This window comes from Dendrobates tinctorius, unplaced genomic scaffold, assembly GCF_039654945.1.
Source record: "Dendrobates tinctorius isolate UK_male_01 unplaced genomic scaffold, ASM3965494v1 ptg000139l, whole genome shotgun sequence".
In the NCBI taxonomy this organism is placed as follows: Eukaryota; Metazoa; Chordata; class Amphibia; order Anura; family Dendrobatidae; genus Dendrobates; species Dendrobates tinctorius.
The window spans coordinates 11,010,907-11,082,995 of record NW_027361807.1 but is presented as its reverse complement, the minus strand read 5'-3'; the positions used below and the strand labels follow the sequence as shown (position 1 = coordinate 11,082,995).

The window sequence follows — 72,089 nt, the reverse complement described above, 5'->3', positions numbered from 1 at the left end:
GGAATTCCCTGCCGGTCGGTGGGGTGTATACTGCGGAGGAGGAGCTAACCTTTTTTTGTGCATAGTGTCAGCCTCCTAGTGGCAGCACAGCATACACCCATGGTCTCTGTGTCCCCCAATGAAGGCTCCGAGAAACAGATTTTACGGTAAGCAACCCAAAAATCCTGTTTTTTGCAATTCTGACCATTGTCCCTTTATGAGGTAATAACTCAGGAACGCTTCAACGCATCCAAGCGATTCGTGACATATTGGGCTTCATGTTAGTGGTAAATTTAGGTCGATAATTTTTGCATTTATATGTGAAAAAAGCGGAAATTTGGCGAAAATTTCACAATTATCACATTTTGAATTTTTACTCTGTTAAACCAGAGAGTTAGGTGACACAAAATAGTTAATAAATAACTTTTCCCACATGTCTACTTTACATCAGCACAATTTTGGAAACAACATTTTTTGTTAGGAAATTGTAAGGGTTAAAAGTTGACCAGCGATTTCTCATTTTTACAACAAAATTTACAAAACCATTTTTTTTAGGGACCACTTCTCATTTGAAGTCACTTTGCGGGGTCTATATGGCAGAAAATACCCAAAAGTGACACCATTCTAAAAACTGCACCCCTCAAGCTACTCAAAACTACATTCAAGATTATTAACCCTTCAGGTGCTTCACAGGAACTAAAGCAACATGGACGGAAAAAATGGACATTTTAATTTTTCCAACATAAATTTTCTTTTAGCATCAATGGATCCTAAATTTTGTTGGCCAATTTCTCCTGAGTACACCAATACCTCATATGTGGTCATAAACCACTGTTTGGGTGCACGGCAGGGCTCAGAAGGGAAGGAGCGCCATTTCACTTTTTGAATGGAAAATATGCTTGAATATTTAGCGGTTGCCATGTCACGTTTGGAGAGCCACTGTGCGCCTGAACATTGGAGCTCCCCCACAAGTGACCCCATTTTGGAAACTAGACCCTCCAAGGAACTTATCTAGATGCATAGTGAGCACTTTGAACCCCCAGGTGCTTCACAAATTGATCCGTAAAAAAAAAGTACTTTTTTTCACACAAATTTTTATTTAGCCTCAGTTTTTTCATTTTAACATGGGCAACAGGATGAAATGGATCCTATAATTTGTTGGGCAATTTCTCCTGAGCACACCGATACCTCATATGTGGTCATAAACCACTGTTTGGGCGCACGGCAGGGCCCGGAAGGGAAGGAGCGCCATTTGACTTTTTGATTGGAAAATTAGCTCCAATCGTTAGCGGACACCATGTCGCGTATGGAGAGCCCCTGTGTGCCTAAACATTGGAACTCCCCCACAAGTGACCCCATTTTGGAAGCTAGACCCCCGAAGTAACTTATCTAGATGTGTGGTGAGCACTTTGAACCCCCAAGTGCTTCACAGAAGTTTATAACGCAGAGCAGTGAAAATAAAAAAAAATCATTTTTTTTTGCTCAAAAATGATTTTTTAGCCCGCTATTTTTTATTTTCACAATGGTAACAGGATAAATTGGACCCCAAAAGTTGTTGTCCAGTTTGTCCTGAGTATGCTGGTACCCCATATGTGGGGGGGAACCACTATTTTACTCAGAAGGGTAGGAGCGTCATTTGACTTTTTGAATGGAAAATTAGCTCCAACCGTTAGCGGACACCATGTCGTGTTTGGAGAGCCCCTGTGTGCCTAAACATTGGAACTCCCCCACAAGTGACCCCATTTTGGAAGCTAGACCCCCGAAGTAACTTATCTAGATGTGTGGTGAGCACTTTGAACCCCCAAGTGCTTCACAGAAGTTTATAACGCAGAGCAGTGAAAATAAAAAAAAAAAAATCATTTTTTTTTTTGCTCAAAAATGATTTTTTAGCCCGCTATTTTTTATTTTCACAATGGTAACAGGATAAATTGGACCCCAAAAGTTGTTGTCCAGTTTGTCCTGAGTATGCTGGTACCCCATATGTGGGGGGGAACCACTATTTGGGCGCACGGCAGGGCTCAGAAGGGAAGGAGCGTCATTTGACTTTTTGAATGGAAAATTAGCTCCAACCGTTAGCGGACACCATGTCTTGTTTGGAGAGCCCCTGTGTGCCTAAACTTTGGAGCTCCCCCACAAATGACCCCATTTTGTAAACTAGACCCCCTAAGGAACTTATCTAGATGCATAGTGAGCACTTTGAACCCCCAGGTGCTTCACAGAAGTTTAACACCGAGACGTGAAAATAAAAATATTTTTTTTTTCCTCAAAAAATGATTTTTAGCCCACTATTTTTTATTTTCACAAGGGTAACAAGATAAATTTGGACCCCTAAAGTTGTTGTCCAGTTTGTCCTGAGTACGCTGGTACTCCATATGTGGGGGGGGACCACTGTTTGGGCACACGTTGGGGCTCGGAAGGGAAGTAGTGATGTTTTGAAATGCCGACTTGATGGAATGGTCTGAGGGGGTCATGTTACGTTTGCAGAGCCCCTGATGTACCTTAACAGTAGAAACCCCCCACAAGTGACCCCATTTTGGAAACTAGACCACCCAAGGAACTAATCTAGATGTGTGGTGAGCACTTTGAAATCCCAAGTGCTTCACAGAAGTTTATAAAGCAAAGCCGTGAAAATAAAAAAAAAAAATTTTTCCTCAAAAAATGATTTTTAGCCCCCAATTTTTTATTTTCCCAAGGGTAACAGGATAAATTTGGACCCCCAAATTTGTTGTGCAATTTTTCCTGAGTGAGCTGATACCCCATATGTGGGGGTAAACCACTGTTTGGGCGCACATTGGGGCTTGAATTGGAGGGAGCACTGTTTAACTTTTTGAATGCAAAATTGGCTGTAATAAATGGCGCCATGTTGCGTTTGGAGACCCCGTGATGTGCCTAAACAGTGAAAACCCCTCAATTCTTTCTCCAACCCTAACCCCAACACACCCCTAACCCTAATCCCAACCGTAATCATAACCCAAACCCCTAACCACAACCCTAACCGTAATTCCAACCCTAACCGTAATTCTAAGCCTAACCCTATTTCTAACCCTAGCCCTATTTCTAACCCTAATTCCAACCCTAGCCCTAACCCTAATGGAAAAATAAAAAGATTTTCTTTATTTTATTATACAGTATGTCCCTACCTATGGGGGTGATAAGGGGGGCGGTGACTTACTTTTTTTTTTTTATTTTGATCACTGCAAAAGTGATCAAAATAAATGAATGAATCTGCAGGTCGCAGATTCCCGACGGGCGCACTGCGCATGCGCCCGCCATTTTCCAAGATGGCGGCACCCATCATCCAGGACGGAGGCAAACCGGGTCGGCCAGAGGGACTTCGGAGCCACCGTGCAGGGTGAGAGGGGGTGATCGGAGGGCGGAGGGGACCGGAGGGAAGGCGGGGGGAGCAGATTTTGACAGCGGCTGCCGATCGGCGCCGTCAGTCAGTTGGGGGGGGTCGGTTCAGTGTCTCCAGCCATGCCCGATGCTATTTCAGCATTGGCCATGGCTGGATTTGTAATATTTCATCAAATTTCATTGATGAAATATTACAATCGCTCTGAATGACAGTTTCACTTTTAACAGCCAATCAGAGCGATCGTAGGCACGTGGGGGCTAAGCCATGCCCCCTGTGGTTAACTCTAAGGTGTCCTCTGTGCGGGTCGGGTGACCTTTCAGTGACCCCGGTCACCCGACCCGCAGGGGGGCAATCATGGGTCGTTTTGGCACGACTTTTCATGACGCCTACGTGGCGTCAAAGGTCGTGAAGGGGTTAAAGTAAAGGTAAGGCCATAATGGCACTGTTAAGCTGATTTCATACATACATTCAGTAATTAAATCCGCAACATGATTATTTACAAATCATAATTAAAATTTTGGTCTCCGTGCATTTAGTTAGGACTGTGGGTGAGTTCTTCAGCTCCGCCATGGCCCCTCTGATGCCTGTGGTGTCTTTAGCCTCTTCGTTATTTAAATTTTGTGCCTACGCCATCGTAGCCACAGGCAGCTCTCGCTCAGATTGATCTTGCGGTGGGCTTCAGTAGAATGATGCTGGTAGCATGTGCAGCATTTTTAAGTAAAATGGTGGCGCATATGTAGATTGGGATCTCTGCTCTTCATTGAGCACGCATCTTAATCTGCGCATGCACCGGCCATTCGACAGATGTGAATATAGCATGCTTCAGATGTCAACTACCTGACAGATATAATGAAGAATAATTCAAGAGTTTTGATAAACAGGTGCATCTCACAAAATTAGAATATCAACATATTTAACGATCTGGTAGAAGGTTCCCCAATCCAACATCCCCCCTTTTTTTTTTTTTACCCCCCCTCCACCCCCCCTTTTCGCAGCCGCCGAGCGTTGATTGGTGACGCAGTTCACCGATCAACACTCGTGCTCCCTTTTTTTTCTCAGCCCCCTTAGCACCAACTCCGCGCACACATCCCCCCAGCTGCCAAACTTCATCCTCTTCCCCCTCGGGTCCTGTGGAACCGCCACGCAGACGCTCCAGGATAGAAGATGAGGCAGCGCCCACCATGCCCGCAGCTGACCCAGCGCTCCCCGTATGGACCTCGCCCCCCAAAAACTACAAGCCACTGATTCCCGATTTTGTGGCAGAATCAGGAATCAAGTTTGACACCACCGGCCTCACAGAAGTTGACTTTTTCTAAGTCTTTTATTAACCTCATGGTGGAGCAAACTAATTTGTATGCTCGTCAATTTTTGGAGCAAAACCCGCGTTCATCACTTTCAAACTGGTCTCCTGTAGATGCAGTTGAAATGACGCAGTTTTGGGGCCTGGTCCTCCATATGGAGATCCTGAAGAAGCCTGAACTTCGGCAATATTGGAGTGTTGATATTTTATATAACACTCCAGTGTTCCGAATGGTAATGGCCCGGACGTGTTTTGAGGCCATCCACAAATTTCTGCATTATACTGATAATGCACAGTGTCCCGCACAAGATGACCCCAACTTTGACCGTCTTTTCAAAGTTCGGCCGGTCATCGAACACTTCAACAAAAAGTTTGCTGAGGTGTAGGTGCCCCAAAGAGACATCTGCGTGGAAGGGAAGGCTGCAATTCCGTCAATACCTGCCCAGTAAAAGGGCAAGGTACGGAATAAAACTCTATAAGCTGTGTGAGAGTACCTCAGGGTAAACCCACAGGTTTAGAGTGTACGAAGGGAAGGTCACCCGGATTGAACCCTGAGTGTCCTCCTTTCCTGGGAGTGGGAAAATTGTGTGGGATTTGGTACACCCACTGCTGGATAAAGGTTATCACATCTACACTGATAACTTTTATACCAGCGTCCCACTCTACAAATCCCCCTCTGAGCGAGGTACTGCAGCCTGCGGTACTGTCCGCAAAAATCAGAGAGGCCTCCCGAAGACGCTACTTGGGCAGATGCTCCGAAAAGGTGAGAGCAGAGCCCAATGTAGCGACCACCTGCTGGTGCTCAAGTACAAGGGCAAGAGGGATGTCCATCTCTTGACCACCATACACCGTGATGGCAGTGCCCTCTGCACTGTACGGGGTACCTCTACACGCGTCCACAAACCGACCTGTGTAGTGGGGTACAACAAAAACATGGGGGGGCGTTGATCTCTCCGATCAACTCCTTCAACCGTACAATGCTTTGAGGAAGGCCAAGGTGTGGTATAAAAAGCGGGTCATGCACATCGTCCAAATGGCAATGCTCAACGCATTCCTGCTGTCACAATGTGCATGCCACACCGATACGTCATACCTTCAGTTCCAGGAGGTAGTGGTTAAGGCCCTGATATTTGGCACTTCGGAAGGAGCAGGCCTCAGTACTTCCGGAACTGAAGGTGCTCGTATCGTACCAGGTCAGCATTTTCCCGCCAACTGAAAGAAAAGTTAAGCCGCAAAAAAGGTGCCAAGTGTGTTTCAAAAGGGGAATACACAAGGACACCACTTATCAATGCGACACCTGCCCTGAAAAACCTAGCCTGTGTATGAAGTCATGAAGGAATGCTTCAAATTGTGCCACACCTCCATGCACTACTAATTACCTTAGATTAGTTGGGGGCATATCTAGATTTGTTCTTTGGGGGTCTAGTATCCAAAATGATGTCACATGTGAGTTTTTTTTCTGTCTGGTACATCAGGGGCTCTGCAAACAGAACATGACACCAGCAGACCATCAAAGTGCATTCCAAAACGTCACTACTTCCCTTTCGAGCCCCTTTGTGTGCCTAAACAGTTTTTTCCCACATGTGGGGTACCAGCGTACTCAGGACAAATTGGACAACGACTTTTGGGGTCCAATTTCACCTGTTACTCTTGGGAAAATTAAAAATTGGGGACTAAAAGATCATTTATGTGGGAACAAAATAGGATTTCTCCTACGCCTTATTGGGGGACACAGAGACCGCGGGTGTTCTGCTGCTGGCCACTAGGAGGAAACCACAAAAAAAGTTAGCTCCTCCCCTGCAGTATACACCCTCTTGCTGGCTGAGATTCTCCAGTTCTTCTATAGGAGGCACTTGGGTCTGGTTTCAGACCCCACCGTTTTTATTTTATTTTTGAATTTTCTGTAAATTTTTATTTCTTAATTAACAGAGTGAAGGGGGTGACTGTTCCTTTCTACGGCCCGCTCTCCCCCGAACCAACAACAGGCAAGCAGGTGAAGTAACCCTTCACGTATACTTTCCAGCGACGAATGGGGCTGATTCCTCTGACGATGGTTACCTTATGGTCGGTACGCCACAGATACGAGGGCAAGCGCAACAGGAAGTAGCACAGCAGTGCATGGAGCAGACCTGAACAGCGCTTTTTCGGATGCCCTGAATCAGCCACAGATCTCTCCATCCCCCTACCCAGAGGGTGGATCGATTGAGCAATACCCCCCTGTAAAACCTCCAGCTCTGCTACATCGCCTGGAGGATGAGACTGAAAGACCCTGGAACAGCGAAGACCTGACTTGAGCACAGGAGTGGAGGTATGGGGTCGGGTACTTGTCCCGGGGAGAAGCGCTGACTTAGCGTCAGCAGCAGTACACTGGCACCTGGTCGCAGCCCCCCCGCCCGGCGCTTACTGCGCGGAGGTCAGGAATTTAGTCCCCGGCCTACTAGGCCGCAATTTGAGTAGTGCCACCCACGCTATCGTCACCACCCCCCTCCTCTTGGCGCCTCTCATTCCAAACGAGGCGCGCAATTCTAATCTCGGGGGCCATGTCTGTTACCTCTGCTGCAGTTAACCCTTTCAGGTGCAGCCGAATTCCGGGTGACGCCACAGGGCCACAGTTTTCCTCCCGGGGGACATAACCCAAAACCGTGGGTAAGCTGCATCTGCCCTCAGATTAAAGCTTAACCACTTCCCGGCACATTCCCTGCAGCTGCAGTCAGACTCTGCCGTTAACCCTTTCTGGAGCGCTATGCCTCACAGGAGGCTAAACGAGCCGCTAAGAAGCACACTGCGCTTTTCTACCATGTGTACTACCTGCAAGTCGGCCTTACCACAGCGAGCATGACTCTCCAGTGCTCAAGCTAATCCGTTATGCATGGACCGCGACCTGGCCTGCGCCCGAACCGCGACCTGGCCTGCGCTCCAATGCCCTTCGCAGCCGCTGCTGATGGGCCTCCTGAGTCTGGTACCCCCCGAGTGGGCTGCGCCCCTGTCACGGTCAGTGGAGCCTCTGACCAAGGCTACATTCCCCCTCCGGGAGGACTGTCTCTGCCAAGGCGGGCTCATGGCGCGTCCCCTAGTCGCTTTCGCGCCTCAGCATCAGCGACTCCTGTCTCTCGCTCGCCCTCTCCTGAGGTTCACAGCGAGCATAACTCTGATTTTGTATCTGTCACGTCAGCCCCTCAGAATCCCCCAACTGATCAAGAGTCGCTTGATTCTCTTATAGAATCAGTCAACAGGATTCTGAGGTTGAATGAGGAAAATATTCCCGCTCCAGCACTCCTCATTTAAGGAATAAGCGTGTGCGCTGGTTATTTGCCAGCCGTCCAGTATCATAGGGATCAGCCATAAGTGGTTCACTGGGCAAAAGTTTACTCTGGCTAAATACCCTCTTGATCCAGATCTAATGAAGGATCGATTACAGATCCCTCAGGTGGACCCTCCTGTACCGTGTCTTGCTTCTACAAAGCTCCTATCTGTTTCTGGGGGTTCCTTGGTCAGAAACTCCTCCGATCATCAAATTGACTACCTTGCCTGTTCAATTCTTTAGAAGCTTCAGGAGCGGCATTTGTTCCATCCTTCGCCGCAGTTTAGGTCACTAAGGCATGGCCGCTTGGGCAGAAGTCCTGATTACTGCCTTCCAGGGCACCAAACTTCCTCCGGAGACTACCTCTGTCGCCAGCCAGATGATACAGCGAACTTTGTAGTAGACGCTTCTTTTCAGGCCGCCAATTGCGCGGCTCATACTGCCGCTAATGCGATCTCCATTAGAAGAGCCCCAGGGCTCCGCGGCTGGTGGGCAGATGCCACATCAAAAAGTTTGTTGACTTCTCCACCCTTTTCAAGCGGGTCATCTTTTTGGAGAGAGACTGGACCAGCTCATTTCTGATACTACGTGGGGAGAAGACAAGTAATTTCCTTCCTCAACAAAGGGCTGTTCGGCCGTTTTCGCTCCAACAGATGACGGGTTTCGATTTTCTCGCAACAATTCCAGTTGCTCCTCCTCTACCTTCTCTTTCAGATCAGGTCTGTCCCCATGCGGAGACAGAGGCTCCCAGATCTCATACAGATCTAACTGTTCTTGGAAACCCAGGCCTAGGGCTTCTGGATCTAGGGGAGCCAGATCTCATAGATCTACATAATGATGACAAATGGGTCAGGAAGCTGGTATTCTTCGGATATAATATACAATTTCTTCCCACTCCAACTTGAGTTTTCCTTTCCTCTTCCTCCAAAAGAAAGACAAGAGCCTTCCTTCTGGCTGTTCAGGCTCTTCTAAGGGACGGGAGTCATCATTCTGGTCCCCCTTCACAAAGGGTCCAGGAGATTTTATTCGGTCCTTCTTTTGTGGTTCTAAAAGAGGACGGGTCTATGCGACCCATCTCTGGATCTCAATTGTTAATCACCTTGTCACGGTATGGCGATTCCAAATGGAAACTCTCCGATCAGTTGTCGCTTCCATGGAAAAGGGACAGTTCCTAGCATCCATCGACGTCAAGAACGCTTGCCTTCACATTCCGATCTGCCCGTCCCTTCAGTAGTTCCTGCGTTTTGCAACTCACGAGGAACACTTCCAGTTGGTGTCCTTGCCCTTCAGACTTGCCACCGCTCCCAGGGTCTTTACCAAGGTCATGGCGGCTGTCATACCCATTCTTCACCCTCGGGTAGTGGTACTGTTACCGTATCTGGACAACCTGCTCATCAAGGGTCCGTCCCTTCCAGTCTGCAAGGAATCTGTGGATAACAGTAAATACTCTTTCCCGCCTAGGGCGGAAGATTGACTGCGAAAGTCTCTCCCAGGACCGGCTCACACTTCCCGCGGATTCACCACTCTCCCTCCAGGAGAGACCCAAGCCTTACAATAAGCGGATCAGCCTCTTTCTCGACCAGTTTCTCTTTCCATTCGTTTCAGCATGAGAGTTCTCGGAAGGATGGTGGCAGCGATGGAAGCAGTTCCATTTGCACAGTTCCACCTCCGTCCCTTACAACATGCATTGCTGTTAGCTTGGGACGACAACCCGTTCTCCCTGGACCGTCGGATTCCTCCGTTCCTGTGGGACAGGCAAGCCCTCAGGAAGTAGACACAGAGGTCCTCCCTGAATCAAGGGAGGTCTTTACCCACAGTAAGATGGTTGGTAGTAACCTCCGACACAAGTCTCCTCAGGTGGGGTGCGGTCCCTCGTCATCTCACGGCACAAGATCATTGGTCAACCCGAGAGTCACATCTCCCCATTAACTTTGGGAGATAAGAACAATTAGATTAGCTCTAAGGAGTTTCCACCATCTCTTCGCAGGTCTCCCCATCAGGTCTCAATCTAACAACGCAACGGCTGTAGCGTATATCAACCGTCAGGGAGGTTTTCGGGGCAGGATGGCCATGCACGAAGTGAGTTTCATCTTCCATAGGGCCGAGACCAACCATTCGCCCATCTCAGGAAGCCGCATCCCGGGCTTGGAAAATTAGAAGATAGATTTTCTCGGTCACAAAGGCATTGCCTCGGGGAGGTGGCCTCTTCATCCGGAACTCTTTCAGCAGATTTGTCATCGTTGGAGGACTCCGGATGTGGATCTCATCAAAACTAAACAAGGTTCCTCGATTCATTTTCCGATTGCGCGATCGTTGCGCCATCGGAGCGGGGGCTCTAGTTCCGTCATAGCTCCGATTCCGGCTCCTGTACATTTCCCCACCTCTTCCCTTGTTTCCAAGGGTCAAGAGGATCAGAGCGGAGGTAGTGCCAGTGATCCTAGTCGTGCCAGACTGGCCGTGCCGAGCATGGTATGCAGAACTAATACAACTAGTCGCTGACGTCTCCTGGCGACTTTCATATCATATGGGTCTACTCTCGCAGGGCCCGATTTACCACCAGAACTCCGGGGTCCTGTCTTTGACGGCGTGGCCATTGAATCCTGGTTTTTAGCTCGGGCTAGTTTCCCTCACAACGTGATTTCCACCATAATTAGTACCAGGAAGCCTGTGTCCATGCGCATCTATCACCGCACCTAGACAACCTTCCTTTTTTTGTGGTGCAAGGTTCATGGTCGATCACTTCCGTTATTTTCTATTCTGGCCATATTGGAGTTCCTTCAATCCGGATTAATATCAGGCCTTGCGCTTAGCTTGCTCAACGGCAAAATTTCGGCCTTGTCAGTGCTTTTCCAACACAAATTGCCACCAAGCTTCAGCTCAAGACATTTATTCAGGGAGTTTCCCATGTGGCGTCTCCTTATAGAAGACCATTTGACTCATGGGGCCTTTCAAGAGGTTCCTTTTCGAACTGCTGCAGGACGTGTCACTGACCGTCCTCTCTTGGAAGGTGGTCTCTCTAATGGGAACTACGTCAATCAGATGAGTTTCGGAATTAGCAACCCTTTCCTGCCGTTCTGTTTCTGAATTTTCCTCTGGAAAAGGTAGTTCTCAGGACGTTCCCGTCCTTCCTGGACAAGGTCCTCTCCTCTTGCCATCTCAACGAGGAAATTGTTTTACCTTCCCTTTGTTCCTGCGCCAGTCCATCGCATTGAGAAGGCCCTCCACACCCTGGATGTGGTTAGGGCGCTGAGACGGTACATCTCGCAGATGGCTCCTTTCCACAAGTCAGATGCCCTGTTCATACTTCCAGACAGGCATAGGAAGGGTCGTGCCAGGTTGATTCGCTTGGCGATTCAGGTATCCTACCTTGTCAGGAACGCGCCTGTCCCAGCAGGGATTAAGGCGTGCTCTACCCGGTCAGTGAGCGCCTATTTGATCTTTCGGCACCAGGCCTCGGCAGAACAGGTCTGCAAGGTTGCGACTTCAACCAGTCTGCATACTTTTACAAAAAGTTACCAAATTCATTCTCAAGCCTCTCTGCAAGGCTGCGACTTGGTCCAGCTTACGTACCTTTACAAACATTGCCTAATTCATTCTCAGGCTTCTGCGGATGCAGCTCTCGGCAGACGCAGCCTGCAATCGGGAGTACCACGGTGTTCACTCAGTGGTACATGGGGTATTAGCATATGTATGCGCCCCACCCAGGGACTGCTTTAGGACGTCCCATGGTCTGTGTCCCCCAATGACGCATAGAAGTAGGGATTTTTGTGTACTCACCGTAAAATGCTTTACTCCGAGCCAATCATTGGGGGACACAGCACCCACCCTTTTTAGCCTATTGGCTCACTGTAGCATTCTTAGGCATTGATATCATGGTTATTGTTAACTGTTTATGCTCCTTCTGCTTTTTTCACCGAACTGGAGAATCTCAGCCAGCAAGAGGGTGTATACTGCAGGGGAGGAGCTAACTTTTTTTCTGGTTTACTTAGTGTCCTCCAGCATAACACCCATGGTCTCTGTGTCCCCCAATGATTGGCTCGGAGAAAAGGATTTTACGATGTGTACACAAAAATCCCTATTTTATATTTTCACGCCCGAGCATTATTATCTTTAGTGAAACACTTGGGGGTTCAAAGTTCTCACCACACATCTACATAAGTTCCTTAGGGGGTCTAGTTTCCAAAATGGGGTCACTTGTGGGGGATTTCTACTGTTTAGGCACATCAGCGGCTCTGCAAACGGAACGTGACGCCCGCAGACCATTCCATCAAAGTCTGCATTTCAAAACGTCATTACTTCCCTTTCGAGCCCTGATGTGTGCTCAAACAGTAGTTTTCTCCCAAATGTTGGGATGTTGGGGTATCAGCGTACTCAGGACAAATTGGACAACTTTTGGAGTGCAATTTCTCCTGTTACCCTTGGGAAAATTAAAAATTGGGGACTAAGAAATCATTTTTGTGGAAAAAAAAATATTTTTTTTCCACGCCCGGGCATTATAAACTTCTGTGAAGCACTTGGGGGTTCAAAGTGCTCACCACACATCTAGATAAGTTCCTTAGGGGGTCTAATTTCCAAAATGGGGTCACTTGTTGGGGGTTTCCACTGTTTAGGCACATCAGGCGCTCATCAAACGCGACATGGCGCCCGATCTCAATTCCAGCCAATTTTAGTTTGAAAAGGTTAAACGGCGCTCCTTCCCTTCTGAGCCCTGCCATGTGCCCAAACAGTGGTTCCCCTCACATATTGAGTATCGGCGTACTCAGGACAAATTGGACAACAACTTTTGGGGTCCAATTTCTCCTGTTACCCTTGGGAAAATAAAAAAATTGTTGCTAAAAGATCACTTTTGTGACTAAAGTTAAATGTTCGTTTTTTCCTTCCACGTTGCTTCTGCTCCTGTGAAGCACCTAAAGGGATAATAATCTTCTTGAATGTAGTTTTGAGTAGCTTGTGGGGTGCAGTTTTTAGAATGGTGTCACTTTTGGGTATTTTCTGCCATATAGACCCCACAAAGTGACTTCAAATGTGAGGTGGTCCCTAAAAAAAAAAAATGGTTTTGCAAATTTTGTTGTAAAAATGAGAAATCGCTGGTGAACTATTAACCCTTATAACTTCCTAACAAAAAAAAATTGTGCTTCCAAAATTGTGCTGATGTAAAGTAGACATGTGGGACATGTTATTTAATAAGATATTTGTGTGATGTATCTCTGTGATTTAAGGTCATAAAAATTTAAAGTTTGAAATTTTCAAAATTTGCCAAATTTCCATCATAAATAAACACAAGTCATATTGAAGAAATTTTACCACAAACATGAAGTACAATATGTCACGGACAAAAAATCTCAATCACCGGGATCCGTTAAAGCGTTCCAGAGTTATAACCTCAAAGTGACAGTGGTCAGAACTGTAAAAATTGGCCTGGTCATTAAGCTGCAAAATGGCTCTGTCACTAAGGGGTTAAACTAACTAGACTTAAGCCCTTCATGACCAATGACATATTTACAATGTTTTGACAGGGCCAGTGATGTATCTACCCAAAATGGTATCATTAAAAACATCAGCTCGTGGTGCAAAAAATAAGGCAAAAAGCAACAGGTAGAGAATAAATGTACCACTTGGGATCAGTAGAGTAATAGCAGGAGTGGTACTATAAAACTTAACTTTTAATATTAAATATAAAATAAATATCCAAAAAAGTCTTACCAGACTAAAGTGCAAAACAGTGCAGTGCCACACAAACAAGACATAGCATAAAATTGTAACCAACAAATAGAATCAAATCCCAGCAGTGTTTACTGGCAATAATTCAATTATAAATGACGTGATAAAAGAAACATTTGATAAATTATACTAACAAGTATTAATTTGTATATGACCCAAAGGTCAATCCCCATAGAATAAACATATAAACACAACCATCACTATATACAATGATTTCTAACACTCTCACCCAGTCAGAAGTATGAGACTGCCAAGTTCATGTAATGACGACTTGAGATCAATTTGAATAGGAGTTCGCTACTCCCAACACACTTTGTCTCATAATGATTCTTCAGGGGAGTAAGAACCGACCGAGTGGGGAACATCTCGCCATAGTCCGCTGATATGGTAGCATAAGCCCACAAAGCGGCATCACTCTGTCTGCACAATACAGCGCAAGTGTGTTTAAACAGCATACGCCGGCACTGCTATTGGAAGCTATAGAACAGGCTTCCAGTTGGTGAAATGTGACTTCCGGGTACGACGTCACATCTGGGCCAATATACCACATGATGCATGACGTGCAGAAGGTCCTGCGCTGCGGGGATATGGTCCGGGTAGCGTACATAGCAATGTATACACTGCTTAGTGAAAAAGGGGGCGTTGAACAAAAATACCCCACACACATCCCCTGGACAAAGCAGTGTATACTAATAAGGCAGATAAGGCAGAATATAAGACTGTCAAATGGGCACTCTCTCTTATCAGTGCCTATTACCTTGCGCTGTTGAAAAGAAACAATCACCATCAAAATGGTGCCGTCGGCTGCACCTGCACATTAGCATCTATTGCATTCTGATAGATGCTACTGCGCAAGAGCCTCCTAGTTGCTGCAGACAAAATGAAAATACACTACATCAACATGGCACCGTGGGCTGTGCCTGCGCATTAACATCTATCACTTACCGATAGATGCCACTGAGCAAGCGCCTCTACCGGGCTCCTTGTCGCTGCAGCCAAAAAAATTTACACTACAACAAAATGGCGCCAGAGGCAGTAGCAGCTATCGGTACACTATAGATGCCAACATGCAGGCGCAGTCCACGGCACCATTTTGATGTAATTTCATTTTGTCTGCAGCAACTAGGATCTGGCGGAGGCGCTTGCGCAGTAGCATCTATCGAAACGCGATAGATGCTAGTGCACAGCCGACGGCGCCATTTTGATGGTGATTTTTGTTTCTTTCCAACAGCGCAAGGTAATAGGCACTAACTGACAAGTGATAGTGTGCAGGTACCGCCATTTTGATGAAGTGACATGTTTTTTTCAAATACACAGTATATTCATTATGCAAACTAGGGGACAGGTCACTGAGGGATCAGTGCCCTGCATTATGAATATATAATCAGTACACCACAAACATGAACCGTGCCTTAGGACACAAGCATATCATTAACTAAAAACTAAAATTAAGGATTAAAAAAAGCACAAGACTGATTTCATCAACAAAGGTATAATTTTATTCAGTAAAACAGTGCCGACCTGACATTGTGTGTAGGTTACTATGCACAACCCTGCTGACAGGTTCCCTTTAAAGGAGCGGTGTAAGCCGCCTTAGGTGGGAGCCCTGATACCTCATGCATTACCTCCATTTTTTTTATATTATTACAACCACACTCAGATGGCACAAACATCAGTTTCATACAGTAGTTTTGGTAAAAAAAATGTAAAGAAAGTAGCACAGGTAGTTGACAAAGTAAGTGCATGCCTGCCTGTATGGGAGACCTACTTACATAGGCAACCCACCAGATGGAGACACAACTAGAAGTCTCCGCATTTCAAAAAATAATTGTCACACAGCACTAAAGAGGCATCAATTTCCACAGAGTAGAAACAGTAGAATAGGCCTCTGACACACCTTCCATCACAGGCAACCCACCAGATGGAGACCCAAGTTGGAGTCTCCACATTTCAAAAAATGTCAAGCATTATTAAAGTGGCATCAATTTCCAGAGTAGAAATATTATAATACTAGCTGAAGAGCCGGGCATATGCCAGTCGAAGTGGAAACTGGAGGCATTTAAAAATCAAACGGCAAATCAGATGGAATGAGGGGAATTCTTGCAATAAAAATGTCCTCTCCTTTGGCACATCCTGTTGCTGAGCTGTGTATCTAATCCTCTCCTGTGTGATACAGTCTGCTGAGTCGTGTATCTAATCCTATCCTGTGTGATACTGGGCTCCCCCTGCAGTCTGTGTCGGCACGGTAATAAATTGTTATTTCGAGCTTTACAGAAGGACGATAACACCATATAAATGATAAGAATAGTAGGCCTCAGTTACAACTGTCTACAAGGAAAACTGTTGCTCATAGCAACCAATCACAGCTCAGCTTTCATCTTTTAAACAGCTCTGGTGAAATGAAAGATGCTTAGTGATTGTTTGCTATGTGGAGTGGGCGTGACTTGATACACACACACACATACATACACTCAGTTTTATATATAGATAACCAATTGATCACTAGCTCATGTTACCTGCATGTCAGACATCTCCAGAATCAAGTTTCCCTACAATATCTTTATTTGTTAATAGTTAAAATGACCATAATCCATGGTTCACACCAAACCGTGCATAAACACAACAAAAATAAGTGTTCAAAATACCATTAAAATGGGATTGTCTACAAGTCCCTTTTATACACTATGGTCTCATGTCAAGTGTTGATAAACCAACCTTTTTGATAACACCGTGATATACTTAGTTGATAACAAAGGCCCAGGGTTATATCCCCCATTGATAGCCAAATTATATATAAAGGTGGTTAATAAGTCTGCAGACAGATAGATATTGCTGTTTTTACCAGTCTACTGTTGGCATAGATAAAATAGCACAGTGTATCAATGCCACAACCAATGTCCATAAAAGCCAACCAGTAACACATTACAGATACAATAGGGAACGCTGTATGCTGTTGCCAAACAAACTGTGATACTCATCTTTTAGTCGCCACCTGCTATAGATTATTATGTGCCTCAACGCGTTTCACCCATTAAGGCTCATCAGGAGTAAGATATAGCGAAGACGTGTCCTGATTCAGTGTGACAAAGCAAGCAAGATGCACGATCTGCCCCATTTTAAACACCACACCAATGACACATTCCGCCCATTCCTGTACTTAGCCTCTCTCTTTCCACTGCCCTGTAGTGGGTTGCCTATGGGGTAATAAGGGGTTAATGTCACTTTTGTATTGTAAGGTGACATTAAGCCTGGCTTAGTAATGGAGAGGTGTCAATAAGACACCCCTCCATTACTAATCCTAAAGCTTGTAAAGGGTTAAACACACAGGCAGAAAAAAGTATTTTAATGAAATAAAACAAACAGTTTTCCATCTTTATTGTTCTCCTTATCCATGTGACACCCCAGATCTCCTGTAAAATAAAAAAAAAAACAATATACCATACCCATATGGTGTTTTGTGTCCCACGCAGTAATCCATATCCGTGGGAGAATCAGTTTACTACCGGAAGCGGTGCTAATGCTCCTCCTGCTTAAGCCAGTACATGTCCAGGCCCGTCTGAAGTTTGCTAGAGCATTTGGATTATCCAGAAGAGTATTGGGAGAATACTGTCTGATATGGTCTGATGAAACCAAAGTAGAACTGTTTGTTAGAAACAAAACTCGTCATGTTTGGAGGAGACAATGCTGAGTTGCGACCAAAGAACACCATACCTACTGTGAAACATGGAGGTGGCAACATAATGCAAAGGGACCAGGACGACTGAAAGAATGTACATGAAAGAATGAATGGGGCCATGTATTTAGAGATTTTGAGTGCAAACCTCCTTCCATCAGCAAGGGCATTGAAGATAAAACATGGATAGGTCTTTCAGCATGATAATGAGCCCAAGCATCCCACCAGGGCAACGAAGGAGTGGCTTTGTAAGAAGCATATGAAGGTCCTGGAGTGGCCTAAGCCAGTCTCTAGATCTCAACCCCATAGAAAACCTTTGGAGGGATTTGAAAATCCATGTTGCCCAGTGACAGGCCCAAAACATTACTGCTCTAGAGGAGATCTGCATGCATGGAGGAATGGGCCAACATACCACTAAAAGTGTGCGCCAACCTTGTGAAGACTTACAGAAAACGTTTGACCTCTGTCATTGTCAACAAAATATTGACATGAACTTTTGTTACCGACCAAATACTTATTTTCCACCATAATTTGCAAAATAAATCTTGCCAAATCAGACAAGGTGATTTTCTGGATTTGTTTTCTCCTTTTGACTCTCATAGTTGTGGTCTACCTATGTCAAATACAGGCCTCTCTCATCTTTTTAAGTGGTAGAACTTGCACAATTGGTGGCTGACAATACTTTTTTTTCCCCAATGTAGCTTTCATTTAAACAGATGATAGCTAAGACTACCTAAGTAATGTTAAAGCAAAAACCATGGAAACTGATAAATGAAGATGTCACGGAAAGTTTACTATAATAAATGTTTATTTTATACAGATGGATTTCAGAGTAGAGTCTTTACACAGCCGAAGGCCATTCTTCCAGATGGCCATCATAAAAATCAATCAAGAGAAAAAGATATGTGATCTCAAAACTGAATTTTACATTTCCCCAAATTGTAATTATCATTATAAAACAGTCATAAATAAAGTGAAACTAGACTACAGAATAGGCGCAACTAGTAGTATGATACAGTGCTATTAGAGATGGGTATAGATGTCAGACTCCTTTGACAATCACTGTTGGAGCGTAGTTAGGTGGTGATGGTGCATATTTACATCCAGAGCCATTCTTACAGTGTGACATTGAATAGAAAGGAATGTGCTGGGTAGGTTAGCATTACTGCCTGCTCTTCAGAGACTCCACTAGCCTGCAAGACAAGGAAAACAAAGTCTCATACACACAGTATGAAGCCACCAAAATTAAGCCTTACCTTGGTTATAGACATCCACAGCTAAAATATAGCAATCAATATATTTATTATATATCCTCCCTTAATATTTGGGATAACCCCTTAACACGTAATAAAGTGAGGTCCCCCTGTTTGGTGCAGGCTCCGGCGATGAGCTCACACCTTCTCCAGCACATGACAGGTGAGTTGTGCCCCTAACAGCTGCAGGAGGATTTGCAATCCACCTGCGGCTGTTAACATTTTAAATGCCGCTGTCAATCTCTGACAGCAGCATTTAACAAGCATGCGCAGGAAGAGCGTTGCAAACCACTCCCACAGTGCCTTTGTCACATGACTGTGGGTTGCCGATGGGTTGGCATGACAACCCGGGGTCTGCAGGAGACCCCCTGTGGTTGTTATTGACATTGCCCAGCGGTCGGCGCTCATAGCAAGTGAGCTTTTCTGCTACACACAGCAGGGCTTCATCAGATGATCGCTGCTTCAAGTCTCCCATGTAGACTATTGAAGCAAGTTAAAAGTGAAGAAAAAAAAAAATATATAAAAGTTTAAATCACCCCTCATTTGCCCCATTCAAAGTAAAACAATAAAACACACACATTTTGGTATGGCTTCTTTCAGAATCGCCCAATCAATATTTTTAAAAAATCTGATCGGTAAACGGTGTCACACTGTTGGTTTTAACTGAGAGGAACTGTAATGGAAAATTCCATATATTATTATTAAAGAACCGCTGTCGTGAGTAGGCACTATTCAGTACTGGGTATATTCATTAATAATGTGGAGAAACAGACGTCTGGGAAGCAGCAGCTACTGAGGATGAAAGGACACCATTCATGTAGGAAATCACCAGACCCACGGGTTTGACACCTTGGGTTATACAGGGACCGGTAGATCCAATAATTGGTGTGGGTGTCCAGAAACTTGTACTGTAATATATTCAGGAAACTATCCTGTATTGTTTGTGACAGGCATGAATGTCCACAACTGGGTGCTGCGATTATCCAAATGGTCTGTCCTGCCCAGGGAAGCAAGTGTGTCACAGGGAGAGTGAACGCGCTGTTCAGGAGAAGCACTGAGGGTGCAGAGGAATAGCGCTTGGTCTGTGGCTGGACGCATGTGCTGCTGGTATGAGAGACGCTGTTAGGCTGTGTGCACACGATGCAGATTTGCAGCGGATCCGCAGCGGATTTTACCGCGCAGAAACGTTGCATATCCGCATTGTGATGTACAGTAGCCTTAAAATCAATGAAAAAAAAAACCGCTGTGCAGATGCTGCAGATTTTTCTGCGCGGTTTTCCTGCGGTACAAAATCCGCAGCATGTTACTTCTTTTGTGCGGTTTTCCATCTCCCATGTCACCAAATCCGCAGGGGGAAAACCGCAGTGGAAAACCGTACAAAAACGGCAGGAAAAATGCAGGTCATTTGACCTGCGGATTTCTTCAATTATGTGCGGAAAAATCTGCAGGGCCAAAAAGTACGTCTGCACTCAGCCTTATATGGAATTTTCCATTACAGTTCCCCTCAGTTAAAACCAACTGTGAAAAAATTCTGTTTCTGATGAAGGTCAATTGTATAACCGAAAACATTTAAAGAAGTAAAAGAAGAATATTTAACTGGATGCCTTTTACAATAAAGGAACTGTCAAATCAATTTTTCTTTTGAGTGCCAAGTTTTTGTACTACATTGTTAGTTGGCTGGATACCCGACTTATGCACCTCCCTCCTCATTGAGTGCCGTGTTTTTTCTATTTTTGCAGGATAATAAAAAAGTTATGGCTCAGGGAAGATTAATATGTTGTCTCGCTTACCATTCCATAGCTTCATCGAGGCCAGTGCCTTTTGTAGCTGATGTCTTGAAAATTTGCCATTTACGATCCTTGAGAGCGGGTAAACCTAATGAATTTGCTACCTCTGTGGGGGTCATTGCTTGTTCCATGTCTTGTTTATTTGCAAAAACAACTAAAATGGCCTTTTTCAGCTCCTCTTCCTAAAAGAAAAAAAATGAAATTGTAGTGTGATTTGCTTTTTAGGTATGTGCAATAAGCAGATATTTAGTCTTCCAGGATTCAGACTTTGCACATTTAAAGGGTTATCCAGGACTAGATTAATTTTTTACTATGAGTCTAAGAATTAACAGGCATGTAGTTGCTAACTACCTGTATGCTCTGCCCAGCATAGAGCTCTGTCAGCACAAAGGGGTCACCGCTTCTGCAGACAACACGTCGAAAGAGCAGCGGCTCCTATTCTGTTCTGACGACGGGGCATTTCTGCCTATGTAATGCAGATTGACAGCTGATTCCCTGCTGCATAACTGCGGGGAGCCGTCTGTCAATCAGCATAACGTCGGCAGTCACGCCCCGTCGACAGAGCAGCCTGGAAAAGGAAGAGCTGCTCTGTTGACGTAGAGTAGCTGAATCACTTGCCAATTATTTTTTTTTTACTATGAGCCAAAAACTTAGTCCTGGATAACCCATCTAACATTTTTAAGGAAAATGACCAAACTAACTGATATGTTTACTATATAGTGACTTGGGAAAGTATTCACCCCTCCCCTTAACATTTATTGGGTTTTGCTACTTCACAACCTGGAATTTCACAGCTTTTTATAGGGTTTTTATCAGTTCATGTAAAGAACATGCCTACAACTGTAACAATATGGGTCTTCTTTTTATTGTTACGCAAACAACAAATAAGACAAAATAACTGAGAACTTCAGTGTGCATAAGTATTCACCCCAAAAGTCAGTACTTTGTAGAGCCTCCTTTTGTGGCAATTACAGTTGCAAGTCACTTTGGATAAGTGTCTATGCGTATTCCACATCTTTCCGCTGGGATTTTTGCCCATTCCTCAAGACAAAACTGCTGCACCTCCTTTAAGTTAGATGGCTTCCTCTGGTGAACAGCAATCTTCAAGTCTGACCACAAATTCTCAATTGGTTTAAGGTCTGGGCTTTGACTAGGCCACTCCAATATATTTGCACGTTTCCCCTTAACCCACTTGCCTGTTGCTTTAGCAGTATGATTTGGGCCATTGTACTGTTGGAAGGTGATACTCCATTCCACTCTCAAATCACTGACACACCAATACTGGTTTAGTGGAAGAATATCCCTGTATTTTGCGACATCCATCATTTTCTAGTCTCAAATCATTTTCTCTGTCCCTTCTGCCAAAAAACATCCTCACAGCATACTGCCGCCACCACCATATTTCACTGTGGGAATGGTATTCTTGGGGGGTGAGGAGCGATGTTGGTTTGGTGCCAGACATTATCTTGGTGGCTACAAAGTAAAATTCTGGTCTCATCTGCCCACAGAGCCTTCCTCCATACATTTTCAGAGTCTCACATGTCTTTTGTCAAACTCGAAATGAGCCTTACAATTTTTGTAAGTAAAAGCTTTTTTTTGCCCATCCTTCCATAAAGGCCACATCTATGGAGTGTATGGCTTAATGTGGTCGTATGGACATATACTCCAGTCTCTGCTTGGGAACTCTGCTGCACCTTCAGTCTTACCTCTCTGCATTGCCTCTCTGAATAATTTCCTCCTTGCCCGAGATAAGGCGACCCTCTCTTGGCAGGATTGTTGTGGTACCATGTTCTTTCCATTTGATGATAATGGATTTGATGGTGCTCCAGGGGATCATCAGAGATTGGGATATTTTTTATTTTTTTTTTTTATAACCCAACCCTTGTACTTCTCAACAGCTTGTTTGGACATCTCCTTGGTCTTTATGGTGGTGTTTGGTTAGTGGTGGTGCCTCTTTGCTTAATGGTGTTGCAGCCTTTGCAGTTTTTCAGAAAAGGTGTGTATATACTGACAGACAATGTGACACTTAGATTGCACACTACTGGATTTCTTTTTACTAAGCATGTGACATTATTATTATTATTATTATTATTATGCATTTATATAGCGCCATTTATTCCATGGCGCTTTACATGTGAAAAGGGGAAATATAGACAAGAGTAATATACAAGTGTAAGACAAGGGACACACAAGTACATAAGGAGAGGGGACCCTGCCCGCGAGGGCTCACAGTCTATAGGTTATGAAGGTAATTGCTTGCACCAGAAATTTTTAGGGGCTTAATAGCAAAAGTGTGTGAATGCATATGCACATGCCAATTTTTAGTTATAGGCATAAATTAAATTTATGGGATCATATATTTTTCCCACTTCACCAATTTAGACTATTTAGTGCTGATGCATCACACTCATTGTATTACAAAATTATGTAAACACGGGTTGTAATGTAACAAAATAGGTAAACCCCCTATGAGGAGGTGAATACTTTTGCAAGCCACTGTAAATGGGAAATGCAGCAAAAATTTTTATATGATTACAATGCGTGAATACACCCACATCTCGAAGCAGTTGCCCTCTACCCTAAACCCATGCCAACATGGTTTTAAATGCTTGTCAATGTGCATTTTTTTTTTTTATAAGTATATATATCTACTAGCAAAAGAAAAGGAGATTTTTGTGTACTCACCGTAAAATCTCTTTCTCTTAGCCTTTAATTGGGGGACACAGAACCTTCGGTGTTATGCTGCTGTCCACTAGGAGGCGACACTATGCATAATCTGAAAAAAGATTAACTTTGGCTCCTCCTCTGCAGTATACACCCCTGGACGGCGTCAGCCTTCTCCAGTTTTGTGCCAAAGCATAAGGAGGAACGTAACCAAATAACATAACCATGCCTGTAAGAAGGCTACTATGTACGAGCTCAAGAACAATATGAGAACTCAACAGGAAACAACGGCCCGTAAGGGCAACAGGGTGGGAGCTGTGTCCCCCAATTAAAGGCTAAGAGAAAGAGATTTTACGGTGAGTACACAAAAATCTCCTTTACTCTGTCGCCTAATTGGGGGACACAGAACCTTGGGACGTCCCATAGCAGTCCCTGGGTGGTAAGCAGTGGACGAATATTGTGCCGACAGTCCCCTAGACTTGGGGTACTGCCGCCTGCAGAACCAGTCTACCCAGGCTCGCATCCGCTGAGGACTGGGTATGAACACTGTAGTGTTTCGTAAACGTGTGTAGGCTAGTCCAAGTGGCCGCCTTGCACACTTGTTGTGCCGAAGCCTGATGCCGAATGGCCCAGGAGGCCCCTACTGCCCGTGTAGAGTGTGCCGTGATACCGGCCGGAAGAGGGGAACTGTTAAGTCGATAGGCCTCATGTATGGTGGACTTGATCCACCTGGCAAGGGTAGCCTTGGAAGCCGGCAACCCCTTGCGACTACCTTCCGTAAGAATGAAGAGGGAATCGGATTTCCGGAAAGGTGCAGTCCTGGACACGTAAATCCGCAATGCCCTGACTAGGTCAAGCGTATGCAGAGCCTTCTCCACTCTATGTACCGGAACCGGGCAAAGGGAAGGCAGTGAAATCTCTTCATTAAGGTGAAAGTTGGACACAACCTTCGGAAGGAAGGATGGTACCGTGCGGAGAACCACCTTGTCCTGGTGAAAGGCTAGGAAAGGTCGTCTGCAGGAAAGTGCTGACAATTCCGACACTCTGCGTAACGAGGTGATAGCCACTAGAAAAACCACTTTCTGAGACAGAATGGAGAGTGGAACTTCTCTAAGAGGTTCGAAGGGTGGAGCTTGCAATGCTGTCAGGACCAGATTGAGGTCCCACGTATCCATCGGACGTTTGTAGGGAGAAACCAATCGGGAAACTCCCTGGATGAAAGTCCTTACTTGCGGTTTAATAGCAATGCGCTTTTGAAAAAGGACTGAAAGCGCCGACACCTGACTCTTAAGCGAACTTAAGGATAGCTTGGCATCTAGGCCCGATTGAAGAAAACCTAGTACCTTCGGGAGGTAATAAGGGAGTGGGACTTGTCCATGAGATTCGCACCAAGAAAAGAAGGCTCTCCAGGTACGATAATAGAGCTTGGCAGAGGCAGGCTTCCTTGCCCTGATCATAGTTGCAATGACTGCCGGTGAAAAACCTGCCTGGGTTAGAATCCAGGTTTCAAGGGCCATGCCGTCAAATTGAGGGCCCCTGAATTCTGGTGGAAGAACGGACCTTGAGACAGGTCGTGGCGGTCGGGTAGACGCCAGGGGGCGTCTGCCGTAAGTTCGACGATGTCGGCGTACCAAGTACGTCTGGGCCAGTCTGGCGCGATGAGGATGGTCGGAACTCCCTCTTGCTTGACCTTCCTCACGACCCTGGCTATTAGGGGGAGGGGTGGAAAAATGTACAGGAGTCGGAACTGGGACCAGTCCTGGACCAGGGCATCCGCTCCGAGCGACCGCGGGTCGTGTGTCCTGGCCATGAAATTGGGAACCTTGGCATTGAGATGGGATGCCATTAGGTCCACATCTGGGGTTCCCCATCGTTGACAGATCTGGTAAAAAATCTCGGGATGGAGAGACCACTCCCCCGAGTCCATTCCTTGCCTGCTGAGGAAGTCGGCTTCCCAGTTTTCTACACCCGGAATGTGTACCGCAGAAAGAACCGACCTTGTGTCTTCCGCCCAGCGGAGGATATGAGCCACTTCTCTCATTGCCTGGGCGCTGCGGGTCCCGCCTTGGTGATTCACGTATGCCACAGCCGTGGCATTGTCCGACTGTATCCGTATGTGCGAGGCTGCAAGCAAGTGATGAAAGGCTCTCAGTGCCAAGAGAATGGCCCTGATTTCCAGAACATTGATGGGCAATGTCACTTCCCTCGGTGACCACTTGCCCTGTGCCCTGTGATGTAGGTGTACCGCCCCCCAGCCTGTCAGGCTTGCATCGGTAGTCAGGATCTTCCATTGTCCTGAGAGGAATGGCTTCCCTCGTGTAAGCGAGGTTGGTTTGAGCCACCAGTGCAGGGACCTCCTGGTCGATGACGTCAACCTGAACTCCCTGTCGAGGGAGAAGGGGTTCCTGTCCCAAGATCTGAGTATGGCTAGCTGAAGGACCCTGAGGTGAAACTGGGCAAATGGCACTGCCTCTATTGCTGCTGCCATCCTGCCGAGGATTCTCATGGCAAACCGGAGAGATCGAGGAGGACTGCGAAGGAGTGTGCGAACTCCCAGACGGATGGCCAGTGTCTTGTCCTTGGGAAGGAGCACCAGGCCCCTGGTGGTGTCGAATACCATTCCCAGGAATGTTAGAGTCCGAGTTGGGATGGTCGACGATTTCTGTAGGTTGACTAGCCATCCCAGGCGACTCAGAGTGTCTAGAGTGATTGAGACACTGACCTCGCAGTCTTTGAAAGTGGGAGACTTGACGAGGAGGTCGTCCAGGTACGGGACGACTAGAATGCCTCTTGAGTGCAGGACGTCCATGGTGGCCGCCATGACTTTGGTGAACGTTCTTGGAGCCGTGGCGAGTCCGAACGGAAGGGCGACAAACTGGTAGTGGTTTTGGTTGACCGCGAACCTGAGAAACCTTTGGTGGGCGGGAGCAATTGGTATGTGGAGATACGCATCCTGTATGTCTATGGAGGCGAGGAATTCTCCCTGCTCCATGGATGCAACGATGGACCGGAGGGACTCCATGCGGAAATGACGGACCCGTACGTAATTGTTGAGCTGTTTTAGGTCCAGTATGGGTCGGACGCCGCCTCCTTTCTTGGGGACTACAAACAAATTTGAGTAGAATCCTCGGAATCTCTCGTTCGCGGGAACCGGCACCACAACTCCTGATTGAAGGAGAGAGAGGAAACCGCTTGGTGGAAGACACGAGCCTTTTCTGGTGGTGTTGGAGGAACAGAAAGGAAGAACCGGTTCGGTGGAACGGAAGTGAACTCTATCTTGTATCCGGAAGACACTATTTCCCTGACCCACCTGTCTTCTGTAATAGGCAGCCAGACTTGCTGAAAGAGTAAAAGTCGGCCGCCTACTGGTGGGGTGTCTTCCGGAGGTCTCGAGTCATGATGAAGTGAAGTTCTGAGGTTTTCCTCCCTTGGGTTTCGCTTGGCCTGCTTTCGACTGCAAGCCCTGTCCGGTCGCTGCTGCGTCCGTGGGTTGTCTCTGCGTGGAGAACGGTTGCGGTTTTGCACTGGGCGCGAAACGGACCAGCCCGAGGAATTCCGAAAGGATCGGAATCGCGTCTGGTTTCTTCGTTTGAACATGCGTTTCGGTTTTAGTTGAGGGAGAGAGGTACTCTTACCCCCGGTGGCATTGGCTATCATGGTGTCCAACTTTTCGCCGAAAAGTCTACCAGTAGAATACGGAAGTCGCGTGAGGGACTTCTTTGAGGCCGCATCCGCTTTCCATTCTCGCAGCCAGAGGATGCGTCGGATCGTGATGGCGTTTGATGCTATTCCCGCTACACCTCTGGCGGAATCCAGGGCTGCATGAATCATGTAGTCTGCTACCACTGCCATCTGGACCGCTTGGTCCGAGAGTTCAGGATTTGAAGCCTGAAGACCCTCCTATAGTCTTTTGGCCCAAGCTAGGATGGCCTTGGCTGCCCAAACTGAAGCAAACGCAGGGCCCAGAGAGGCGCCTGCCGCTTCGAAAATAGAACGAGCCATGCGTTCTACTTGCCGGTCTGCTGCGTCCCTGAGGGTTGAGCTATCCGGCAGAGAGAGTAAAGTCTGCGCTGCTAGCCTAGAAACCGGAGGGTCCACTTCAGGTGGATCTGCCCATTGTTTGGTGTCTTCCTGTGGGAAAGGGTACTTCGCTTCCAGATATTTGCGATTAGCGAATTTTTTGTCAGGCTGCGCAAACTGTTTGGTAAGTATTTTCTCAAACTCATCGTGATTAGGGAAGACCTTAGGTGGTTTTTGAACACTTTCGAAGCAAATCCTATGTTTTGGGACTTCCGGGGGCGACTCTGGAATTTTTAGCACCCGATGAATAGAAGAAATTATGTCCTCAACTAGCGCTGTATTGCTAGGGGGAGAAGGTACCACGGACCTGACCGTTTCATTATCTGAGTCGGAGTCACAGATGCCCTCCGAATCCTGTGCCTCACTAAGGTGATCCCTGGAGGGCGACCTGGGGCGGGGGTCTTCTGTGGTGGGGGATCCCTGTGGTAAATTGCACTGTCTGTCTGTGGCAGGGGACTGCCCAGGAGACCTGGAATGACGCTGTCTCTCCCTAGAGGGGAACGACCTTGTGCTATAGTGCGACTCAGGTGATCGAGACCTGTGAGTCCGCTTACGTCTGTGAGAGTCAGAAGCAGCATGTTCCTGAGACAAGCTGTCCGTTTGCTGTGTACCGTCCATAGCCGGGGTCCGACTCTGCAGAGCTTGCAGCAATGTAGCAGTTAGGTTGTCTATGGACTGTGACATAGACTGAGACATCTGAGTTGCCCATTCCGGCGTGGCCTGTGACACTGAAGCGTCAGTAGGGACTCCCTGGGGTTCTGACCCAGAGTTCTGGATGCAGACCCGGCAGTGCGGATACGTGCTGCCACTAGGGAGCGTGGCTTTGCAGGCTGTGCAGAATGCATAGAAACATTCCTGCCTGGTTCTCTTCCTTGAGCCAGGCATAGTGCACAGAGGCTGGCTATAAGGGATCGTACAGGGGTGGCTACGCAGAGGGAACCCACGGAAAGCCTTATAGGAAGTATAGATTCACAGCTGAGTAATGAGAACCCAGCTGTGAGCTTACCCCACCGGTGTGCCCCTAGGTCCAGCGCCGACAGATCCAAGTTCTGTGCCCCCCGGAGACCGCTGTGATGCTTCTCTCCTGGATCTCATCCAGAAAAAATGGCCACCGGGGCTCTGAGGAGAGGGAGGAGGGGGCGGAGAGCTGAAAAGGGCGCGCTGGGCTGTGTAAAAACGCGCCCTTTCTGCCTCAATCCGCCCCTTCTATGACACTCCAGTGTGTCATTTTGGTCAGCCGGGGGGCGGGCCGGGGGGCGGGGAAAAGGCGGCGGCTTCAGCTAGGCCGAAGCCGCGGTCTAAATTTGAAGCCTGATGCCCAGGAGGGCTCCAGAGCGGCGCGGTAGTCCGGGGGGGGCGGATTTGTACCAGACCCCCCCAGAACGGTCGACTGGATAGCGGTGGGGGTAGCAGGGGTAGCGGTTTTTGTATGGGGGGCCCCTGAAGGGCTATGGAGCCGCTGCTGCTGCAGAGACAGGGACGCAGCAAAAGCCCTGTTTCTGCTGTGCCATCCAGTCCGCACCCTCCCCCGGCCCCCACAGGATCCCTCAGCCGGCCTGGGGTCCCTGGAAGCTGCGGAATGCTGCCTGATCTCCGACCCTACCTGAGGCGTCTCAACCTAATACCCCCTGCGGGGGATTAGGGAGGGTGCGTCTGTCACCGTCAGGGGGTCTTCATCCTCGCCTCGACCTCAACCCAGACCCCTTAAGGGTGTTGGGGAAGGAGGGGGGTCTCGACCTCGAACCAGGACCCGAGGGACTGGGGAGGGAGCGACATGGGGAAAAAAACCACCTCAACCTCAACCGGGTACTCCTAATAGGGGACCGAGGAGGGAGCCATGCCGGGAGTCTCCCTGGAGACCCACTTTTCTTCATCTGTATTTCCGTGAAAAAAGGAAAAAAACGGAAGAAAAAAGGTGTGCCTCCTTGCGACACTAAGCAAAAACTGGAGAAGGCTGACGCCGTCCAGGGGTGTATACTGCAGAGGAGGAGCCAAAGTTAATCTTTTTTCAGATTATGCATAGTGTCGCCTCCTAGTGGACAGCAGCATAACACCCAAGGTTCTGTGTCCCCCAATTAGGCGACAGAGTAATCTGGACAATAATGCATTGACCAAATAAGCCATATATTTATAGAGGATGTGCACATTTACCATTTGAAATGGGTGCTCGCTGTATTATACAGGCCGCAATCAAGAGTAGCTGCTGCAATTACAATACTTATAGTTCCAATCAGGGCTGTAGAATCGGTAAGCCAAACCACCAACTCCGACTCCACAGCACTGGTCACTACTGAGTATGTACATAAAGTGCAGCACAGATTCATCTCTACTAAACCTCTGACCCCACAGCCCTGCCTCACTACCGTGCATGTACATGAAGTGCAGCACAGGTTCATCTCTACTAAACCTCTGACCCCACAGCACTGCCTCACTACCGTGCATGTACATGAAGTGCAGCACAGGTTCATCTCTACTAAACCTCTGACCCCACAGCACTGCCTCACTACTGAGCATGTACATAAAGTGCAGCACAGATTCATCTCTACTAAACCTCTGACCCCAGCTTCAGTACTGAGCATGTGCATAAAGTGCAGCACAGATTCATCTCTACTAAATCTGACCCCAGAGCACAGCTTCAGTACGGAGCATGTACATAAAGTGCAGCACAGGTTCATCTCTACTAAACCTCTGACCCCACAGCCCTGCATCACTACTGAGCATGTACATAAAGTGCAGCACAGATTCATCTCTACTAAACCTCTGACCCCACAGCACTGCCTCACTACTGAGCATGTACATAAAGTGCAGCACAGGTTCATCTCTACTAAACCTCTGACCCCACAGCACTGCCTCACTACTGAGCATGTACATAAAGTGAAGCACAGATTCATCTCTACTAAACCTCTGACTCCACAGCCCTGCCTCACTACTGAGCATGTACATAAAGTGCAGCACAGGTTCATCTCTACTAAACCTCTGACCCCACAGCACTGCCTCACTACTGAGCATGTACATAAAGTGCAGCATAGGTTCATCTCTACTAAACCTCTGACCCCACAACACTGCCTCACTACTGAGCATGTACATAAAGTGCAGCACAGATTCATCTCTACTAAACCTCTGACCCCACAGCTGTGCCTCACTACTGAGTATGTACATAAAGTGCAGCACAGATTCATCTCTACTAAACCTCTGACCCCACAGCACTGCCTCACTACTGAGCATGTACATAAAGTGCAGCACAGATTCATCTCTACTAAACCTCCGACTCCACAGCACTGGTCACTACTGAGTATGTACATAAAGTGCAGCACAGATTCATCTCTACTAAACCTCTGACCCCACAGCTCTGCCTCACTACTGAGCATGTACATAAAGTGCAGCACAGATTCATCTCTACTAAACCTCTGACCCCACAGCACTGCCTCACTACTGAGCATATACATAAAGTGCAGCCCAGATTCATCTCCACTAAACCTCTGACCCCAGCTTCAGTACTGAGCATGTGCATAAAGTGCAGCACAGATTCATCTCTACTAAATCTCTGACCCCAGAGCACAGCTTCAGTACTGAGCATGTACATAAAGTGCAGCACAGGTTCATCTCTACTAAACCTCTGACCCCACAGCACTGCCTCACTACTGAGCATGTACATAAAGTGCAGCACAGATTCATCTCTACTAAACCTCTGACCCCACAACACTGCCTCACTACTGAGCATGTACATAAAGTGAAGCACAGATTCATCTCTACTAAATCTCTGACCCCACAGCCCTGCCTCACTACTAAGCATGTACATAAAGTGCAGCACAGATTCATCTCTACTAAACCAATGACACCACAGCCCTGCCTCACTACTGAGCATGTACATAAAGTGCAGCACAGGTTCATCTCTACTAAACGTCTGACCCCACAGCACTGCCTCACTACTGAGCATGTACATAAAGTGCAGCACAGATTCATCTCAACTACAGATCCTTAGATCAGGAACAGAACAGACATTTATAGGATATTTCATAACTTTCCCAAATTCTTATGGAAACATGTACAGCACATGCTTCACTGAACTACTGTACCCAATTTAATATATATTTTAGGAGTCAGAATCTGTGCATTTTATACCAGCTCAGACTCCGCAGCTCTGGTTGCAATCACAAGTCTTTAACCTCTTCCATGTTCACACGTTAAGTATTTGGTGAGTTTTGACCTCAGTATGTGTGAGCCAAAACCAGGAGTGAGTGATAAATATAGAAGTGGTGACGTGTGTCCATTATACTTTTCCTCTGATTTTTCCACACCTGGTTTTAGCTTACACATACTGTGTACACGTAGTCGTAGTTGCCTCAGTCAATTGTGACTGCAGCATTTAAGAGTTTAGGAAAGGGTGGGTTTTATTTCTGATGCCCATCTGTGCCCATGCAGTGTGACAGTGAGATACTCCTAAGCTGTCATGGCAATCGGGGACCTTGAATGGCTGCCATGCTAGTACACCTATGAAGTCTAATTTAACAATACACTGCTGTACTACAGTATTGTGGTGCATTTGTATAGTTGATGAAGCAACGCAGATTCTAGTCCCTTACGAGGACTAATTAAATATGTAAAAAGTAGAAATGTAAAAAAATTATTTAAATAAATGACGGAAAAGAAATCTAAAAAAATTAATAGAAGAAAAAGTGTCCGATAAATTTTATACCAGGCTATTTGCGCTCCTGTAGGTGTAGGATTCAAGGCTTCTTATTATCCAAAAAAGTCTTTATTATTTCTTAATAAAAAGGAGATTTTTGTGTACTCACCGTAAAATCTCTTTCTCTTAGCCTTTAATTGGGGGACACAGAACCGTGGGTGTTATGCTGCTGTCCACTAGGAGGCGACACTATGTATAATCTGAAAAAGATTAACTTTGTCTCCTCCTCTGCAGTATACACCCCTGGACGGCGTCAGCCTTCTCCAGTTTTGTGCAAAAGCATTAGGAGGAAAATACCAGAAACATAACCATGCCTGTAAGAAGGCTACTATAAACGAGCTCAAACAACAATATGAGAACCCAACCGTAACAACGGCCTGCAAGGGCAACAGGGTGGGAGCTGTGTCCCCCAAATAAAGGCTAAGAGAAAGAGATTTTACGGTGAGTACACAAAAATCTCCTTTACTCTGTCGCCTTATTGGGGGACACAGAACCGTGGGACGTCCCAAAGCAGTCCCTGGGCGGGAAGCAGTGGACGAATATTGTGCTGATAGTCCCCTAGACTTGGGGTACTGCCGCCTGCAGGACCAGTCTACCCAGGCTCGCATCCGCTGAGGACTGGGTATGCACTCGGTAGTGTTTAGTAAATGTGTGCAGGCTAGTCCAAGTGGCCGCCTTACACACTTGATGTGCTGAGGCTTGATGCCGAATGGCCCAAGAGGCCCCTACCGCCCGCGTAGAGTGTGCCGTGATACCGGCCGGAAGAGAATTGTTGAGGCGGTAAGCCTCTTGAATGGTGGACTTGATCCACCTAGCAAGGGTGGCTTTGGAAGCCGGTAGGCCCTTGCGAACGCCTTCTGGAAGAAGGAAAAGTGAATCAGACTTCCGGAAAGGAGCAGTCCTAGACACGTAAACACGCAATGCCCTGACAAGGTCAAGCGTATGCAGAGCCTTCTCCACCCTATGAACGGGAGCCGGGCAAAGGGACGGTAGTGAGATTTCCTCATTGAGGTGGAAGCTGGACACAACCTTCGGAAGGAAGGATGGGACTGTACGTAGAACCACCTTGTCCTGATGAAAAACCAGGAAGGGTTGTCTGCAGGAAAGAGCTGAAAGTTCAGACACCCTGCGTAGCGAGGTGATCGCCACCAGGAAAACCACTTTCTGTGATAGAAAGCGGAGTGAGACCTCCTTAAGGGGTTCAAAAGGAGGTGACTGTAGTGCTGTCAAGACCAGGTTGAGGTCCCACGTCTCCAATGGACGTTTGTAGGGGAGAACCAATCGGGAAACCCCTTGGAGAAAAGTCTTCACTTGCGGCTTGTTAGCAATACGCCTCTGAAAGAGCACTGAAAGCGCTGACACCTGGCTCTTCAGCGAGCCCAGGGATAGCCCGGCGTCCAGGCCTGACTGAAGGAAACCGAGGACCCTTGGAAGAGAATAGGGGAGTGGGATCTGCCCACGAGATTCGCACCATGTGAAGAAAACCTTCCAGGTACGATAGTAAATCCTGGCTGAAGTTGGCTTTCGAGCCCTGATCATGATTTTAACGACTTCCGGTGAAAAACCTGCTTGGGTCAAAACCCAGGTCTCAATGGCCACGCCGTCAAATTGAGAGCTCCTGAGTTCTGGTGGAAGAACGGGCCTTGTGACAGAAGGTCGGGACGTGTGGGGAGACGCCAGGGAGCGTCTGCTGTGAGTTGCACGACGTCGGCGTACCATGTACGCCTGGGCCAGTCTGGAGCGATCAGGATGGTGGGAACTCCCTCTTGCTTGATCTTCCTCAGGACTCTGGAGATCAGGGGAAGAGGTGGAAAAATGTACAGAAGCTGGAACTGGGTCCAGTCCTGAACCAGGGCATCTGCTCCGAGCGACCGCGGATCGCGCGTCCTGGCCATGAAATTGGGAACCTTGGCATTGAGATGGGATGCCATTAGATCCATGTCCGGGGTGCCCCAACGATGACAGATCTGACAGAAAACTTCGGGATGGAGAGACCACTCCCCCGAGTCCATTCCTTGTCGGCTGAGATAGTCGGCTTCCCAGTTGTCCACACCCGGAATGTAGACCGCAGAGAGTACCGACCTCACATTTTCCGCCCATTGTAGGATATGTGTTACTTCGGTCATCGCCTGGATGCTGCAGGTGCCGCCTTGATGGTTCACGTATGCCACTGCCGTGGCATTGTCCGACTGTACTCTGATATGAGAGTCTGCTAGCAAGTGATGGAAGGCTTTCAACGCCAGGAAGATGGCCCGGATTTCCAGGATGTTGATGGGCATGGTCGTTTCCATTGGTGACCACCTGCCTTGCGCTCTGTGATGCAGGTGCACCGCGCCCCAACCTATAAGGCTTGCGTCGGTGGTCAAAACCTTCTATTGACCGGAGAGAAAGGATTTTCCCCTTGCAAGCGAGGTTGGCTCGAGCCACCAGTGCAGGGACCTCCTGGTTTTTGCTGATAACCGGAACTCCCTGTCGAGGGAGAACGGATTCCTGTCCCAGGACTTGAGGATGGCCAGTTGAAGGGGTCTGAGGTGAAACTGGGCAAACGGTACCGCCTCCATTGCTGCTGCCATCCTGCCAAGTACTCTCATGGCATACCGGAGAGATCTGGGGGACTTGCGGAGGAGTGTGTGAACTCCCAGACGGAGAGCCAGTGCCTTGTCTCTGGGGAGAATCACCAGGCCCTTGGAGGTGTCGAATAACATCCCCAGGAAGGTCAGAGACTGACTCGGGGTAGTCGAGGACTTCTGTAAATTGACTAACCACCCCAGGCGCCTCAGAGTGTCGATCGTGATCGAGACGTTGACCTCGCAGTCCTTGAGGGTGGGGGCCTTGATGAGAAGGTCGTCCAGGTATGGAACGACTACTATGCCTCTGGAGGACAGAACGTCCATGGTAGCTGCCATGACCTTTGTAAATGTTCTGGGAGCCGTGGCGAGACCGAACGGGAGGGCCACAAACTGGTAATGGTCTTGGTCGATTGCGAATCTGAGGAACCTCTGATGGGCGGGAGCAATCGGTATATGCAGGTATGCGTCCTGTATGTCTATGGAGGCGAGATATTCTCCTTTTTCCATGGACGCAACGATTGACCGGAGGGATTCCATGCGAAAGTGACGAACTCGAACATGCTTGTTGAGTTGCTTGAGGTCTAGTATGGGTCGGACGCTGCCTCCTTTCTTGGGCACCACGAAGAGGTTGGAGTAGAACCCTCGGAAGCGCTCTTCTGCTGGGACCGGCACTATGACTCCTGCTTGCCGGAGGGAAGAAACCGCTTGACGGAAGGCCTGAGCTTTGAGCGGGGATTTTGGAGGGACAGAGGGAAAAAACCTGTGCGGTGGGCTGGTAGTAAACTCGATTTTGTATCCTGAAGACACTATTTCCTTGACCCACTTGTCGTCTGTAATAGGCAGCCAGACCTGCTGAAAGAGTAGCAGTCGTCCGCCTACAAGTGGGGTGTCTTCCGGAGGGCATGAGTCAAGATGAGGGAAAAGTCTGAGGTTTTCCTCCTTTAGATTTCGCTTGGCTTGCCTTTGACTGCCAGTTCCTGTCCGGCCTCTGTGCCGCACGTGTGTTGTCCCTGCGGGGGGAACGACTACGGTTTTGTGTTGGGCGTGAGACGGACCAGCCTGAAGAATTCCGAAAGGATCGGAAACGAGATTGATTACGTCTTTTAAACGTGCGTTTTGGTCTTAATTGAGGGAGGGAAGTACTTTTGCCCCCGGTAGCATTGGATATCATTGTATCCACTTTTCACCGAAAAGACGGCCACTGAAGTACGGGAGATTTGTTAGGGACTTTTTTGAGGCCGCGTCCGCTTTCCATTCTCTTAGCCAGAGAATACGCCGGATTGTGATGGCGTTTGATGCTATTGCCGCTACTCCTCTTGCAGAGTCCAACGCTGCATGGACCATGTAATCTGCCACCACTGCAATTTGCACCGCCTGGTCCGCCAGCTGAGGATTTGAGGCTTGAAGGCCCTTTTGCAAGAGATCAGCCCAGGGCCATGATGGCCTTGGCTGCCCAAACTGAAGCAAATGCGGGAGCCAGAGAGGCACCTGCCGCTTCAAAGATTGAACGAGCCATGCGTTCAACCTGCCTGTCTGCTGTGTCCTTGAGGTTTGAACTGTCCGGCAGCGAGAAAAGCGTTTGTGCTGCTAGTCTAGAGACTGGAGGGTCCACTTCAGGCGGATCTGTCCAATCCTTGGTGTCTTTCTGTGGGAAGGGGTACTTTGCTTCCAAATACTTGCGATTGGCGAATTTTTTCTCAGGCTGCGAAAAATGCTTAGAAAGGATTTTTTGAAATTCCGGGTGATTAGGGAAGACCTTCGATGGTTTCTGAACACTTTCAAAGGAAATCTTGTGTTCTGGTGCATCCGGGGTTGGATCTGAAATGTCCAGCACCCGAAGGATGGAAGAGACGATATCCTCAACTATCGCAGTATTGCTAGGGGGACAAGGGAGCAGAGCGGGCTGTTTCGTTATCTGAGTTGGAGTCACATATGCCCTCTGAGTCTTGCGCATCGCTAAGGAGCTCCCTAGCGGGCGAACTAGAGCGGAGGTTTTCCCTGGTCTGGGATTGTGGAGATCTGCATTGTCTTTCCCTATCAGGGGACGGCCTCGGTGACCTGGAGCCACTGTGTCTCTCCCTGGAGAGGGAAGGCCTATTGCTATGTGAGGACGCAGATGAACGCGACCTGTGGGTCCGCTTACGCCTCGAACTGTCGGAAGCGCCCTGTACTTGAGACCGGACGTCCCTTTGCTGGGTAACGTTCATAGCCGAGACATGACCCTGCAGAGCCTGCAGTAGTGTGGAGGTCAGGTTATCTATAGACTGTGTCATAGACTGCGACATCTGAGTTGCCCATTCCGGCGCAGTAGCGGTCGCAGAAGCGTTGGTAGGGACTTCTTGGGGTTCTGTTACGGTTTTTTGGGTACAGTCCCGGCAATGCGGATACGTGCTGCCGCTGGGGAGAGTGACCTTGCAGGCTGTGCAGACTGCATAAAAGCAGTCTTGCCTGGTTCTTTTCTTTGAGCCCGACATAGTACCTAGGCTGATTAATAGAGGCCCTACAGGGGTATCTACGCAGAGGAAAAAGGAGTAGGAGAGCGCTATATGGTATATAAGAATTTACAGCTGAGTACCAAGGACCCAGCTGTGATCTTACCCCACCGGTGCTCCCCTTAGGTCCAGCGCTGATAAGCCCCACATCCGGTGCCCCCCAGAGACTCTGTGCTGCCTTCCTCCAGGTGCAGCAAGATGGCCACCGGATTCTGAGGTGGAGAGGGAAGGGGGCGGAGAGCTGGAAAAGGGCGCGCTGAGCTATGTAAAAGCGCGCCTTTCCTGCCTCGATCCGCCCCTTCTATGACACTGCAGTGTCATTTTCGTCATCCGGGGGCGGGGAAAAGGCAGCGGCATCGGCTAGGCCGAAGCCGCAGTCTAAATTAGAGGCCTGATGCCCAGGAGGGCTCCAGAGCGGCGCGGTAGTCCGGGAGGGGGTCGGATATGCACCGGACCCACCCCCGGAATGGGCGACTGGCTAGCGGTGGGGGCAGCAGGGCTAGCGGTTCTTGTGTGGGGGTCTCTGGAGCGCCATGGAGCCACTGCTGCTGCAGAGGCAGGGGCGCAGAAAGCCCTGTCTCTGCTGTGCCACGTCTGCCTGCACCCTCCCCCGGCCCCAGCAGGATCCCACAGCTGGTCTGGGGTCCCTGGTGCAGAATGCTGTCTGTACTCCGACACTACCTGCGGCGTCTCAACCTAATGCCCCCTGCGGGGGATTAGGGAGGGTGCGTCTGTCACCGTCAGGGGGTCTTCATCCTTGCCTCAACCTCAACCCTGACCCTGAAGGGGGTTGGGGAAGGAGGGGGGGGGTCTCAACTTCGGACAAGTACCCGAGGGACTGGGGAAGGAGCGACATGGGGAACCGCCATCTCCACTTCAACTGGGCACCCCTAAAAAGGGGGCCAAGGAAGGAGCCATGCAGGGAGTCTCGCTGGAGACCCATTTTTCTTCATCTGTTCCGACGAAAGGAAAAAAAGAAAAAGGTGTGCCTCCTTGCGACACTAAGCAAAAACTGGAGAAGGCTGACGCCGTCCAGGGGTGTATACTGCAGGGGAGGAGACAAAGTTAATTTTTTTCAGACAGATTATGCATAGTGTCGCCTCCTAGTGGACAGCAGCATAACACCCACGGTTCTGTGTCCCCCAATAAGGCGACAGAGTAAAGCACATACAACACGTTTTGACAGTATAAAATGTCTTCCTCAGGCATATTGTGATATAACTGAGGAAGACATTTTATACTGTCGAAAAGTGTTGTACGTGCTTTTTCTTGAGAAATAATAAAAACCTTTTTTGGATAATAAGAAGCCTTGGATCCTACACCTTCAGGAGCGCAAAATAGCCTGGTATAAAGTTTATTGGATATGTATTCCTATGGTTGCATGGTTTGAGCTACGTACTAGCTACCAGGGATTTGAAGCAACGACCAGAGGAGAAATCCACCTCTGAACATCTTATGGTCCCAAGGGACCTATATGCAAGATATCAAGATTTATAAAAAGGTGAGTGCCACCTATATTCACCTACGATCTAATTATACATTTACATTGGTGCACTTTCTTCCTTTCCCTCCCTTTTTACTAGAAACTAAATGAAAAAGTGAACATTTGATATCACTGCATACATGATTGTCTAATAACTAATACATTATTTATCCCATATAAAAAAAACAGAAACAGAAAGAAAATCAGAGTGGCAGAATTTGATCCCCCAAATAAAAGGAATAAAAACATCAGAAAGTCTTATGGGTCCCAAAATCATACCAATAAAAAGTACAATATGTCCTTCAAAAAACATGACATCATATAACTCTATTGCCAAAAAACAAAGTTATGGCTCAAAGAATATTGTGACCGAATCCAATTTTTTATACAGTTAAAAAAAAAAGAAGGATTTTTGGTACTCACCGTAAAATCTCTTTCTTGGAGCCTTCATTGGGGGACACAGGTAACCATGAGTGTATGCTGCTGTCGCTAGGAGGCTGACACTATGCAAATAAAGTAAAACTGGCTCCTCCTCCGTAGCATACACCCACTGACAGGCAGGAAGTACCTCAGTTAAGTGTTAAAGCAATAGGAGAAGCAACCAACAAACTCCACATATGTACCGGCTCAACAACCAAGGCACGTAGGCCCAAAACCAGTACAAATAGGGAGGGTGCTGAGTCCCCCAATGAAGAGATTTTACGGTGAGTACCAAAAATCCTTCTTTCTTTATCGCTTTATTGGGGGACACAGGTAACCATGGGAAGTCCTAAAGCAGTCCCCAAGGGTGAGAACAGAATGAATGCAGAGAAAAAAAGGACTGAGGTCAACCGGTGTGTAACCGCAGCCTGCAGCACCTTTCCTTCCTAGGCCTGCGTCGGACAAAACATGAGCATGAATCTTCGCAAAACTTGAAAGAATGTGTGAAGAGGACTAGGACGCGGCCCTGCAACCTCTAAAGCCGAGGCCTAGCGAGAAACTGCCCTAGGAGTTATCCAGAGTATGGACCGGAGAGGGACAAGAGGGACCTAGAGAAACAAGGACAATGTCTGCACTAATGTGGAATGAAAGGGAACGGAGGACGGCAGGATAATGCTGCCAACTCAGAACTCCCCTGATTTCTCTTCTTGGTAGCCAATAAGGCTAACGGAACCAAACAGTTGTACTTACGCCACCTGAAACAGATCTTCAGTAACTGTCATAGAAACTTGAGGATGCAGGTTTTCTCACTCAAAGCATGGTCAGAATGACCTGATGGGAAAAACCCCAGTCCCTCTCAGAAGTAGGCCTCAAAGGCCATGGCGTTAAATTTAAACGACTGAACTGTGGCGGATCCGGACGGTCTGGAAAGCCCCAGGAGGCGTCCATGAGCATGTACGCCAGCTCCGGGTACCAGGTCTGACTTAACAGCTTGTAGTTGTCAGGACTACTGGAAACCCTTCTGACTGATTTTTTTTTTTTTTTTTTTTGACTCTTGTGATTAAGAGAAGAGGCGGGGACAGAAAAGGCATCTGAAACTGGGACCACGGAATCACAAGTGCGTCGCAACCAACAGCTATCGGATCCTGGGACCTGGTAACGTACCAGGGAACCTTTTGGTTCATTTAAGAAGTGATTAGGTGGGCATTCGGAATGTCCCACCTCCGACAAATTTAGCCGAAGATGGCAGTGTTGAGAGACTACTTGCCTGACACGAACCCCCGATGATACAAAAAAAATCAGCTTCCCAGTAGTTTACCCCTGGAATGTGGACGGCTGATATGGCGAGGGACATGGCATTCCGCCCAACGCAGGATCATTGCTACCTCTACCCTGATCCGTGTGTTGCGAGTCCCTCCTTGGTGGTTTATGTAAGCCACGGCTGTGACAAAAGTCCGACTGACTGCGGACTGGCTTGCCTGTGAGGAGAGACTGCCAGCGGAGGAGGGCAAGAAGAATTGCCCTGATCTCCAAGAGATTGTTGGGCTGGAGGGTCTCCTGAAGGTTCCAGCGACCCTGCGCTGTGAAAATGAGGAAGCCCGCTCCCCAACCCTGAAGACTGGCATCGATGCTGATGATCTGCCAACGGAGCGGGAGAAATGACCTCCTGCACAGGGCAGAGACGGATAATGTCCACCAAGAGAGGAACTGCTTCACATTGAGAGGTAAAAGCACTGGCCGATCCAGGGAAACAGTCCACGGAAATAATTCTCTTGTCCCAGGTAGACCGGAGGGCCAACTGAAGAGGGCGGGTGTGAAACTGGGCATAAGGCACAGTTTCCGTGACCGCCACCATGACCTTCGTGAAGACCCTGGTAGCGGATGCCAGGCTGAACTGGAGTGCCGTGAACTGGTAATGATGCTCCTGTATCGCAAACCGAAGGAACCTCCAATGCCGTACACAAACAGAAATGTGCAGGAAAGCATCCTGAATGTCCACAGAGCAAAGCAAGTCCCCCTGCTCTATGGAGGGGGATCACCGAGCGCAAGGAGTCCGCTCTGAAGAGGCGAATCCGAAGGTGGCAATTCAACTGCTCGAGGTCTAAGATGGGGCGAGGAGAAACGTCTTTTTTCAGGAGTACGAAGAGGTTCGAGTAGAACCCAGAAAACCGTTCGTGCCAAGGAATGGGTACAGACACCTGAGCTAAGGCAGGGAAGAGACGGCTTGGAGAACCCATGAGAGGGTTGATTTAGCGGGAAGGAGAAAAGTCTTCCTGGGGGTGAAGAAAATTCCATTTTGTAGCCAGGTGTAACAATCTCCCTGACCCACGTGTCGTCGACCGCCGACAACCAAGTCTCCGTGAAAGAAGAAACCTGCCTTCCACCCTGGAAAGATTCCCAGGTAGGGGGTGACCTGTCATTAGAGGAGAATCTGTGATAAGGGGATCCGGAGGACTTAGAGAGACGGGTCCTAGACCTCCAGTGAGGAATAGCTTGAAGAAAGGTTTCCTTCTTTCCACTTGTGCAGTAGAACAGTCCTGCTGAAAGGAACCGCCATGCCAGAGGAAAGGCAGAGAGGTGCTCTTACCTCTGGTGGCGTCGGAAGTGACCTGGACTAGTTTGATCCAAAGAGCCTGGATTCCTGGAATGGCAGGCCAGTGCTAGATCTGCTAGCTCCACTGTAGGAGCCGCTGCCATAATGCCCCGGCGAAGTATCTTGGCCCAGGCCGATATGGCTTTCAGCACTCAAGTGGAGGCTAAATTAGGTCAGGGAGAAGTGCATAACGCCTCTAAGGCCGATTCAGTTAAAGCCACAATCTGTCTGTCCATAGGGTCCTTGAGAGACGCCGCATCAGGAGTTGACAGAACTGTTTGAGAGGCTAAGCGTGAAAAAAGGCGGATCCACCTTAGGGGAATCGGACCATATGCTGACAAGGTCTGAACTAAAAGGGTATAGTGTCTAGATGTTTTCTTCCCGGGAAGTGTTTGCTGGGATGTTCACAGTGTCTAGAGGAGGTAGCCTCAAACTCTTTGGGGTAATGCTGGAGGGACGTTTCACCCGTCTGAATGAAATGAAGACATCCAGAGCAGCTGCATGCTCCTCTTTTATATCGAGGGTTTGAACAACAGCCGAAATAAGGTTATCTACCATGTCCAGGGTCCCAGAAGTCTGATCCGCATCAGAGTCAGACTGTGACTGAAAAGATACATCCGTCCCGACGTCTGCCTCCGAGGAGGGGGAAAGGGTGGAGAGGGGCATTCAGCATGCCGCAGAGGGGCCCGGTGAACTGGATGAGGAGCTAGACAGAGTCCGCTTCCTAGATCTTTCTCCTGATCTGTCCCTGTGGAGGTTGTGGTCGGGTGCTTGCGAATCACCATGGGAGGTGTTCAGAGCACTGGTGGCGGCAGACAGATGCGGCATACATTCCAGGACCTGTACCAGGGACTGTGAATTATACAGTGGGGCAAAAAAGTATTTAGTCAGTCAGCAATAGTGCAAGTTCCACCACTTAAAAAGATGAGAGGCGTCTGTAATTTACATCATAGGTAGACCTCAACTATGGGAGACAAACTGAGAAAAAAAAATCCAGAAAATCACATTGTCTGTTTTTTTTTCATTTTATTTGCATATTATGGTGGAAAATAAGTATTTGGTCAGAAACAAGCAAACAAGATTTCTGGCTCTCACAGACCTGTAACTTCTTCTTTAAGAGTCTCCTCTGTCCTCCACTCATTACCTGTAGTAATGGCACCTGTTTAAACTTGTTAGCAGTATAAAAAGACACCTGTGCACACCCTCAAACAGTCTGACTCCAAACGCCACTATGGTGAAGACCAAAGAGCTGTCAAAGGACACCAGAAACAAAATTGTAGCCCTGCACCAGGCTGGGAAGACTGAATCTGCAATAGCCAACCAGCTTGGAGTGAAGAAATCAACTGTGGGAGCAATAATTAGAAAATGGAAGACATACAAGACCACTGATAATCTCCCTCGATCTGGTGCTCCACGCAAAATCCCACCCTGTGGGGTCAGAATGATCACAAGAACGGTGAGCAAAAATCCCAGAACCACGCGGGGGGACCTAGTGAATGAACTGCAGAGAGCTGGGACCAATGTAACAAGGCCTACCATAAGTAACACACTACGCCACCATGGACTCAGATCCTGCAGTGCCAGACGTGTCCCACTGCTTAAGCCTGTACATGTCCGGGCCCGTCTGAAGTTTGCTAGAGAGCATTTGGATGATCCAGAGGAGTTTTGGGAGAATGTCCTATGGTCTGATGAAACCAAACTGGAACTGTTTGGTAGAAACACAACTTGTCGTGTTTGGAGGAAAAAGAATACTGAGTTGCATCCATCAAACACCATACCTACTGTAAAGCATGGTGGTGGAAACATCATGCTTTGGGGCTGTTACTCTGCAAAGGGGCCAGGACGACTGATCCGGGTACATGAAAGAATGAATGGGGCCATGTATCGTGAGATTGAGTGCAAACCTCCTTCCATCAGCAAGGGCATTGAAGATGAAACGTGGCTGGGTCTTTCAACATGACAATGATCCAAAGCACACCGCCAGGGCAACGAAGGAGTGGCTTCGTAAGAAGCATTTCAAGGTCCTGGAGTGGCCTAGCCAGTCTCCAGATCTCAACCCTATAGAAAACCTTTGGAGGGAGTTGAAAGTCCGTGTTGCCAAGCGAAAAGCCAAAAACATCACTGCTCTAGAGGAGATCTGCATGGAGGAATGGGCCAACATACCAACAACAGTGTGTGGCAACCTTGTGAAGACTTACAGAAAACGTTTGACCTCTGTCATTGCCAACAAAGGATATATCACAAAGTATTGAGATGAAATTTTGTTTCTGACCAAATACTTATTTTCCACCATAATATGCAAATAAAATGAAAAAAAACCAGACAATGTGATTTTCTGGATTTTTTTTTCTCAGTTTGTCTCCCATAGTTGAGGTCTACCTATGATGTAAATTACAGACGCCTCTCATCTTTTTAAGTGGTGGAACTTGCACTATTTCTGACTGACTAAATACTTTTTTGCCCCACTGTATAGTCAGGTCTGAGACCAATTGAGACAAGGCAACAGCCCACTCCGGAGGGAGGGGAGTGCATTCATCTCGGAAATTGAATCTTCTGTCCGGCTGGACACATGGCAACAGACCACTCCAGAGGGAGGGGAGTGCCTTCCTCCTGGGCAGATGCTGAGGGACCTGGGCTTACTTCCCTTGTTCCGTACCAGATATGTCCTTGTGACCATCGCGGACAGGTGCATGCGAATCACCATAAAAGGTGTTTGGAGCACTGGTGGCAGTAGACCGATGCAACAGACGCTCCAGGACCTGGGTCGTGGACTATGAAACTTCTGTCAGGTCGGATATCGACTGAGACATGGCAGCAGCGCACTCCGGAGGGAGGGGAGTGCTCTCGTCCCGGGCATTAGGGGACTGTTGTACGGCATACACGGTGGAAGAGCTGCAGTATGGGCATAAATAACGCAGACTGGTCAGAGGGCCACTGCTTTTATACAGATGGTGGCCAAAGGGAGAGACGAAGACTACTGCCAGGGATAAATACGCCCCTATGAGGCAGAAAAAACAACCAGCCTGGGCTGGTCCTACCTGAAACTAGAGATGGCGCTGTCTCTGCTCAGGCTGCAGTGTCTCCCAGATCCGGTGCCAGATAGAGATGGGTGCCTGCTGAGACCGCTGGGATGCACGAATCTTCGTCCGCTGTTACAGACAGAGACACACCACCTGCTGTGCCCTCTGAGTTCTGAGGCAGATGGTCATAGATGGTAAACAAATCTACAGATAGTACATGATCACAAACTTGCAGGCATTGAGACGCTATACAGGGATCGTGTCTCGGGTGACAGGGAGAGAGGGCTAGAGAGGCACACTCACTGATTAGTCAAATAAACGCAGCAATTGGAAGGGGGCGTGGCTAAGCCTAAGGCGCACGCTGACTGGCCTGGTAATGCGCAGAGCTCGCACTGATTAGCCGAGGGTCACTGACTGGCCTGATGCCGGTAAGAGGGCGTGGCTACGTGGAGACCGGGAGAGAAGGCCAAAGCTGGGTGCTCAATTAGCAGAAGGAACCAGATACTGTAAGGCTACTTTCACACTGGCGTTTTTTTGCGCTGCGTGCGCAGTCCAAACGCATACAAAAAACGCATCAAGCGTTTTGCATGCATTTGCTTATTTTGTGTGCATGCTTTTTAACCAGTTTGTTGCCACGTGAACTCTTAAAACGCATGCGTTTTTAAACGCTGACGTGCGCATGTCCATGCGCATGCCAGCGTTCCCATAGACTGTAATGTGATTTTTTTTGCGCATTCAGTGTACGTTTGTGCGCATGCGTTTTTTTGACACAGGTTAGGCGCACAAAAAATGCAACAGGGTGCGTCCAGCGCGCCTAGGCGCACACTGGAAAAAAGTGCATGCGCACAAAAACACTTATAAACGCTAGACCATGCGCACCCATATTAAACATGCGCTAAAAACCGCTAGTGTGAAACCAGCCTTAGCCGTGCCATCTCAGGCTAATGTGCCGGCCGGCGAAAAACAAGGAAAAGTGCCCCTCCTAATGGCTGACACGGCGGGGGGCGCCAGTAGTGACCGGACCGGGGAAGCCAGGGAGAGACAGGTACAGCGTCCCGCTGCGGAGCGGTGGGCGTGATCCGGCCGGGGCTGTGCTGGGAAGCGTGTCCTGGACCTAGCCAGGATTATCTGACCCGGCGCCGCCTCCCATCGGACAGGAAAGAGCGCGAAGGATGAAAGCTGCAACCTGATAGGCTGACAAGCAGAGGAGGCGTGTGCGACATGCAAATGGCCCAATCACCGGGGGTGACGCGCAGATAGGGGGCGTGGCCGGAGGTGGAAAAGGCGAGATAATATGGAACGTCGGAGGGGGCGTGTCCGGCATAGAAGATGGCTAGGGCAAACTAAACATGTCAGGCGAGGGGCGTGTCTGGTCGATGAGGGCGCCTGATAGGAGACGTGCGGGGGGGGGGGGGCGTGCTCCTGACGTAAAATGGCCGAAGGAAAGAAGAAAGCCTGCAAAATGCCGGGACCGCGTGCTATGAGAAAAAAGGTGCGAAAATTGAACTGAGGTGGGAGGAAAGTGGGGACCTATCTACAGCGGAGACCTATACACCGGTAAACGGGGGAAGCTGCTGCGGCGGGGGGGTGGTGAGACGGTGTCAACCACTTACCAGGACTGGGAAGGCCACCACCGGTGACCCACCATCTTCCTCTTAGCCCTCTCCAAGGAGAGGGGTGAGGAGGGGATAAGGCGAGGACTGGCCACCGAGAGTCACCCTGAAACACCCCGAAGGGGGACAGGAGACAAAGTCCTGCCAGCGGGTGCGAGAGTAGGCGATGTGGGTGATACCACACTGCTCTCTCGGTCGCTTAAATGTGAGAAATCTGCACCCTGTTACCCGAAGAGCTGTATCTGAGAAACAAAAGGAAAAGGATTAATAAATTCACACAGAAACCTGTGAAACAAAAAACACTGCGGATCTGGGGTTAGATTTAGGTCCGCCTCCTACAGACACTAAGCTTAAACTGAGGTACTTCCTGCCTGTCAGTGGGTGTATGCTACGGAGGAGGAGCCAGTTTTACTTTATTTGCATAGTGTTAGCCTCCTAGCGACAGCAGCATACACCCATGGTTACCTGTCCCCCCCAATGAAGCGATAAAGAAAACAAAAACATACTAGTAGTCCCACAAAAAATAAACCCGGACATGGTTATGTTGATGGGAAAATAAAAAATATGTATCTTAAAACACAAGGGTGAAAATGTTAATGAAATCGCCGTTCACATGTTGCTGTCAAGTTTTAAAATTCTGTGGAAGCATGGTGGAAAAGCAATATCAGACTCCACATCCCAGCCCTGCCCTTATACACTAAATACATGCACAGGATATCAGACCTATCAGAATCACGTACTTACACTAACCCAATGAAAACTTTACACCCCTATGGTGGTAAGAACACATTTGCTGACTATAGCGCCAAAATTATACACAATGTTACTTCAAATTATTGTTACCTCTAACATTGCAACCAGTTCAGATTTGGAAATCCCAATCCTGTCTCTGTCACAGCTGTCTACCACGTAAATGACAGCATCTGTATTGGAATAGTAGCAGCGCCAATATGGCCTGGAATAAAACAAGAAAGCACATGACACATTAATACTAGAGCTTCGGAAATGGTAAGAAAACAGAAGATCCTTATCAATGTTTCAGCTCGTTTAACTTACATAAAGTGGAAAGATTCAGAGGTGCAATCACATTTTACTTATACCTTCAAAGGAACAAGTCCGCTTCCCTAGGCCCCTTTAAAAGTCTCCATGTTTTTAATTCAACCCTTAATATACTTTCAATCAAGCCCCTTTTTGTGGCTTATTGCTTTGTCAACTACCATAAAATGATTTTCTCTATACTGGCCTGTGACACGCTAATTAGTGGGCAATTAGTAAAGGGGGCGTTGTGTTCCCACACTAGTTGTCCCACTAACTCAGAGCTGTGGAGTCGGAGTCGTGGAGTCGGGGCTCATTTTGGTGGAGTCGGTATAAAATGGTCCGACTCAGACTCCTAATTTATATAATAAATTGGGTACAGTAGTTCAATGCAGAATGTGCTGAATATTTTTTCATAGGAATTTGGGAAAGTTATGAAATGTCCTATAAATGGCTGTTCTATTCCTGATCTAAGGCTACATTCACACACAGCGTTTTTGCCGCGTTTTTTGAGGATAAGTTTTTCAGCTGCCAAAGCAGATCAGCTTTTTAAAAAACCGCATCACCTGAAAGGTTTTTGAGCTCATAGATGTTTTCAATAGCAAAAGCAGATTAGAAATCTGCTCTATCTATCCATTTATCCATATCTGTCTATCCATATCTTATCTGTACCAAAAAGAATGAAAGCCGGGTAGCACACAGACTAACACTCCTTTTTTTTTTTAGCACCAGTCAGGTACACCTCATAGCTGCCCAAAAGGACGCCCTGGACAGGCATTGCTCGTCTTCAGTAACACATCAACATCAATTGATAGTTGGAATAAATAGACTGCATTCACCACATCTTAAGGTGCAGGCTTTATTTTGAAGTTTAGGGCTGTGCAGTATAAGGTTCTGCAGCAGCTGAGGTGTGCAGTATGAGATTCTGCGGAACAGTATGAGGTTCTGCCCCCCCCCCCCTAGTTTTGATCCTGGCTAAAACCGTTTCTTATAGATATGGCGAACCCTCAGGTAACCCTAAATGAAGGTCAATGGACACAGGTGGCTGAATTGAAGGAATTGCTTAATCACCTATTTACCGTGACTAAAAAATTACAAGCTGAGGATTTAACTCCTCGCATTTTCATAAGGGAGTGGAAGAACTTGCTATTTTGCCTGTCCCAAAGAGGAGATTTAATCTCAGATGGCATTTCTGCTTCAATGAAACCGAGAGAGAGACCGCTATTGGAAAATAACATTTTTCTGGCAGCTGTTTATGTGGACCCAAGTCATCGTATATTGCTTGATGATCAACAGCTTACTAAAGGAAAAGAAGCTCTGACTGAGGTAGCAGTTAGGATGAGTGGCCCACAGGAGGACTGCCATGCGCAAGAGGACTTGGGTCCTGACAGTGCTACTGCTGCCATATCTTCATCCTCATCAGATGAGGAGATTGACTTTGACAAGTATTTGTATGATATGGAGCAGGCAAAGCGTTGCTGCAAAGAAAAAGATTTCACTCTGTCTCCTATAGCAAGCAGATTGACCATATTTCAGCAAAATGGTTCACTTGCTCTCAAAGAAAAATTCAACCGTTCATCAAAACTGACGGTGCATGAGGCAATTCCTTTATACTTGGAAATTGTTAGAGATGTTGCCCATGTGGTTACAGCTTTGCCTCCAACCCAAGTTAGTGTAGAGAGGCTGTTCTCTGGCCTTAAAATTATTAGGTCAGATTTGAGGTCATCTATGATGGAGGATCTGATGGAGGCAATTCTATTTCTTAGAACAAATTCATAGACTGCACAAATGTTATTTAGTATGTTTTTGTTGAAAACTGTTTTTTGCCACTTACATAGTTTATTACATAGTGTTATATATATATATATATATATATATATATATATATACATACACACACACATACACACACTTGATATATATATGTAATCGATATTACATAATTACAATTTATTACAGTTTTTTGTTGTATTCCAATAAATATATATTATATATCTATCTAAATGTCTTGATTATTGTATCATAAAAAAATGATTAGATGTCTGATGTTCACATTGTACTACAATAAATTTTTCTCTTAAATATAAGCAATATATGTTGGAGTCGGAGTCGTGGAGTCTGAGTCGGTGGAAGGGAAATTGAGGAGTCGGGAGTCGCAGGTTTGGCTTACCGACTCCACAGCCCTGCTAACCATGTTATCACTCATCTGTGGGGAGGTGACAGGTTCCCTTTAAAGAGTAACTACACCATTTTTTTTTTTTTAGATTATTTTGTTCTCTTTTGTGAGACTCCCCAACTGATCACTCGAAGAGAACCCCTTTGCAAGGTCCCTAACTAAGGAGACAGGTCTGTCTGAGCATGCACTCAGAGCCAAGTGCAGATAAAATAAAAAGCATAAAATCCCTATTGAACCTATACTCCATTCTGTGCGCACTCCTGTCTGACGAGCGGCACACTTCACAGGGGATTTTTGACTGTTTGCTTGGAATCGCAAAACCTGGACCATCACCGACCGGATTGTAATTAAGGGGATTAAAAAAAAAAATATCTACAAAGTGCTATCAAAAGGTTTACTCTTTAAGCCCTCCCCGCACCTTAAAGGGGTTGTCCCACGAACAAAGTATATTTTAATTAATAGATCTTGGAATAAAAATAAGTTCTACAAATGTATGTGTTATAAAATAAAATGTTCCTGTGCTGAGATAATCTTATAAATGTGCCCCTGCTGTGTACGGTGTAATGGCTGTGTCTGAACGTGCAGGAACATGGTCTAATCATACCACATCTCCTGGGCAGGGGAAAAAGCAAGAGAGAGTATACAGACATGACAGAAAAGACTGCACATCCCTGATGTTGCCAGCATCCCAAATAGCTGATCGGGAGTTGTGCCCCCACTGATCTAATATTAATAACCGATCGTAAGGATAGGCCATCAATATAAAATTACTGGACATCCCCATCTAATGTTCTGTATATTAGACAGTTATATAGATAACTGATTAAAATGCTAAGGAAAAAAAAACCATCAGGACAGATGAGTGATAAGTTGCAGTATAGATTGAGAAGGAAATCTAAAAATCGACTTTTAAATAAACCAGAAATAACATCAATATTACCTGATACTGGTTTGTCCCCCGAGGTCCCACACTTGAAATTTCAGATTCTTGTAGGTTACTGTCTCAACGTTAAAACCAATGGCTGGAGAACAGAAGAGAACATCACTAGTTGCACTCAGGAGGTTCAGGTTTACATGTTGCAAAAATAAAATATCACTTAAAACGCCATAAAAATGGGATTACAGAGCAGAAAGAACCTACTATGCTTATGTAATATGTCAGTGTGATTGCAGCATGCAAAACCCTTTAGAAAAACCTTTCCAAAACCCAAAATAGCTCAGAGCAATCACTTAATAGCCAGTACCCATGTACCAATCCACCAAACCGGCCTCCGAAACAGCTCTGATCCTTCAGGCCATGGAATCCGCAAAATCTCTGAAGGTGTCTAGTGTCTGGCACAAAGATATTAGAAGCAGATGAAATAAAGTAGTCCAGGAGGAAAAACATGACTTCCTTCTTTAACCACTGACATATTTTGGGCATTTATAAAGAACCTTTTTTTTTTTTTTTTTTTTTTTTATTTGCGCTGCGGCATTCAGAGAGGCGCAACATTTTTCTTTTTCTTTCAAAGCAACTCTATGAGTGCTTACATTTGGCAGGGTGAGTTGTATTCTTCAGTAGCATCATTTCCGGATACATGTCAATTATTTAACTTTTATTAAATAGAAAAAAAAACAGCAATTCTACCTTTGCGTTTTTACATTTTAATCTACTCACCGTGCAGCAAAAATGAAGCGCTACCTTCATTCTAGGGGGAAAGATTGATTTTGGCAATACCATACTATTATTCATTCAAAGGGGTTGTCCAGTTCTCGGGCAACCCCTTCTCAATCCCAAATGTTTCCCCCAATACAATACACCGTCTGAAAAAAAAAAATGGTTTGTTTTCGTGTAGCCACAATCTGAGAGCAGTACGTACTTTCCCGTCAAGAAAGCTTAGTGAGGGCATATTTTAAGGCACCATTGTGTGGTATGCATGATTTCTTTTTAGAGTTTTTTTATATATACATTTTTTAAACACCATTTGGATAATTAATGTGCAATCTTTATTCTGAGAGTCAATAAAATTAGGATACCACCAAATTTATATTGTTTTGTTTATCTCTTTTGCACAAAAATAAACTATTTAAATTTTCTTTTCGTTGGTCGCCATATTTTTAGACCCCAAATTTTTTTGCTATACAGGGAGCAGTTTTAGGACTGTTTTGTTGTAGGACAAACGGTACTTTTTACACTAGCATCATTTTTGAGTACATACAATTTTTGATTACCTTTTCATGCAGCTTTTTCTACCAAGTATGAATAATAAAAAAAAAAACAAATCTGAAATTGTCTTTTATTCATATATTTCACAAAGTTCATGCTGTATAATTAACATTACCTTAATTTGATTACAGTGATACCCAATTTATAATTTTTTTTTATATTTTAATATTTATGCAGCCAGAGGGATGTTGCTTGTATCAGTCATTATTGATGCAGCGATACTAACATATGGATCTTTTAGGTCTTTTTTTTTTTTTTACAAAAACTTTAATCCCAATGAAGTGAATGAAGCGGAGCAGCAATACCTCACTTAACCCTTGGCTAGGGCTCATACAGATGCCTATGTAAAACGTTCTGGGCAGAGGCCGCAAAGCATGGACTGGCCGCAGGACTCCTGACATGAGCATGACATATAATTCTATGAGTCTGTGACACTCAGGTCAGAAGAGTAGCCAGCCTGTGCTCGGGCCATGTTGTACTGACATCTGTATGAGTACTTGAGCATGTGCAGTTTCTGAAGGAAAGCAGCCAAGGTTTTGTAATCCTGGAAAACACCTTTAAGTCCTGCGAGTTGCAAGATGTAGCTGCCCTGGATCAGAGTTGGTCTCCGCATATCATTGTCAGAGCATCTCACTACCCCAGCAAGCTTGACTTCGTCACATGGTGCATCTTATTTTGTGCCAGGTAAATGACGCACACCCCAGCCTTTCATAATGTAAAGAACTCATCGGACACCTTCCTCCATGGTCCCACTGTAGGCACCCATGACCCTTACATATTTCCCCACTTGTCTTTCCTTGGACAACTGTTGATAGGTATTAGCCACTGCAAACCTGGATCGACGCACAAGATCTGCCATTTTGGAGATGCTCTGCCCCAGACTTCAAGAACTTATTCATCCGCCAGTCGAATTAGTATTACGGATATAGATAGTGAGATATATACAGTATATATGACTATGAAAATTGTAGATTCACTCTGAAGGCATCAAAACTATGAATTAACACATGTGGAATTATATAATTAACAAAAAAGTGTGAAACAACTGAAAATATGTCATATTCTAGGTTCTACAAAGTAGCCACCTTTTGCTTTGATCACTGCTTTGCACACTCTTGGCATTCTCTTGATGAGCTTCAAGAGGTAGTCACCGGAAATGGTTTTCACTTCACAGGTGTGCCCTGTCAGGTTTAATAAGTGGGATTTCTTGCCTTATAAATGGGATTGGGACCATCAGTTGTGTTGTGCTGAAGTCTGGTGGAGACACAGGTGATAGTCCTACTGAATAGACTGTTAGAATTTGTATTATGGCAAGAAAAAAGCAGCTAAGTACAGAAAAATGAGTTGCCGTCAAGGAACACAAGGAATGGACATTAGACCAGTGGAAATCTGTGCTTTGGTGTGATGAGTCCAAATTTGAGATCTTTGGTTCCAACCACCGTGTCTTTGTGCGACGCAGAAAAGGTGAACGGATGGACTCTACATGCCTGGTTCCCACCGTGAAGCATGGAGGAGGAGGTGTGATGGTGTGGGGGTGCTTTGCTGGTGACACTGTTGGGGATTTATTCAAAATTGAAGGCATACTGAACCAGCATGGCTACCACAGCATCTTGCAGCGGCATGCTATTCCATCCGGTTTGCGTTTAGTTGGACCATCATTTATTTTTCAACAGGACAATGACCCCAAACACACCTCCAGGCTGTGTAAGGGCTATTTGACCAAGAAGGAGAGTGATGGGGTGCTACGCCAGATGACCTCCACAGTCACCAGACCTGAACCCAATCGAGATGGTTGGGGTGAGCTGGACCGCAGAGTGAAGGCAAAAGGGCCAACAAGTGCTAAGCATCTCTGGGAACTCCTTCAAGACTGTTGGAAGACCATTTCCGGTGACTACCTCTTGAAGCTCATCAAGAGAATGCCAAGAGTGAGTGTGCAAAGCAGTAATCAAAGCAAAAGGTGGCTACTTTGAAGAACCTAGAATATAAGACATATTTTCAGTTGTTTCACACTTTTTTGTTAATTATATAATTCCACATGTGTTAATTCATAGTTTTGATGCCTTCAGAGTGAATCTATAATTTTCATAGTCATGAAAATAAAGAAAACTCTTTGAATGAGGCGTGTCCAAACTTTTGGTCTGTACTGTATGTGTATATATATATTATATATATATATATATATATATATATATATATACACACACACACACACACACAGGACTATAAACACTAATGGAGTTATTTGTGGTACATACTGGGAATAGTGGTGACAACTTCTCCCACTTGTAATCGGTAAAGTATTGTAGTCTTTCCAGCTCCATCTAAACCCAGAATCAAAATCCTCATCTCTCTGGTTCCAAACAAGCTGGAGAAGATGCTGGAAAAGAAACCCCCTAAAAGAAGACAAAGAGGTATAGTCATTAGGAGAACATGTATTATCAAGAAAGATTCATATATATGAACAAGCCATGTCTTATATAACCTCAATTAGGAGTCTTTATCTGGCCGTTAAAGCTATGTGGAAACAGGTACGGCTCTGGTAACATCTCGTTCCATCAGAGTATTCTTCAATGTAAACCTCCCGCAGATGCCTCCAGTATATAGGGCACTGCATTTTTCACTCCCACTCACTATATTTACTGTACCGCCATACAGGAAAATTCAGCACACTATGTGTTCTTATATGATAGAACAAAAAAGGTATCCCTAGGATATGCCAAAAGATCCCTATGGACGTTTGGCATTGTAACGGTACACTGAGCATGAAAGCGTTAACAGAGACAAAACAAAAAAACTGACCCATACAGGGTAAATCCTGGGTTGCTGATAAAAGCAGAAGGTACAGAACAGCTCCACAAGCCCTACTAACTAGTAATGAGCTGTGTTCTGATAAAGTGTTATCTGAGCATGCTCTCGTGCTAACAGAGTGTCTTGGCGTGCTCAAAACGTATGTTCGAGACCCCTCCGCCTGTTCGACAGCAACAACACATGTAGGCAGTGCCGAACAAACCCACAACCCCTGCATGTGTTGTGGCTGTCGAACAGCCGTGAGACATGCAGGTGCGGGAACTCGATATGTTTCGAGCACGCAGAAGACACTCGGTTAGCACCCGAGCATGCTCAGATAACACCTTATCTGAGCACATTCGCTCAACACTACTACAGATAGCCACTCCAATGTTTGCGACTATCTAGATGCTGAAACCTGAAGTAACCATCAGTCCCCCTCTGCCTCCGCTACTAATACTTAGTGACATTCCAGCTTGTAGAACTTAGTTCCCTCTATGCGACAAGAAGTCTGCGCCTGAGTACACACTCAGTGATCGCAATGTGGCCACTAAGTGGCCTAAAACCATAAGAGCCCATGTCGCTGTGGTCTTATAACTGCTCTAATCAGGGCTGTGGAGTCGGTAAGCCAATCCTGCGACTTCGACTCCTCAATTTCCCTTACACCGACTCCGACTCCCACATATATTGCTTATATTTAAGTGAAAAATTTATTGTAGTACAATGTGAACATCAGATATTTAAACATTTTTATGATACAATAATCAAGATATTTAGATAGAACATAATATTTATTGGAATACAACTTTAGAACACAAAAAACTGTAATAAATTGTAAATATGTAATACACTATGTAATATCGATTACATATATACACAGTATATACAGTATATATGTATGTATATAACACTATGTAATAAACTATAAGTGACAAAAAACAGTTTTCAACAAAAACATACTAAATAACATTTGTGCAGTCTATGAATTTGTTCTAAGAAATAGAATTGCCTCCATCAGATCCTCCTTCCTAGATGACCTCAAATCTGACCTAATAATTTTAAGGGGGGGGGGGGGCAGAACCTCATACTGTTCACCTCAGCTGCTGCAGAACCTTATACTGCACACCCCTGCAATTGAAAATAAAGCCTGCACCTTAAGATGTGGTGAATGTACTCTATTTATTCCAACTATCAATTGATGTTGATGTTACTGAAGACGAGCAATGCCTGTCCTGGGCGTCCTTTTGGGCAGCTATGAGGTGTACCTGACTGGTGCTAAAAAAAAGGAATGTTAGTCTGTGTGCTATCCGGTTTTCATTCTTTTTGGTACAGATATGATATGGATAGACAGATATGGATAAATGGATATATAGAGCAGATTTCTAATCTGCTTTTGCTATTGAAAACATTATCTATGAGCTCAAAAACCTTTCAGGTGATGCGGTTTTTTTAAAAAGCTGATCTGCTTTTGCAACTGAAAAACGTATCCTCATAAAACGCAGGAAAAACGCTGTGTGTGAATGTAGCCTTAGATCAGGAATAGAACAGCCATTTATAGGACATTTCATAACTTTCCCAAATTTCTATGAAAAAATATTCAGCACATCCTGCATTGAATTACTGTACCCAATTTATTATATATTTTAGGAGTCGGACCATTTTATACCAACTCCATGACTCCGACTCCACAGCCCTGGCTCCAATACAATCACGTCATTTTGCAAGCAAACAGGTTTTTTATCTGCAAAACTGATCATAGCCAGGTGAATTTGCAGGAGAAATGGCCGTGTCCTTGTAAACCTGCACAGAGCTGTGTCTCTAGTACGGCCGCTGTGTGAATCAGACGGCGTACTTCACGGCTCTGACCACAGACCACAATAACCGGACTGAACGTGGGTGTCCGGACCTTCCAGCCTTGTGTATGAGGCCACAGGTAGGTCTGCGGGCAGTCTGAGCATTGCGGTCCGTATTCCCCGTCAGCAGCACATTAGCATTTCAGCAATGCAGTGTGAATGTGCTTCCATGTCACTGGAGGCCGAGGTGCGGAGAACCTGCTTCACTTTCCATTACATCACTGGCATTTCCACAGCACGGCCGCCACAGGAGAAACTCTTGGAAATCCCACAGGTAAAAACACCTGTCCGGTGACGTGTCGGGCCAACGAGAGGTCACACGAGGCGGCACCGGTACATTGTGCATTTGTCACAGGCAGAGCGGAGGACAGCTCAGGGTTTTTACGCTCCGCACCACAATCTGTATGCTAAGCCTAAAGCCATGTTCACACGGTCAATATTTTACCTCAGTATGTGTAAGCCAAAACCAGGAGTGGGTGATAATCCAGAAGTGGTGACGGGTTTCTATTATACTTCTCCTCTGACTGTCACACTCCTGGTTTTGGCTTATACTTACTGAGGTAAAATGCTGAACGTGTGATCGTGGCCCAACAAGGCCTCACCGGTAGTATCTGACGGCGCCAGCCATACAGCGCGCCGGTGCCGCCACAGCCAGATCTGTCCAATCACAGGCAGATAACCACTGCATCTGCTCTATACAACCAGATCCGACCGTGTGGCTCTGCTGTGTATCAGGGCGAATCTGCGCGATGATCTCATAACCACTAATATCACTGGCCCGGTGCTCCCAGGTCACAGTGGCCCTTTAATTGTGAACCTAGATCCCACCACCCCGCTGCATACAAGCATGTGCAGGAGGGCACTCACCCATGGTACACGGAGAAGCGGTCGGGCACACACTGCAGATGCTGCTCAGGTATCACGATCACTCCCGGAAGCGCAGCTGGCAGGACCACGTCACACACAACACTGACGGTCACACACGGCACATTCGAGACAAAATTACTCTGCAGAAAAACGGACATCTAAATATAGAATAAAAATAATGGCGGTGGTAGAACGTTTATAGAGGACGGACGAGAAAAGCAGCAACACGTTCGGCAGGCTGTAGTAAATCCTCCGCAATGCTGGCGAATCTGCGGATCCCCAGTCCAGCGCATGCGCAGTGCCCTGCTGTGCTTAGGGTCAGTTAGTCGCTGGACAGGTAGAGCCAGTCGCTCCGGACCGGAGCCCGCTGTGTGCAGGACGCCTCCACCTACATACTGCTGTTTGTTGACTTGTACAAAGTGACATTCACACTGTTCTCTGCCTCGGTATCTGTTGAAAAAAAATATTGAAGGTTATAGATATATATATACCAGATGGTGGCCCGGTTCTAATGCAGCGGGTATTCTAGAATATGTATGTAGTTTATGACGTTTTAATAATAATGCACCCCATAATCCTGGTATGCATGGTCCCCTCACCCCCTATCCTGGTATGCATGGTCCCCTCACCCCCTATCCTGATATGCATGGTCCCCTCACCACCCTTTCCTGGTATGCATGGTCCCGTCACCCCCCTTTTGTGGTATGCATGGTCCCCTCATGCCCCAATCCTGATATGCATGGTATCCCTCACCCCCCAATCCTGGTATGCATGGTCCTCTCACCCCCCTATCCTGGTATGCATGGTCCCCCTCACCCCCCTTTCCTGGTATGCATGGTCCCCCTCACCCCCCTTTCCTGGTTTGCATGGTCCTCTCACCCCCCTATCCTGGTATGCATGGTCCCCCTCACCCCCCTTTCCTGGTTTGCATGGTCCTCTCACCCCCCTTTCCTGGTATGCATGGTCCCCCTCACCCCCCTTTCCTGGTATGCATGGTCCCGTCACCCCCTTTTGTGGTATGCATGGTCCCCTCATGCCCCAATCCTGATATGCATGGTATCCCTCACCCCCCAATCCTGGTATGCATGGTCCTCTCACCCCCCTATCCTGGTATGCATGGTCCTCTGTCCTCTCACCCCCCTATCCTGGTATGCATTGTCCTCTCATCCCTCCCTATCCTGGTATGCATGGTCCTCTCACTCCCCAATCCTGGTATGCATGGTCCTCTCACCCCCCTATCCTGGTATGCTTTGCCCGTCACCCCTCTTTCCTGGTATGCATGGCCCCCTCACCCCCTATCCGGGTATACGTGGTCCTCCCACTCCCCAATCCTGGTATGCATGGTACTCCCTCATCCCTATCCTGGTATGCATGGTACCCCTTATCCCCCAATCCTGGTATGCATGGTACTCCCTCACCCCCCAATCCTGGTATGCATGGTACCCCTCATCCCCCAATCCTGGTATGCATGGTACCCCTCACCCCCCAATCCTGGTAAGCATGGTCCTCTCACCCTTCATTCCTGAAATGCATGGTCCTCTCACCCCCCAATCCTGGTATGCATGGTCCCCCTCACCCCCCTTTCCTGGTATGCATGGTCCCGTCACACCCCTTTCCTGGTATGCATGGTCCCCTCACCCCCCCTTTCCTGGTATGCTTTGCCCGTCACCTCTCTTTCCTGGTATGCATGGCCCCCTCACCTCCCTTTCCTGGTATGCATGGTCCTGTCACCCCCCTTTCCTGGTATGCATTGTCCCCTCACCTCCCTTTCCTGGTAAGCAATGTCACCCTCACCCCCTTATCCTGGTATGCATGGTCACCCTCACCCCCCATCTTGGTACGCATGGTCACTCTAATCACCCTTTCCTGGTATGCATGGTCCCCCTTCCCCCCCATTGGTGGCATGCATGGTCCCCCTCACCCCCCTTTGCTGGTATGTATGGTCACCCTCACCCCCCTTTCCTGGTATGCATGGTCCCCCTCCCTCCCCCCCCATTGCTGGTATGCATGGTCCCCTTCCTCCCCATTGCTGGTATGCATAGTCCCCCTCACCCCCTTTGTTGGTATGTGTGGTCACCCTCACTCCCCTTTCCTGGTATGCATGGTCCCCCTCCCCCCCCTTTCCTGGTATGCATGGTCCCCCTCCCCCCCATTGCTGGTATGCATGGTCCCCCTCCCCCCCCATTGCTGGTATGCATGGTCAGCCTAACCCCCCTTTCCTGTTATGCATGGTCCCCCCTTCCCCCCATTGGTGGTATACATGGTCCCCCTCACCCCCCTTTGCTGGTATGTATGGTCACCCTCACCTCCCTTTCCTGGTATGCATGGTCCCCCTCCCTCCCCCCCATTGCTGGTATGCATGGTCCCCCTCACCCCCATTGCTGGTATGCATGGTCCCCCTCACCCCCATTGCTGGTATGCATGGTCCCCCTCACCACCCCATTGCTGGTATGCATGGTCCCCCTCACCCCCCTTTGCTGGTATGTATGGTCACCCTAACCCTCCTTTCCTGGTATGCATGGTCCCCCTCACCCCCCTTTGCTGGTATGTATGGTTACCCTCACCCCCCTTTCCCGGTATGCATGGTCCCCCTCACCCCCCTTTCCTGGTATGCGTGGTCTCTGTTAAAAAAAAATCATATACTCACCTTCCGACAGCCTCCGATCTTCTTTCCGCGCGCCCAGCCTTGCGGTCCCAGTAATGCATTGCGCGAAACACCGCTAATGACGTCGCATTCTCGCAAGAGTGACGTCATCTCCGGTCTAAGGCGCAAGGCATTACTGGGACCGCGAGGCCGGGCACGTGGAAAGAAGATCGGAGGCCGTGGGAAGGTGAGAATAACATTTTTTTACTTTAATTCTCTTTTTTACAGATCAAGGCCTGCCGCCCCATTGAGCGCTGCGCCCGCCAGCGCAGCTTATCTTTACAAACAGCTGCGCCTGTCGCTGATTGGTCGCGACCTGGCGGCCGCGACCAATCAGCGACCCGCGATTTCGGTTACAGTCAGACATGATAAGGCGTTTATATAGTATAGTCAGTACTTAAATTATAAAACTTACATTTATTTCATCCTTTAAAAACATGAATATTTATAGATTAAAAAACTAGCAAGCGGTTCTTTAATCTATGAACATCCCTGTTTTTAATGCATAAAATAAATGGAAGTTTTATCGTTAAAGCATCAATCCCTTTTCCTTGTTTCTACTTATTGCTCACTGCTGGTCACAGTACTAATCACTGACGCGGCTGGAAGGCGTGGTGAGGCTCTCTATATATACATACACAAATGTGGTCAAAATTGTTGGTACCCCTCGTTTAATGACAGAAAAACCCACAATGGTGACAGAAATAACTTGATTCTGACAAAAGTAATAATAAATAAAAAATCTATGAAAATGAACAAATGAAAGTCATACATTGCTTTTCAACCATGCTTCCACAGAATTAAAAAATAATAAAACTCATGAAATAGGCCTGGATAGAAATGATGGTACCCCTGAAAACATTGTGACAAAAAGGACATGTTAAATCCGAGTACCCGACTGCGGAGGTCACGTTCTCCACCCCGTTGTTGGGAGATAAAACATATGGTGGGGGTGATACTCTTCGGTATGGGACTGTATTGGGAAGAGACTTCCCCTGTTCTGGTCCCTCTGGGAGACCAGGGTTAACCCTCTCAGGGCGCAGAACTCAAAGATCCTCAGTCAGGGATACCTGCCGTAGGGGTCACCAACATAGGGACAGAGTGTAGCCCCGATAGGTTTCCCCTAGAGGTTATTGGCAGGAGGAGTTGAGGAGACAACACCGATCCCTGAGCTGGAGGTGTCACCTGGTAAGTTAGGGACTGCCCAGCTCCAGGATACCACTCTGACCCGGGCCCAGGAAAAAGTAATCAAGGTGAATGGGGTGGCTCAAAAACCAGGTGCGGAGGAGTTTCCCCAGATTACGATCAACCAGGAGTTACTGTACAGGGTTGATAAAATCTGTATAGAACAACTGGTAGTGCCCAAATCCTATCATTGGGCGGTGCTCAACATTGCTCACACTCACATATTGGGACGGTATTTGGGGGCCAAAAAGACACGAGTGCATACTGCAGCACTTTTTTTTGCCCTGGTGTCTACGCTGAGGTCCTAAACTACTGCGAAACATGTCCAGAACGCCAACTAACCTCACCCACCACGAACTACCGAAGTCCATTGGTGCCTCTGCCCATTATAGAGGTACCTTTTGAGTAGATTGCGATGGATTTGGTTGGACCCATAGTTAAATCCGCCTGGGGCCACCAGCACATAGTAGTTGTAGACTACGCCACCTGATACACAGAGGCAATACCTCTCCGGCACACTTTTGCTAAACTAATAGCCTGTGAACTATTTGCCATGTTTTGTCACCTTGGGCTACCCAAGGAGATCCTTACTGATCAGGGAACTCCTTTTATGTCTAAGGCCTCTTTCACACATCAGGTTTTCGCCGTCAGGCGCGATCCGGCGCTTTTGACAGAAACCGGATCCGGCGAAATGCAATGCCGGATCCGTTTTCCCCCCCATTGACTTGCATTTGCGCCGGATCGCGCCGGATGGCCATGCGTTTCATCCGGTTTTCGCCGGATCCGGCAATGTGTCGCGATCCGGCGTCTGGAAAAAACGGTGACTGTAACGTTTTTTGTCTCCGTCGAAAAAGCCGGACACGCCGGATCCGGCGCGTCCGGCTTTTTCACACAATGAAAGCCTATGAGCGCCGCAATGCGCCGGATCCGGCGAAAGCCGGATCCGTCGGCCGGATCCGGCTTTTTGGTCTGAGCATGCTCAGTAGCTCTGCCCACAAGACATATATAAAAGCAAGACAGTGGGACCCACAGCCACACCCAACATGCCACCCAAGACAGCAACCAGGCGCAGGAGAAGGCAGGAGACCACTGCAGCACCATCCGCACCACCACCACCCCAAATGGAGCAGCAAATAGAACATGCTGAGGAGGGGAGGCCAGCAGCAGATGAGAGACGGTAATTATCAAATCCCCCATTCCTCCAAACTAGGGCTATTGAATATCAAGATATTCATTGGCCCTTTGTTTCTCTTTATTCAACAGCCGCCCAAGAGATGCAGCAGCAGCAGCACTGGCTTCACTGGCAGCAGCTGTAACACCACCCACAGCCATGGAGTCTGGCCAGCAAGAGGAGAGCACATCTTCTGGGAGCCCTCCCTCGCATCGTCAGCGTTTGACGGTAAGTTTTTATTTCCAAAATCCATCTTCTCTGTAATATATGTCTATTCATTGCCTTTTATTTCAAAACAGGAATCACAAGATGAAGAGGAGCTCCCAGAAGAAGAAGGAAGGGGTGGACAGACACTTGGAGTGGGCTCACAATTCGTAAGTTTTTTGCATCAAACGCAGAAACACAACATCACACTACACACAACACATAGAAAACAATGTTCTGCAGACCACACACAGCAAACAAATGCCTACATCCAAAGACATAACTTTTTTTTGTTTTCTTCTCTAGTCTTCCCAATCTGGTGCTTGGCCAAGAGGTCCTCGCAGTGCCTCCCAGGGTCGTCGGCGACAGCAACGCGGCGGTCACCAGCGTGTAAGTATAAATATTTTTGCTTTGTTTTTTTGCACTTTTTATTTCATTTCTTTTGTGGAGGCTAATTATGTTATTTTTGTCTTTTTCTTTAACAGCCTTCACAGCGTGCTCCCGACTCTGACGGTGAGGATGGAGGGATTGATGTGGACCGCCTCATCGATCTCGTCAGAGAAAGGGAGCCGCTCTGGAATATGGCTGACCGCCGCCACGCTGACCTGATTGTTACCCGACGACTCTGGGAGGAAATCTGTTCTCTCCTTGTGGGCCGCTGGGAGGACCTCGAAGCTCGGGCCCAGATTAAAGAGCGTAAGTATATACAGTACCGGTTGCTTGATGTAAACCAGTGTTTCCCGAACTCCAGTCCTCGTGGTCCCCACGGATCATGTGTTCAGGATTTCTATTTACTATAGAAATCATGAAAACATGACCCCTGGGGACCATGAGGACTGGAGTTTGGGAAACACTGATGTTGTATACTAACCACTCCTTTCTTGTTTCAGGGAACAGAATTGTGAATCGGTGGCGGTCTGTGAGGGATCGTTTCAAGAAGGAGTTCAATAAAGAGATGCGGGCCCCGAGTGGATCTGGAGGACGCAGGAGCAAGTACAAGTACGCAGAAGCCCTGTCGTTCCTCCGGGAAACAATGTTCACCAGAAGGTAAATATTACACACCACATGTGAAAAAAAATGTTATATGTAAAAAATTTTTTCAGCCAGGGCCATACCATGTCAGTATTTTAATTGTTTTTTTTTCTCTTTATTCCACAGCACGGTGAGCAGCACTCGGGAGCCGGCACGATTGGACCCTTCTGAGGCGATCCCTGAGGAGACCGGCACCGAGGGACACTTCGACCGCCCCGGTACATCTGCACCTTCTCAGCCTTCCCACACATTCGACCCATCTGTCCCATCCACCAGCACAGGAGCATCGTGGCCGCCTACATTACATGAAGCTGCTGGTGAGGAGATCGCTTTCCCTTTACCCCACCCTTCTGCCCCTGCCACCTCTAGTACACCTGCGGGTACTGGGCGGCAGCGGCAGAGGGGTCAGGAAAAGACTTATGCGCCAGAGTTCTTGCATCTGAATGCATCTTTCCAGAACTGTCTCAAAGTCTTGTCAGAGCAAATATCCGCAGGCTATCAGCAGATCAACTCCAGCATTCTGGAGGTGAAGACACTTCTGCAAACCATGCATTCAGAAGCAAGATCTTCGCCAAACCACACCTTTTTCAGGTCTGTTGTGGAGCGCATGGAAACGCTCTCTCCTGCCCAGCAGATGCATGTAATGCATTCATGCCACGCTGCTCTCCAGCAAGTTACCTCCCAACCTCCTCCTCCTCCCACCACAGTAGTTCCTCCACCTGCACCCCCTCCAGCCACTTTCCATCCTCCCCCTCCTATTACATCTACACCCCCTCCAGCCACTTTCCATCCTCCCCCTCCTATTACATCTACACCCCCTCCAGCCACTTTCCATCCTCCCCCTCCTATTACATACCATCCACCTCCAGCCACTTTCCATCCTCCCCCTCCTATTACATACCATCCACCTCCCCAGCACCATCCACCTCCCCAGCACCATCCACCTCCCCAGCACCATCCACCTCCCCAGCACCATCCACCTCCCCAGCACCATCCACCTCCCCAGCACCAGCAACCTCCCCAGCACCAGCAACCTCCCCAGCACCAGCAACCTCCCCAGCACCAGCAACCTCACCAGTACCAGCAACCTCCACAGTACCTGCAAACTCCCCAGTACCAGCAACCTCCCCAGTACCAGACATCTCCCCACTTCCAGCAACCTGCCCCGTACCAGACATCTCCCCACTTCCAGCAACCTGCCCCGTACCAGACATCTCCCCACTTCCAGCAACCTGCCCCGTACCAGACATCTCCCCACTTCCAGCAACCTGCCCCGTACCAAACTCCTTCCCCATACAACTTGCCATCAACATCATCTGCTCCTACAGTCCCTGCCCAACCCTCCACTCCACCACCCACCACCTCTTCTGCTTCCCACATGTCCACCCATTCTGTAGTTTTTTCCACACCTTCACCTCTAACTGTTCCTTCCCCACCACGATCCCAGTCCTCTCTCCACACTCCCAGTGTCGAAGTGTCCCGCAGCCCCTACAGCAGTATTTCCACCACACACTACACAGAATTATAATGTTTGTATTTAAATAAAAATGACCAGTTTTATGGTTTCAGTTTTATAGTTTCAAAGTTTTATTAAACAAGTTTATTAAAATTTTAAAAAAGTTTACTAAAAAAAACATTTTTCAATAAAAGTTAAATTATTTTACACTGGTTGTCTGTCATTTCTTTCTGCGGCGAAAAAGGTTAAATACAGGGTATTTAAAAGGTGAAATGGTATTCAAAACTAGGTATATAACTGTGGGTAAATTTTAGCTTTTTGCCACAGTTGTGTTCCTGGTTGTGTTTGAAGCAAAGTATTTCACCTAAAAAGTTGTGTTTATTGTTGGTGATTTCCTAACAATGTACACAACTTTTGTTAAAAGGTGAAATACTTTGCATAAAACACAACCAGGTACACACCTGTGGCCTAAAGCTAAAAATAGAGACCATGACAAGATAGCCAACTTTGGTTGGCAAAGGTATATACTGTTGGTCCAGAAGGTACACAAGTTTGGTTAGGGCACAAATCTTTCACACTCTGTCATCCTGCCAGTGTACTCTGCCTTGAGGTGACATAAAGTATAGTGCAAAATTGTCCCTCATTACTGAAACTGTCACAGAACTTCTAGTGGTAATGTCATGGTAATCTTGCAAGGTGGTTTCTTCAGAGGTGTCCTCAATGGAAATGGGTTCCTTGCAGATAACAAAATTGTGGAGTACCACGCACGCTTTGATCACCTCGTCCACAGTTTCTGTCTTGAGGTTGATCGCAGTCAATAGGACCCGCCATTTGGCTGTCAGAATACCAAAGGTACATTCAACCATTCTTCTTGCTCTTGTGAGGCGGTAATTAAAAATGCGTTTTGGTCTTGTCAATCCTCTGCTAGAGAACGGTTTCAAAAGGTGTTCTGACAGCTGGAAGGCTTCATCCCCTACACAGACAAATGGCATAGGTGGACCAGATGTTTGCGGCAGCGGTCTAGGTGGTGGGAACTGGAAGGTGTTTCCATACAGTTTACGCCCCATGGCAGACAGTTTGAAAACTTGAGAGTCATTGGAGCGGCCATAGGCCCCAATATCAACCGCAATAAATTTGTATTCCGCGTCAGCGATGGCCATGAGGACAATTGAAAAATATTTCTTGTAATTGAAATATTCAGATCCCGATCCAGCTGGCTTTACAATGCGGATATGTTTCCCGTCCACAGCGCCCAAGCAGTTTGGAAACTGACATATCTGTTGAAACTTGTCAGCAATTTCAATCCACCTCTCTGTTGTGGGCTCTGGTAAAAACTCTTCAGCTAAGGAGTCCCACAGTGCACGGCATGTGTACTTCACAATTCCAGATATGGTGGAAATCCCGAGTCTGTACTGGAAATGCAGTGACGAAAGGGATTCTCCAGTTGCAAGAAATCTGTGGGGAATTAAAAAACAATAAATTAGTTTTAAATCACAGCATTACATACCAAAACTGACCTATAACAATTGGAGATACAAATTACCACCAACAAGATTGCAGTGAAAGTGTGCTCTGATGCGATCACATCCAATAAATGTGGCTTACCTTAAAGTCACCATCAGACGCTCTGCGGGTGAAACAGAGAAGCGGCAATAGGTGTCCGCTTTTCTTATGAGGTGTGCAATGCGCTCCACCAAGTAATCAAAATTCTCCATTTTCATCCTAACATATCCAAAAAATTTATCCGGGTTTCGTCGAAGGTCCATGCATAGTGTAGAATAGACCCCACGCATCATTCTCTTGGCTGTGATGGGGTGGATCCACAAACGTCGTCTACGATGCCTGATGCGCTGCTGTCTCGCTCTCTCCTTCTCCAGAACAATCACCCTCAAACGATTCGCCTCCGCTGTAAAATCCGCCAAATTCTTCAAAATATTTCCAATCACAACATCCATCTTCGCCAGTAACTTGCTCTTCTCTCCAACCTGCACTTTCTCCTCTACAACCTGTCAAAGAAGGGCTGTAGGAACACGCTATATATAGTTTTCCAGTAGCCAATCCCGTTCGGAAGGCCACAAGGGTCAATTTTAAAAACCGGATCCGGCGTAATCCGTCGAAAAAACGGATAGAAAAACGGATGAACCGGATGAGACGGATCCGGTTTTGTCTGTCCAGAAAAAGACGGATCCGGCAGAAAACCGGATCCGTCACATCCGGTTTTCAGAAACATTTGCCGGATCCGGCGTTCCGGCACGACGCCGGATCGCGCCTGACGCCGAAAACCTGAAGTGTGAAAGTAGCCTAAGGTGACCAGGGAGCTATGTGAGCTGCTCTGGATTAAACAGCTACGTACGTCAGTGTACCATCCACAAACCGACGGGTTGGTGAAGAGGTTTAATAAGACCTTCAAAGCCATGCTCAAAAAAGGTGGTCGCCAAGGATGGGAGAGATTGGGACATGTTATTGCCCTATCTAATGTTCACCATCCGCGAGTTACCGCAGGCATCCACGAGGTTCTCCCCATTTGAGCTATTGTATGGCAGGCACCCGAGGAGACTGCTGAATGTAGCCAAAGAGACGTGGAAACAGGAGCCCACTCCACATAAGAGTGTCATTGAGTATCTGGCAAATATGCAGGATCAGATTGCGGCCATGTGGCCCATAGTAAAGGAGCATTTGTTGGATGCCCAGGCCGCTCAGAGCCGCACGTATAATAAAAGGACCATGGTCAGGACCTTTAAAGAAGGAGACCGGGTGTTGGTACTACTACCCACCCCAGAGAGTAAGCTCATCGCCAAGTGGCAAGGGCCTTATGAGACAAGGGGGAAAGTGGGGGATGTGAATTATAGAGTGTACAAACCCAGAAAAAGGAAACCCGAGTAACTATACCATGTAAACCTGCTAAAGGCCTGGAAGGACCGAGAATGTTTGGCCACGGAGGTGACTCCTATCGTACCAACGGGGGTCCCTCTGGCTCAGGCCAAGGGCACAGCTGGGTGTGAGGTACCGGGGCCCTGACGGACAGGGCTACCACCTTCTGTCCTGGCGGCAGCACGAGCTGAGGGGCCGCAGGTGCGATCACTCTTCCTAGCACCTCCCCTTCTTGGCAGACCTATTGGACCCACGCCCCCTGCACCAGCTGTTGGAAGACCTGCCTTTGGGGCATGCGGGGGCCCCATTGTTTCAAAGTCTCTTGTGTTGGTTTGCTAAGGAGCATACTGCCAAACTCCCTCAATATATAAGTGCCCAGGGTGACAGTGTGTCTTTCGCTTGCGTCTCCCTGGGTCAGGACCACACCTCGCCAACCGAGTTGTTTGCCGCACAACGAAATTTGCATCCAGGATACTCCGATGACAGGGACTGGTAGCTGGTTAGCGGCCAGTAGCTTTATCACGGACCCCCACTGGGGCCTTACAGCCTCGGGAAAGTGCTGCCGGAAATAGGTTTCCAGCATGGTTGTAACTTGCGACCCCGTGTCCACCAGACAGTGCATTGCACGTCCTTCGAACTCTGCCCATATCAGCGGACATTTTGCAATCAGATCTTTGGGACTTCCACCACCCTGCGCTGTGGGTTCTGGCTCCGAGCGGCGTCCCCCCAGCTCAAATGTTAGGGACGGCGGAACGCACTAAATAAATAAATAATAAGTGCGTTCGCCGCCCGGGGTCCACCGTGCAGTAGGTGTTACACCGCTGCTAGATGTCAGACTCGCTATATGGCGGTATATCGCACGCAGGTTGAACGTCACCCGGTGTGCGCTGGGCGTACTCTGTTGATTCACAGAGGCGCCAAAGTAATAAACATAAATACCGAGCCTGTTGGACTCACAGGTCTCAGCGGAATATGGTCACAGCACTTGGACCCAAGACACAGGGTCAGTGTCCGTCTAGACCTACCGTGCGTGCGGTGTCACTACCGCGGACGCCGACAAGTGCTGCTGACTGTAGCGCGGCGACTGACACAGCCGCTATACGACAATGCCCAGGAGGGGGCGCACTGTCGGACGCTAGTTCTGTGGAGATATGCAGAGTGCCACTGACTGGCGCTGACTCTATGACAGTCCTTATCCACACACGTAATATCAGAGGAAGGGGGATCTTAATGAGTCATTCGCAGGTTCATGCATCCGTCATCATTCACACAGTTAGCAACTAGACTCTATACTAGCACATGGTCGAGCGGCCATGCGAACCTTTTATAGCCTGGACCTTCCGGAAGCTTCCAGATCCCTGAAATGGACCAATCAGATGTGGAGAAGGACCTGTGCATGTGACTCCCGATCTCCAATGGGAGATCGTCTCGTGAGCATGCTCAGTGGAGCGCGGAAGGACTTAGCCTCTGGAGTGACTTGATGCTGATCAGCCTGCGCTGCTATTGCTGGCCCAGAGGTGGCAGCAACAGCCAGACCCACAGAGCTGGTCTGAGCAGATCGTCGGGAACGACGGGGCTGCTGAGCAAGCTCCTCTGCGGTCGATGGAGAATGGGAGACGCAGGATGTGAGGGTCTGGATCCCTGCTGTGAAGTTGCGTCCAACACCATTAGGGCCACCTCGGCCTCTAGGTCAGGGGTCATCGGATGCATCCTAAATAGCCCTCGCATCCGTTCCGTCCAGCTCCACAGCATGGTATTGCTGCCGGAGAACCTGGGCAGGTTACTCAGCATAGCCCCTAAAGATAAGCTGGATCGGGGGCCTCTCTCGCCCCCTTGGTCCGCAGCATCTCCACTTGAGCTCGGAGACTGCATCCTGCCGACTACGCCAAATGTAGGATTTGCAGGTACGCAGGATGCAGTGACAAGATGGAGACGGAACATGCTTAAATGCAACTTTTATATAGGGGCTATTTGAGTAACTAGCAAGCTGACAACAGTTGTCCTCACAGGGATTCAAACAATAATACACAGATAACACGATATTAACTACCCGGTCAGAACCGGTAACTATAAGGCCGCGGTATGGCAGACTATAAGTCCGAGAACTATAAGTTAACTACGATGTGTCACTTATCCTTCTCTGATGTCCGGCAGAGTGGTTGTAGGTGTCTATTCGGTGTCTCAGCCTCTGGGCTCAGCCGACGAGGAGTTGACATAAGCTTCTGGCGTTCCTACGCCCAGGTGGAGTGAGGGCACAGCAGGCCCCTGGAGAGTTCCTCAGTTTTGGGCCTCCCGGCAGAGGCGAGATGGAAGCGGCTGGGGGCCGGGACGTATAGGTCGCAGCCGCAGGCTGGAGTCAGGTGGTGGCGGCCGCGGGTGGCAGCGGGTAGGCTGCAGCCGCAGGCTGGAGTCGGGCAGCAGCAGCCGTGGGTGGCAGCGGGCAGGCTGCAGCCGCCGGCTGGAGCCGTGCAGCGGCAGCCGCGGGTGGCATCGGGCAGGCCGCGGGTCTGAGTGTCGGGAGCAGGAGCGTGGTTGTCCGGTCGGCGTCCCGCTGCTCGGTGCCGTCTGCTCCCTAATACTGGTGAGTCCCCGTCCAATCTCTCTGGTAGAGGCTCACTCCTTCCGGCTCTCTGGTGCCACCTAGGCTTCCTGCTCCTCTCCCGCTCTGTTGAGTACCCCTGCTGGCGTTCTGAGTTTCTTTTATACCTGCTCCGCCCCCACTTCTTCTAGGACTGTCCCTGGTCCGTCCTCTAATTATGTCCCCCGGAAACAGTTCCCCTAGAAACCCTGGTGACAGTCTCCTTGGTTCCAGCCCAGTTTGACAGTGGAAACTCTCCCCCCCTATACTGGCCCATTCCTCCATGCAGATCTCCTTTGGAGCAGTGATGTTTTGGGCCTGTCAATGGGCAGCACGGACTTCCAAATCGCTCCAAAGGTTTTCTATGGGGTTGAGATCTGGAGACTGGATAGGCCACAAGAGGACCTTCATATGCTTCTTATGAAGCCACTCATTTGTTACTCTGGAGATGTGCTTGGGATCATTATCGTGCTGAAAGACCCATCCACGTTCATCTTCAATGCCCTTACTGATGGAAGGAGGTTTGCACTCAAAATCTCACGATACATAATCCCATTCATTCTTTCATGTACATGGATCAGTCTTCCTGGTCTCTTTGCAAAGCCCCAAAGCATGATGTTGCCACCCCCATGCTTCACAGTAGGTATGGTGTTCTTTGGATGCAATTCGGCATTCTGTCTCTTCCAAACACAACAAGTTTTGTTTCTACCAAACAGTAGTTTGGTTTCATCAGACCATATGACATTCTCCCAATACTCTTCTGGATAATCCAAATGCTCTCTAGCAAACTTCAGACGGGCCCAGATATGTACTGGCTTAAACAGGGGGACACGTCTGGCACTGCAGGATCTGAGTCCCTGGCTGCGTAGTGTGTTGGTAGCTGGTGGTAGCCTTTGTTACGATGGACCCAGCTCTATGCAGGTCATTCACTAGGTCCCCCCCGTGTGGTTCTGGGATTTTTGCTCACCGTTTTTACATAGCTCCCAACCGTTCCGGATTTGGCTGGACAGTCCCGTTTTCGTCCCGCCCGGGACTCTATTTTTCCCAGAGAGATAAGCCGCACGCCCCCCCCATGCACCAACCCCATTCTCGTCCTCCCAGACACCCACCACAGCCTCTCACAGCCTGCAATGACGTTGCTGGCTGTTCTTTATCTCTGGCAGCGCACAGGACCTGCGATGAGGTCACAGGAGGGGAGGAGTCAGGGGTCACATGATCAGGGGCCTCCGTGTGCAGGACTCTGCTGTGCTGGTTGTCATGGTGCTGGATGCGGGTAAGTTTATGTGTGGGGTCAGGAGAGGTTTACAGTGTGGATGTAGTAGAGCTGTGTGTGTACGAGGTGTACGGAGCAGAGCCACGTGTGTACGAGGTGTACGGAGCGGAGCCATGTGTGTACTCGGTGTACAGAGTGGAGCCGCATGTGTATGAGGTGTACGGAGCAGAGCCGCGTGTGTATGAGGCGTACAGAGCAGAGCTGCATGTGTACGAGGTGTACGGAGCAGAGCTGCGTGTTTACGAGGTGTCCGGAGCCAAGTCGCTTGTGTACGAGGTGTACAGAGCAGAGCCATGTGTACGAGGTGTACGGAGCGGAGCCGTGTGTGTATGAGGTGTACAGATCGGAGCCGTGTGTGTATGAGGTGTACAGAGCGGAGCCATGTGTGTACGAGGTGTACAGAGCAGAGCCGTGTTTGTACAAGGTGCACTGAATGGAGCCGTGTGTGTACAAAGGGTACGGAGCTGAGCCGTGTGTTTATGGAGCTGAGCAGAGCCGTGTGTGTGCGGAGCAGAGCCGTGTGTGTGCGGAGCAGAGCCATGTGTGTACGGAGTGGAGCTGCATGTGTACAAGGTTTACAGAGTGGAGCCATGTGTGTACAAGGTGTACAGAGCGTGGCCGTGTTTGTATGAGGTGTACGGAGCAGAGCCGTGTGTGTACGAGGTGTACGGAGCAGAGCTGTGTGTACGAGGAGTACAGAACGGAGCCATGTGTGTACGAGGTGTACGGAGCGGAGCCGTGTATGAACAAGGTGTACGGA

General features: G+C 47.8%; 1 protein-coding gene across 1 annotated transcript; it reads right to left on the bottom strand.

Moving 5' to 3' along the window:
• Positions 1 to 18,119: 18,119 nt before the first annotated feature.
• Positions 18,120 to 57,187, bottom strand: ARL1 (ARF like GTPase 1). The gene is made up of 6 exons (XM_073545019.1): positions 56,916 to 57,187; positions 53,664 to 53,801; positions 50,143 to 50,224; positions 46,835 to 46,946; positions 20,373 to 20,551; positions 18,120 to 18,522 (listed from the first exon to the last, which is right to left on the bottom strand). The coding sequence occupies exons 1-6, from the start codon at positions 56,917 to 56,919 to the stop codon at positions 18,492 to 18,494; spliced, it is 546 nt and encodes a 181-aa protein (XP_073401120.1). The 5' UTR covers positions 56,920 to 57,187; the 3' UTR covers positions 18,120 to 18,491.
• Positions 57,188 to 72,089: the final 14,902 nt, after the last annotated feature.

Coding starts and splice junctions, on each gene's coding strand:
- ARL1 (XM_073545019.1), bottom strand. Junction 50,225..53,663: donor AGTTGTCACCACTATTCCCA/GTATGTACCACA, acceptor TCTGTTCTCCAG/CCATTGGTTTTAACGTTGAG. Junction 20,552..46,834: donor AACTGGTTGCAATGTTAGAG/GTAACAATAATT, acceptor TTTTTCTTTTAG/GAAGAGGAGCTGAAAAAGGC.